The following is a 72,089-nucleotide window of genomic DNA, read 5'->3' as shown; positions in this document are numbered from 1 at the left end:
CAACAGTCTGCGAAGGGTCTTGCCGCTCAAGGTGATGGATGAGGTGATCGCAATTGGTGGCCGGTTGGGACAAAGATGGCTAGAAGAGCAAGAAAAAACCCCGACCTCTTGGGGAACAGAAGCGGCTGATTACTGGCAGAACAAAGTTCTTGAAGTTCCACACACTGTACATGGCTACAAAAGCCAACCCCTGTGGAGGAGGCGAGTATGCAACATCAGTATGCTCGCCTGGATGGTGTTTTGTAACACCCTGCCATTTGAGCAAAACAACCCCACCTACATGGCATACCCTCGAAGGATAGGTGTGGATTTTGATGCCACCCTCCACGGGCGGTACGACTTCCCTATTATTTATAACTCTAATGTAGTATCCTTCAAGCATGCCCTTCTCTTTAACTCCGAAAGCCTAGATGATTCTATGACACGCTTTCTTGTAGATTTCTCCTCATGCCCTGACCCCGCCTTTGTAACCACCTGTAATTACCTTAGGTTACTTAAGCTACTCCTTAAGCAGGACCCGACTCCACAAGAGTATGGCCTACCTCCCCTCTTCTTTGACCCTAACTCTATTGACAGCTGCACCATGGCTCGTCTTATGATGAGGGCTAGTCTCCTCCCCTCTTTTTGCCTAGCCCCCCTAGAAGATATGAATGACATCCAATTAACTAGGTGCAATCACCCTTTCCTCTCCACCACTTCTCTCCACGTCTGCATGAATCTGAAAGGATACATGCAAAGCTATCAATTTTTGAGCAAATCCATCTGACCCCCTTCCCCTCCTCATTCAGATGAAGAAAATTAGGCCTGGCTGTCATTCCACAACTGCAACCAAAAAAAAAAAGAAGGAAAGTCAAAGCAAAGAAAAGAATAACATGAAAGAAAAAGCACACAAGCACTCACTTGCAGAAGCACTTAAACACCACATAGAGCACTATCACTGCACCTAGGGGTTCTCAAGTTAGGCATGCCCGGTGGCTTCGGTCGACCGGCTCCGCTCCTAACCCCCTAGCCCTTTTTGCTTTCCCACTTCATGCTTAGGGCACATCAAGGACAGGACATACCTAGGGAGCTAACACTCGCCTATGGTTAGACCTGTCACCCTAAGCCACTTGCACCGCACGTCCCTTAACACAAATGGGGTCCTCAAGTATGGGACATCACCTAGGCTTGCTTGCGGTTAGACCCACCTCCCCATTCCACTAGCACAAGCACGCTGCACTAACACAGTAAGGTAGACACTCCCCTTAGGAAGAGCACCGCACCTTCTTCTTTCAAGCATCACACCAGCGGCAAACCACCAACTTTGGAGGCCCTCGTCAACCACTCGCTATCCATCTGGATTCGCCGACAAACATCAGCTTCCACACGCACCTGAATCTACATGTGGCCCTTCCCTTTACACCATCATTGCCCAAGTGCCTACTACCCTACAACAACACAGAAGTGCCATGGGACTGGCACCTGTCTCGGAGGGGGGTAATGTTAATCCCAAGTCAAGATGGCGGAAAATGGCAGAAAATGAAGGAAAAAGAGGAAAAAGCATGGAAAAAGAGCAAAGACACGCAGGCAACCTCTAAAAGCTAAGCCGAGACCAAAGGTGCAATTTTAAACGGCCACGTCGGCTAGGTCACATCGGCATCAAGGTAAGCTCACTACACTCATAGGATCGACAGTGCGTCGACTAGGTGAGAGATAGCCATTAGAGCTCGCTTGAAACGCTTAAAGCAATAAGCAGTCCGTGGGTCTTGGCGATTGAGCGTGAGCTCCCACTACAGTGAGGATTACATCAATGGGTTTCAAGAATGGATTGCCCTCTGTATCTATCAATAGAGTGCAAGACAGAGGGTGGGCTGAGTGTGACTAGAGTTTCTTCAATCAATTACCGAGAGGTGAGGATTGAGGGACATTACGACCTTTAGATTCAAGTACGTTCCCGTTTTCCTATGCACCCACGGGCTGGGTTTTTGCCATTAGCACAGGACACATCACTCTGCTCTATACACTGCACTGCAAGGCTCCCTGGCCTTTCTCCTTGCACCTATGCCAAATGGGTTGGATGCACTGATGCACCATGGCATACTCCCTCTACATCATTCCCTTGTCGATTCCTAAACCGGGTGTGAGCTATGGGTTTCATCTTGATTTCCTCGAGTGATATTAGTCATGGGGCGAGTGCCTGCTCTTTCATTCCATTTGAGTGATCGTGAGTTGAGTGCAATATCCCTCGCTATCAATGAATTTCCTGTGATTTCTTCAACCAGCTACCTCCCTGGGTGCTACCGCGTGATCCCTGCCACGAAGGACGAAGGACGTGTGCTGTGAAGATACCTTGTTACCTCCTGCAGCCGACGACACCTCCAGACGCAACCTCGATAGTCGACATTCCTCCTCGGTAATATGGGCCAAGTTTTTCTAACCATACACCTTCTGTTTCTCAGTACTGGTTATTTCTTAAGTGTGGGGACGCCGTGGTTGGTCTGATGTGAGGTATCAAGTCTGTGAAGTTTGGTTTAACCTTCCTGCTAAGGTCTTAAGTGTGGGGACGCGTCCCTGCGCGTTTATGTTGCATACCTCTATGCATATACCCTGTTTTGCTCATGCATCTATGCCATGATTTCATTTTACCCTGATGGGGTCCCTTTCCCACCCTTATGTTCTATTCCACCCTGTTCTAGGGGTTGTTCCTTAACCGTTTGCCCTTATTCTTGGTTTTGCGCTTCTTTCATACGAACGGATCTTACGTTCACCGAAAGCTCAATCTAACCTTGCAGCCCTGTTCATCCCTTCAAATTGCCTATTTTTACTTTTTACCAACCTATGTTTCGACAGACGGTTTTCAAGTTATGAATTTTTGAAGCAATTCTCGTAAAATTTGACAATTTTCCATGTGAACGTATCATTATTGCTTCGGAACCCTGATCTGATGTGTTCGACCTGTCCTACCCCTTCTCCCTGACATTTTTCCTTTTATGTCGCGTCATTTTGATGCACGGTACATTCGTTATTAATTTTTGTGGATTTTCAAATCTTTTTCGTGCCTATTTTTCACATTTTTCCATGTGAATCTGCCCTATTTTCACTGAAATTCTAGTTTGATTTGACAGCCGTGTCTTACTAGCCTTTCCTCCACTTTTTCCTTTTTCCTCTCCCCTCTTCTGACTGTCGGATTTTTAGTTATTAATTTTTTCGAGTGTTTTTTAATGCATTTTTCGTGTTTTTTCCATATGAACCCTTCCTAATTTTCCCCACAATGAGTTTTGATGTGTCAGTCCTGTGAATTCCTTTCTTTCGGACTTTTTTTTTACCGCCTGCTATTTCGACGCACGATTTTTCCCGTATTAATTTTTGAGTCCATTTTTGGGACCATTTTTGGGGTTTTTCCCATATGAACGCATCCTATCTCGATTGGAACTGTGTTTTCTCGTGATAGGGTTATCAGACACATTGTTCTGCACATTTTTTCTTATTTTCGTACTTCATTCCGATGCGCGAATTTTTCGATATTAATGCCCGTATATATTTTTGGGTTTATTTTTTGTGTTTTTCCCATGTGAACACCCTAATTTTGTCTTGAAACCGGTGTTGCATGTTTCCAACATTTTTCTCTCGTTTCCAGGCCCATTTTTTCTTTTTACAAATTTTTGTTTCAACACATGGTTTGGATTTTATTAATTTTTCTTCATTTTTTCTGTTAACCACGTTTTTTACCTCGCGCGTGAACGCACCTGTTTTTGATTTTACATGCCTCGGGACGCCCCGTGGCATCCGTGGCTCACGCATACCCGTCCCTGCCCATTTGACCCCGTCATTGCAAATTTTTTTACCCCTGCCCGCGCATGCGCACGGGCTGGGGATGTGTTCTTCTATTTTATTATTTCTTTTATTTTTACTTTTTTCATTATTTAAAACAAAAAAATACACACACAATTTTTAAAAAACAAAAAAAAAACTAAGAAAAAAGAAGAAGAATAAGAAACAAAAAGAAAGAAAAACAAAAGCGAAAAACAAAAAGGAAAAAACAAATAAAAAGAAGAAAAGAAATTGCATTTTTTAAAAATTTATTTTTTAAAGAAAAAAACAAAAAGAAATTCCTTACCTGTCCATTGCATGTCGTGCCTCTCCCTTCCTGCTCCTTCCTCCATAGCTACCAGCCCCCCCTCCTCTACCTCCCCCTTCCCCTTCTTTCATCCTCTCCCTCCTTCTCTTCTCTCGCCTTCTTCTCTCTCTCCTCTGCAACCTCCTGTTGGCCCGCCGCCCTGCTTCTTCTCCCTCGCCGAACGACCTCACCCCCTACAGCTGCAGTCCTCCCCACCCTTCAGTCTCATCCCCTTGCCTGCGCCTCCACCGCCCCTACCTACAGTTAGCCTGCCGAAGATCGCCCCCTGCCGCCTACAGTCAGCCGCCAGACACCTTGGACGCCACCACCGACTGCGCCCTCCTCAGCCCCACCATTGACTCCACCGCCTGTGCTCTCCTTGGCTGCCACCACCTCGGCCACCACCAATCTCCTTTTCCCTCCTCTTCCCCCTTTTCCTCCCCCCACCACCTCCACGTCTTCCTCCTCCTCCCCCTCCTCCTCTTCCCCCATTTTTTGGAATATTTTTCAGGTGGAAATTTAAACAAACAAAATTACAAAAAATTAAAAATTTGAAAATTCATTCAAACTTATATGAAAAATGGATAAAATTCATTTAAAATTCGTAAAAATCCAAAAAATAATTCAAAAAAAATCCAAAAAATTCCACCCATCCCCCCTACTCTTTTTCCACTACTTTCTCACTTCATAATATTTTCATACAAGGCACAAATATTCTTTGAAAAAAGAAACAAAAAAACCCTAATTTTAATAACATAAATTGTGGATATTTCCTACATGGCTGAAATTTTATTTTTTCCCTTCATCACATATTCATGTGCTATATATCTTGATTTCATCATTATTATTTTTTTTCAAAAAAAACCAAACAAAAAATAAAAACCAAAACAAAAATAAACAACAAATAATAACTATTTTTAAAAAAAAAAAAAACAGATACACCAAACCACACTATAAAACCAAAACAAACACACCTAAAATATAACACAAATAAAATACAAAATTAAAAAATTAAAAATACATTAAAAATCAACAAGCACACTAAGGTGTTTTCTTTTTTGTTTAGTCAGTGGTCTTTGATTTTGTTTGACTGGATTCATTGCTTTTGGGAAACTACTCCGTCTCCCTTCAGGCCATTTCATACACACCCCTACCAGGTATTTATTTTATGAGCTTTATTTATTTTTATTACCCCCTTGATCACAATTAATTGCTAAAATGAACTATTTATTCACCCACATTTTCCATGCGTATTCGTGCTAAACACACAATTTAATAATTTTAAAATCAACCAACCATTCACTTTACACGCGCTACATGCGCTTAAGAGGCGCCTTAATTGTTAATAAAAATGAACCAGCCGTCACGAAGAAGCACGCTCTGGCAAAAAAGTGCTCCACATCACTATTAATTTTTAATTAAGAAATTTGCATTTAGAGACCCAGTCTGGGAATCGTAGTCCAAGTTGCGATAAAGCACCGTTTCACCCTAATAATTTGTAATTAAATTTTTAAGAAGGAACCGCCGTTTTCTTATTAAGGTTTATAACCTAATAAAATGTCACCCATTGTTAATAATTTCTTAAAATGTATCCTTCATTAAACTAATTCCCCATCACTACACTTTTTTCCCTTTTAATAAACACGCTTCGTGGAATGGGCGCATAAAAGTCTTTTAGTTGCCATTGATGGTCAAGGTTATGGGCAAGTCCTGAGGTATATTTTTCTGGTAGTCTGATTTGTCTATGTGTTACGATTATGGGTACGGTGTGTAGTTCTTTCTTTCTTGCCTGATACGGGGATTTGGATGCATGTTTGTTGCATCGCATGAAGTTTTTGGTCACATATGTGTAGAGGTCATGCTGAATTTTTTCTAGGATGTGTATTGTCTGGGGTGGTAAATGGGTTAGTTATGTCTATGTTTATATGAGTGTCCTTCTTTTGGATTGATTCCTTTTTTATAGCCCTTTGGTTATTTTGCACGCATTCTTTGTGAGTGTCTGTGTTGTGGTGTGTGTGTTTTCCATCTAAATGGCGCCTCATGCTCCTCCCCCTATCCAGTATGTCCTCCTGGTCATCAGTAGGGATTATTCTTCCCTACTAGCTTTTGAGCCTATAGTGAATGCCGGCCTCGCGACTTTCGTGGCTGCTTCATTTCCCTTGATTCCAGAAGATCCATCCATGTGTGATGAGTTCCTTGCCTCATACAGCAAGAAGTCGGGACTGGTTCATGATACTTCCATGACATTAACACCCCGAGGTTTAGGGAAGGCTTTGTCTCTTCCTGACAAAGGAGAGGCCTTTGTTACATCTCGCCAACTATTCTCTAACGATGAGATTTTGAAGCTGTTACAGAAACAGACCAAGGAAATTCTGGATGTCAAGAAAGCGATCAACACTTCAGGAGTCTCTTTTTCCATGATCACTGATCCTGTGTGGAAGTTTGTCTGCCAGATTCTCCAAGATAGGTTTATGCCTGCCAAAACACCATCCCGTTACTTGTCCAAAGAGCTCTTTACAACTTCCAAGATGGTGTTAAAAGGAGTAGCTATTGATTGGAGCACTTACCTACTCACAAAGATGAATCAACATTTCGTCAAAGTAACCAGAGGCAATGTCACAAATGTTACCTATGGGTCCTACCTGTATGCTTTCTTGACATACTCAGGCCTAAAAAAGGGTGTGCCTCCTCCTCCTCCATCTGATCCAGTACCTCCCCCTCCACCTTCCGAAGAGTCAGAACCTATTGATATAGAAGATCTGGATTCTCCTCCTCCCCTGGTCATTTAGCGAAAACGCTTGAAGCGTGTAGCAGATAAGGCTCCTTCAGTTCTTCCTTCAGTTACAATTCCTGTTACATCTGGCAATGACCTCCTTGCTTATCTCACTTGTAACAACCTGTTCAGAACACATAGAGAGGGTTCCTTGGACATATCAGTCCCTTCACTGCACAGTTTAATGTCGGGAGATGCCATTCCATTCCTATGTAAAGACATCCAGAGTTCGATTGAACTTTCAGTGACAGCCTATGTTTAACAGTTGTATGGTTCCTTTTATGAAGAACTGATGCAGTCCAAAGACCAGTTGCATAAGGCAACATCAGAGTTAGCCTCTGCTAAAGACACACTGGCAGATCTGTTTAAGCATATGGAACAACAAACCCAAATGATTGAGACCCAAAGAGAAGAGATATCTTCTTTGAAGATTCAGTTAACGGAAGCTCAATCAGAGATCACTAAAATCTCAGAGGAGAAAGAGGGGATATCCAAAGAAGCGCACGAGTTTCAGACTCTTTTAGATGTAAAACTCTCAGCTTTACAGACTGCTCATGACACAGTGGAATCACAAGCTTCCCAAATCAAGCAGTTGCAAGACTAACTGGCACAGTCACGGTCTGTTCCTCCAAACCCTAATGTTCCACTGATCCCTTCTCTCTCAAAGTAGGACTTGGCAGTTCTCTAGAGACAGGCTACCTTGTGTCCTTTATTCCAAGATAAAGTGGAAAGATTACAATCCAAGATGGATCTACTATGGTCTACATTTGAGCATTTCCAAGAATATGTTCCTTCGGACCATTCTTTCTTTGTCCACTATCAATTGTAGAAGTTGGCCTTTTACATGAAGCTTTCAACGATGGATCTTTCTTTTCCAGAGGATGGTTGGAGTGGGGCTTGGTCTCCTGAGTTGCTAACCAAAGTGGTCCATATGGTGGTTGAAGATTCTATGACGACAGATACCATGTTGCTATCATATATATATCTACGGGGAGATCTATTGATTCTAGATGAAGTAGATATGGCCTGGTATGTGGGAGATGTGGTTTTACAAGCTGTTTTGTATGTCAACTATTTGGAGCTGCGAATAGATGACATGTTCCAGAGTTACTCTTCAAAAGTGGCTACTTGCCCTCATAATTCCTGGCACTCAATGATTGATTATGTGGTCCTAAATCAACGACATAACACAGCTTCTACCTATGTACAGAGCACTAACCAACTGAGGGTGGATCTCTTAGCTCACCTTTCCAAAAACCATCCATTTGATTCAACCTTTTTTTATGCCTATCAGAGAATATCTATTTTAGGTCCCTCTGTTCCTAGCCTACTGTACTACCAACAAATGGCTCACCTTTATGATACCTATCTTTCCCTTTATCAAACCAATTCAACAGCAATCTTACCCCTTCTTTTCCAACCTCAATCTTTTCCTCAAATTCCCATATTTACATATTGCTCTTTTATCGAAGATAGAGTATTTTCCCCTTCTCCGCCAGGCCCTTCTCCATCTATCCATGTACCTTCTACCTTTCCTATTTATCAATTAACACCTTTCCTAACTGATTCCCTAAAATTTTCAGCCACTCCTTCTTTAACTTATTCCTCCTTTTATGATTTTGCCTACCCATCTCTTCATCCACTTTTACTTATTCCACTTCCATCTACTGCCACTTCTATTTCTCAACCCCCTCAGTTGGTTAGTGAATATGAAGGGTTTGATCAGTAGATTCCAAGAAGAAGAGGATGGAGGTCGACTGATTCTCTTACAAGACCTCAGATAAACTGGCCAATAATTCCAGGAGATTGGACAACTGCCAGTCAAGCATACCAGAACTACCTTCATTTTGCTCACCAATATTCACAATCTCTAAATCCTTCTGTGAGATTGACAGCTCATTTTGCTTGGTATCTCGCATACATGCATAGGCATTTCCATAATGATCAAAAGGGCATTCCAAAACTTTGTATAAATGTCAATGTGAACATTGACTCCCACCAGTTGGATGTCCTATATTTTCATGCCCTATGTCTCCCTAGCAAATACCTTGTTTTGCTAAAAAGGATGTGCTGCTTGCAGTTTTTTCAAAATCCTCCAAAGACATTTGTAGATGAATCATTCTCCATGGATCGCTTTCGAAACCACCAAGCCTTCAAAAGGGATCATCTTCATTGATGCCTTCGCAATGTATCTTGGATGATTCTTAATGATATATATCTCTTTTTGAAGGTGTCATTCAGATGGTTGTGTTAGTGTTTGTGTGTGTGTTGTAATAATTATATGTGATGAGTTCGTGCTGATTGAGAATCATTTGTTCGAGAGCTCTTTTCAAAAATATTGATGGTGGATGGAAAGCCTATGGTGGAAAGCTGAAGAGAACCTCTTATATCCTTTACAAATTTGTTATGGCTTTTTAAATGATTAATCAGATGAGTTATTGAATAATGGAATTTTTCCTTTAGTAGTATTTTTCTCTCAGATACAGGTAATAAGTTGGGGTCGTGGTTTGGAGAGATTATTGGAGATCCTCCAGAAGAAAAAAATTGTGCTCTTTTAATGAACTTATATACTTCTTTTCCTTAGGTCGCGAGGACGCTTCCTTTCTAAGTGTGGGGATATGTTGAGAGTGGAAAAAGACTGAATTTTTGACTGATTTTTGTTGTTTTTGAGGTCTGAATGATTGATTTTTGATGGATTTAGAGTGATGTATAGTTGTTAATGGAAGTATTTGAGAATATTTTGGATGATATTGATTATGTTTTGGAAGTTCATGATGATTCTTAGTGGAGATATGAAGCTCTGTGATGTTCTGGTAGGTTCTATTGAGGTTCTGATTGGTTCTGTATACCTTCTATATAGCTTTTGTTTTGTTCTGATTATCTTCTGTATGAAGCATGGATTGATAATTGATGAAGATTGAGATCTTTTGAAAGCTTATTGAATAGTTTTTTATAGTTTGGAATGTTTTGAGTATGAGTTATGAGGTTCTGATGACCTTTTGTAACCCTCTGTAGACCTTCTGTAGAGCCTCTGTCTCTGTACTGTAGCTGTTCTGGTGCTGCACTGTAACTATTCTGTAGACCTTCTGTAAGGGTTCTGTAGAATGTATGTGTGACTTTAAGAAAGTTTTATAACCTTTGGAAAGGATGAATCTAAGTTCAAAAGAGCTAAAACAAGTGGAAGAAGCAGCTGCTGAAGACTGAAGAGAAAACTAAGTGACAGTGACAGTAGTGAGCTGTAAAAAGACACTGTAATGGCTCTGGTGACTCTTCATATCAGACATACCTCTTGGGAGGTGCATCCACGACCTAAAAAGGATTATTGATGGTTATTATGAGATTATTGTGGTGAGGAGATGATGTACTATTGATAGAGAGAGAGAGAGAGTCAGAGATAGTCAATTCTATCAAAACAGTGTAACTGTATATGAGAGATTAAGAGAGAAAACTATGAAGACATTGAAGATGAATAATATGTGATTGATTTTCATCCAAATATGATGTATTATTTTTTGTTCTTTATTATATTGATGGATTCTATGAAGATGTTGAAGATTATGGTTGATTCTATCAAATCCGTGGGAGATCTCTACTATGATGCTGCGTGAAAAATTGTTGTTTTCTTTGTTTTGATGATCAGAAGAATGAAATAAAAGCTTGTTGATGTTATAAGATAGATTTCCTTGCAAGAGAATTCCCTTTTCCTTGGTGTTCCTCTTGGGGCTCCATGTTTTGCATGCTTCTACCTTGGTTTCATGTTCATTTTCTGTCATGGGAGGGTTGCTGTCATGATAGTAACGAGATGATTTCTTCAATATATTTGCATTATATATTCCTCTCTCTCCTCATTGATATTTGCAAAAAATATGTTTAAAATGTTTGTTAATCAAGGAGTGGAATCAGATATATGCCTAAGTGGATATAATATGATATAAAAACTTACTTATTTGTTATTAAGTTGGAATATAAATGAGCATGGTAGTTCAATATCTTCATTCTATAATTCCATCCTCACTTGATGTAGCGTACATGATGATCTAACCTTTAGGATTGCAATAATGCCCTCATTGAACCAAACATCAAGATCCACTATAGGATCTTTGCTAACATTATCAAGATTTTGGTTTAAAGAAACGAGACTACCATCCACTATAATAAAAGCTAAGGATGAAATTTTGAGTAGCAACCATATATTTATCGGCTACAAAATCTTGATCTATCTTACATATAATTTTTCCTTCTGTTGATATGATCATGTGTTAGTCTATTCACTGAAAGCATGGCCTTTGATCTTCTTATCTCAGCATTAGAAAATAAATCAACAAATATATTAATAGGCATAAATAAAGTAACTTTGCTTAGCCTACTTGAGATATTAGGTTTTAATGCTCTATCTCAAAAAATATTTTACATCTATAGCCCTCACTAGTAGCTGGACTTGGCAAAGGCCACTCAAAGCTTGAAAAATCTGGCCAAAGGATGGGGCGATATTGATCCCCCCTCCATTGGTTGTGTTGCATGGGGACAATATAAGAATGGTCATAAAAGAATATTCCATTCTTTGCAAGCTATGTCTTCTTTCTACCTTTGTGCATTTCTTCTCCAATCGAACCATGCATAACATCAATAACATCAACAATAGACTCAACCATTTGCCATTCCTCAAGATTAGAGGGGTAGACATCTACAATATAAACAAATTTTATAATAGAAAACCTTAAACCAAGTTCAAGAAAAGAAAGACTTTAAGAATCAAATTTTGTCTTTTCCCACCATGTTCTGCCTGCTGCATGGTGATCCAACTACCTTTGCTAATGATAGTACGAATCCATCTTCCATCTATTTGGAATGAGTTAAACACTAATATGAATGTGATTTGGGAGCGTGGATGCCTTGTTGAAGATCAAAATTCTGTATCCATAGCACAGAGAGAGAGAGAGAGAGAGAGAGAGAGAGAGAGAGAGAGAGAGAGAGAGAGAGAGAGAGGACTAGACTACCACACAAAGGAGGGAAAAACATGAGAAGGATAAAAGAAAGGAGGGAAAAAAATAAGTGCCAAACTTTTTACTAATTTGAATTTACACTAAACTGATCATTATCATTAATCTAGACGTATCATTAAATAAAGGTGGCTGAGAAGACTATATATCATTAATGCAAAGAATATCATAATTACAAATATAAGAGGCTAAATAAATATTAATAATACAAATTCTAATATATATATATGTATGTATGTATGTATGTATGTATGTATGTATGTATGTATGTATGTATGTATGTATATGCGTGTGTGTGTGTGTGTGTGTGTGTGTATGTATAATTTTGCAAAATAAATTTTTACCTTTTTTAAAATAGAAAATCCGTCACGGAGGCTTTGCTCCTGTTGGTCTAGAGCACTCTATCTCTATCTCCTAATAGGCATTTTCGAGACCTCAAAACTCCCCTAATGTCTATGAGAAAAGAGAACCATCGTCATTGACCACTCTTTTTACTACACATAGTTAAAACTCAATTGGAATATCTCCTTGGTGAAAAGTTAGATGATATCCAATGCCTTAAAATTTGTCTTGATAGGAACGAGGCAAACTACCTTGGTCAACAAGTCCATAATGACTAGGATTGAGTTGTAGGCTTCTTGCGCCAATGGCAACTTGACTACAAGGTCCATACCAATGAATTTTCACTTCACCTGTTGGAGTTTATTTGGTATCCTTGTGTGCTCAACCTTGATTCTTATATGGGTTAGACCTTGCATAATATATCCAAGGGTGTCTTCGATCAATCCTTTCTAGTGATAAGTCTTCCTTAGTTAATTCAAGGACTTGAGATAATCTAGGTGTCTAGCTATTGGGCTATCATGAGCTTTGCATAGCAAATATTGTCTTCATATCTTGAGTGCAATAATAACTTTTAACAATATAAATCATGGGTATCATAATTTTTATCATAAGGTTAGAGCTTTCCTAAAGTGTAAGAAATTTACCTTATGTCTTGGATTAGGACTCCTCGAGGACTTGAATGCTTGCACCTATGTTTGCTTCAAAACCCTTAGTGAAATTTGGGAGCTTTAGTATTGGTAGACTCATGAAGCATTCTTTTGATCCATCAAAACTATTTAGTTGTTCTACAATCAAATGATTCAAGTTATCTTCTTTATAAGATCATTCAAGGGAGTAGCTATCAATGCATAATCCATGATGGAAATATGATATTAACCTAGTGAACTTGTCATTAACCTTGGCTTGATTAATTTTAAGCATAAAACGTGTGCTTGTGAAGAGTTTACAAAGCTATTACTAAAGTGACATATATGTTGTCTTGTTTCCATGGAATAAATTCAACTATAATCAATGAGGAAAAATATAAAATCACCCAAATGATGTCTAAAGACATCTGGCATAAGCTTCTTGAAGTTCGGGGAGCCTTTGCTAGTCTAAAATGCATTACGAAAAATATGCAATGGTTGTAACATTCATAAAAGGAATTTTTAAGATGTCTTCATCTTTGATTTCACTCTAGTAGGAAACTAACCTCATATCTGATTTGGTGAATATCATTGAGCTATTTATTCTTGACTACAATTTTCTTCAATCCTATATAATAATTATAGAATCAAAAAGATCCATCCTTCTTTTCTTAAAAAAGAATGGGGTACCCCATGATGTTGCTAGGTGAATGAATCCTTGCTCAAGTAGTTGAAGCATTTGCTCTTTGAGCTTGATTACTTCCTATATTAAATCTTATAAGGTCTCTTAGATATATGTTTGGCTCTTATGGTCAACTTGATCTTATGGTTGATTTGTTGGGTCAGTGGAATCTCTATTAGTTCCCTAAGAAATATATTTCCATACTCATTGAGTGAAGAAGCTTTTTCTCTTACCTTAGGTCTATCTACCTTATTCAATATCACCACACAAACTTGTGGTTCTTTCCTTGGTCCCTTATGAATGTGAATGGCTTGGCTAGTTGAATCATAGGTTTACTTGTTTTTCTTTGGCTCTATATTGAATCTCTCAAAATGTTCCTAAAGGTCACTATGCCCTTTTCATAGTGAATATCAACATCATTCATTGCAAACCAATCCATGCATAGAAGTTTGTAATGACAACACTTGAAGATCTAAAATAGTTGATTGGTTATTCTCCCATATTAAATTTCAATTTACCCACTTTTTTCTTTGAGGATATTCTTATGTTATTTCTTTTCCATTTCTATATCTATTGACATTTTCATTGTTGGCTTCAATTATCATTAAATTCTTCTTGCATAGTTAAGGAAAGTGAAGGAATGAGTGCTACCATATCAGATTTAGAGAGATTATGATTGAATGTCATATTATGAATGTGGATAACTAACAATGGATGATTTGGGCCCATGTTGTCAATTGTTGCACAATGAGTTGAGGCATGCTCTACTTCTCCTCTAAGGTTGGACCTATTCTTATTCTCTAATCACAACAAAGGCTTATTCTCTAGGTGCACAACTACTTCACATCCATTATTTCCATGACCATCATTCCCACATATGTTTTCTTCCACAACTATCTATATTAGATGAGTTTACTCTTCCTTGGGCACTTGGAGGAAGGTCTAAGTTGGTGGTCTTTCTTAATTGGGGCCATTCCACATTGAAGGGGCCCCAATTCACTACATAAAAAGCATTAATTGGACATTTGGGTTTCTCTAGGCTTACAATTTGAAGTAACTTAACCTCTTAATGGCTTGGGTTCAATGTCATAATAATTGACATGGGTCCTTTTTTGAGGTTAGCCACCTTTGTGAAGCATTTTTGGGTTCCTTACCCTTCTTTGATTATCCTTTTTCGTTCTTTAACTAGGGACTTGGTCCAAATAAGAGAATTCTCTAGTGACATTGACCTCATTGCCTCAAGGTGAGCGTCCAAAGAAGGCAAATCAAGCCTAGGAAAATTTGAGTGCATCCTGTTTTTTAAGTTTGATAAGGATGGTGAGGCATGAAAAAAATGATGGTGATATGTGTACACCTCCTATAAATAAGACAATGTACAATGGCATATTAGGCAACAATTGCAAGTTCACTTGCCAATGGTATCACCTCATGAATGAGTACATGTGAAATGAAATGACAACACAATCGTCTTCATTGATCTCATCATAAATGTTATAGAAGACACTACCTCAAACGGGTCTCTAAAAGTTGGCCTAGGCCAAGCAAGCACCTAATGAGCATGACATAAGAAAGATAAAAAGATAAAGTCACTCAGCAACATGGCTAGCACTACTTAGTTGATGGCAACCAACTCAAAGGACAATAAAATAGGAGCATAGGCTTGTAATCATGGACATGTTGGTAGCCTCTATGTTTGATCTGTTATAGATGTAGTCAAGAATTTGAAAAGGGATTGAGTAATGTGACTAGTGTTAATCCTTGGGTCTCTATTTATTTTCTTGGATATTGAAGCTTAATTGCATGAAAGTAGTGTTCCACAAACCAATAATATTTTATTGTATGGTTTGATAAGTAAATGGATGATAACAATGTGCTGATGATAGGTGTCATAATTGATGTTGTGGAAATACTTGAGCTATTGCTAAAATGATATCAATGACATTGATGAAGACACCATGCATTTGCATTTGAAGTGCATGGCCCAAAGTTGTGTAGCTCAACATGCTAGGATAGCTCATCAAAGGCGTGGCAATCGAGCATGTTGGGATTATGCAAGACAATAGTTTTTTATGAAATAGAGACTTCAAGGTAGTGTTTTGAGTAGAATTTTTAAAAGTAGAATATGAGTTAGCAAGTTACATTCAAGTATATGGTCATTAAGTTGACACCACAATGTGACATACAAAACATGAATTATGTGAGAGTGAAACCCATTGAGAAGAGGGTTTATGTGGTCCTACATCTCGTTGCAAGTTGTGGCTTGAACTTGGGACTTATAGATTTTGATTTGCATGAAATCTCAATACCATTTACATAGATGGACGTTTTAGGCTTTTGTGATGCATTGATAACATGTGGATTACACAAATTATATATAAAATGGCCAACTATGTGTCAAATGCAAACATTTGCAAGTCCATTCCTTAAGCATTCGACATATATTGTTCATGATTGGTGCAATAGATGAAAATTCTATACTGACTATTACCTCAAGACAAAATCATGGGGATTATTTCCATTCATTTATTGATTCTTCAAATCACAATGGTTACCAATTGTGTTCTTTAGGACATGACATTGGTTGGATAGATTTGATGCATTATTGAAATGTTTTTCAAAGTATTGATTTAGGGCAATTATGTGCAAATATTGCTTTAAATTAGCATTGTCTTCTTGGTGATTGTGTTTGTCCCACATGCTTTTGGATGCTACCTCCTTTCAAGGATAGCTAAGGATGAATTGTCTCCACAAAGTTATTGTTGGAATCGTGCATAGTCAAGCAATCATATGCTAGTCAAAAAGAGCCTTTAGAGTCCTTGCTGCTTGTTTTTGTATATTATTGAAGAGATGTGATATGCTCCAAATTTTTTTTCTAAAAGATGTTAATAGCATGCCTTTTTTGACATAATATGTGCATTGTGTATAAAGACCATTCTAATGATCACGGATACATGGAGCTCCAAAAGAACTAGAGAAAGAAAGTAATGCACCTCAATATGACACAAATCATTGAAACCATTTGAGGAATGGAATAGTAGAGGTTGCTACATTAATTATTGTAGATACTAGTCAAGTGATTCGATGAGTATACTCGATAAAGCCTAAGCTAGGATCCAACCAACTTAGTGGAGTAGCTCAAAGGGAGTACAATATTGCTCCAAGCATAGAGAGAGAGAGAGAGAGAGAGAGAGAGAGAGAGAGAGAGAGAGAGAGAGAGAGAGAGAGAGAGAGAGAGAGAGAGAGAGAGAGTGTGTGTGTGTGTGTGTGTGTGTGTGTGAATGAGAATTGTATTTCAAGATAATGGTTCACTAAAAGAGATTAAGATGAATATAGTGGCAACTAAAACTTTGTTAATTTTACATTGTAGGTGGAAAGGTTGAAAGAAACGTTTCCTTTTTCCACCTTCCTACAAAGAAATGGGTAGATCCATGCTTAAACAACATGATGAAGGGTTCAACTCCCCTATCCTTTATATTTATTATGCTAATTATTTATTTTTATTGTATTAATTTTGCTATGATAATGATCAATTGATAATTTCTATTTAGGGTATTAATTGACTAATATTAGTTTGATATATTACTTAGTTAATGTTAATTTATGTTAATTTTGTTAATTTTGGTGTATTAAGCATTCATTAATTACTATTGACTTAGTATGTTAATCGATAATTATAAGTATGGTGTATTACCAAATTCTAGTTCATTGTGGTTTGTTAGTTGTTACTTGATTAATATTAATTTGGTGAATTAATTTATGAATGTTGATTTAGTGTATTGATTGGGATGTGTACAATAGATACATGTTGGGCAATGCATGAACAACTAAAGATGGAAAGCGAATGGACAGTTGCTCTATAGAAAAAGTGTCCATCACCGAGTGTCTAAAAGGATGGTGGATGACAAGGACCAATATTCCTATGCCCACAAACAAGGTGCAATCTTGGTGGGTAGTGGTGATGTGTAACTAACCTTCAAAAAATGCAAGATGTGTAGCCATTGCTTTGGTTTGATGATGTAGGAGGAAGGACTTTTCTTTCAATAAAATAAGGCGAGATCTAGCAAATAGAATGGTAAGATTGGGGTTCTACACCCATGTTTATAACAACTTTTAGCTAGTAGCATTCAATAAGTAAAAAACCTTGATACATCTTGATGCATTCCTTCTAGTAGACCTCTTATCACATTGAAAATGATCCTATTGACATTTCTTAATCTAGCAAATTAAAGTATGTATATATAGAATAGTTTGCATGTGAATATATATATGCATATAGACTAGGTTGTAGGGCCATCTCACATTCTACACTAGGCAATAAGGGTGGATGGATGAAAGGAGTATTGCCAATCCTTCTTGACATAATGACCCACGGTCTTACCTTCGATTAGCAATATATGGTGATATTTGTAGCTGCTTGCACAAGTCAACAAGGTGGCATGATGCCTATAAATCCATGGGGGCACTACTTCCCCTTGTTGAGGTGTGGGGCAAAAAGAGAGAGAGAGAGAGAGAGAGAGAGAGAGAGAGAGAGAGAGAGAGAGAGAGAGAGAGAGAGAGCACCTTGGCCCATGCCAAGAGATGGGAAATCCTACTAAGCATAAGATACTGCTAGCGTAGACACCTCAATTGGCCCTATGCATGTTGTTAGGTGCATTCATCCCCACACCTTGCAAGTCACTAGTATGGGCCATTGAACTACAAGCATTGTATTGCTATCAGTATTATGAGTAGAAGTTCGTAGATACCACACCACTGCTAATTGAAACTGCAATCTACTATTATGTGGCCCAAATTATTATACTTGGAATACCAAAAGGCATTCGTAGCAATTTGTGGGTACTGTTTGAGGATTTCTTGCCCTTGTCCATCCTCTTTGAACCTTGATAGCTTCTTTCTATGATCCAAATTTGAATCGTCCTCATCATAATTACTATCAACCTTTGGGCCCATATCCAAATCTCAGTCATTACCCTCAGATTCTCATGATTTTTTAGGGAGTTTGGAAGATTTCTATGACTTCTTACTAGAAGCACCATCAAGGTATGTTTTGCTCTAAGTGCTACCCTAACAAAATGATTTAGATTATGACTAGCTAAATCTCTAGTAGCCAAAGTTGCCCATAAACTGTGAGACAAACGAGAACATAATAGAATGTGGCATTTTGCCAACAAGCTTATTATTGGCAATCCGATCAAACAAAATGTGAAATTGTGCCATATAGGTTTGAACATCTTGATCCCCTTGTTTTAAGCTCCATAATTGCTCCAGCTTTGAGGGTTGGTATGATCATGCTCAAACCAACTTAGAAAATCCTTCTTAACATCCATATAGGTGTTCCATCCTTATTCCTTTGCCAACCATGGAACAACATCCTTCCACGTGGTGATTTTGAACACAATGGCCCATTGGGTCTCATCCACCTAACCAAATAATTGAGCCCATAAGCCACTTCAAATGGTCAAATGTGAGCATCATGATCTTGCTCCATAATACCATAGAATTCAGGAAAGGGAACTTGTGGCCCTCGAAGGGAAAGGAAGAGGGGGTGTGCCATATGGTGGGATAGGCAAAAGCATTACTAAAACAAAGGATGAAAACAATTGCCCAAGAATAATTAATAGTGTAGAAGGGGTGATTGGTGGTTTTAGACTAACTCCGTGAGTGGGAGATTGTGAGTGTGATCAAAGAACTTGTGACTACCCAAAAGAGCCATTAGAATCTGGAGTGCAATCAACAATGCCAAGAGAAGCTATAGTTGTTACAAGCTCTAGTAATGCCAAATATTATCGCTTACACATGGGCTGTCAACCATAGATCGAAGTAAGTGGCACGTATGGCAGACCTTGAGGTCACATATGCATGCATACCCACAGTTGAGGGAAAGATCATCATGGTCGTTAAGTGTAATCCAATATAGATAGAACCAAAAGTCACTATATATTGACTACATCATACCTAAATAGAATGAAGAAGATCTAAACATAGCAAACAAATTATTACATCATAATTTAATGAACATAAAGAATTGGAATGCGAGAATGGAACAATGAACAACATTTCCATTACTATTTTTAGAACATTGCAAATCATGAATCAGGAATACATTAGATAGTACATTGCAAATCTACAAGGACATGACTACAAGACATGATAGTTCATTGCGACCATTTGTTTGGACCACTAGATCATCTAGCAACTAGCACCCAATACTTATTCCTTCTAATATAGAAGGCACAACACACATCTTTTAATAGGCCCCTATAATTAATACTTAATATGCTAGAACCACCCCAAAAGGAATCCACAAAGACCCTTTTATTCCAATTAATTAGGTTGCCTCACACTAGCATTCCATCATTGTTAGCTAATTACTCTTTCTATTTATATTTTGTATTGGAAAATCTCTACTTTAATACATTAGGATTGATAGAAAAGTCCTTCTCCACCTCCTCCCATGCATTGACTTGAAATCCTTCTCCACCTACTCCCATGAATTGTATGCCTAAAGGCAATTATTAGCATGACCTCTTAACGGTTAGCTTCAGAAAGAAATTATTAATGCCTTTTCTCCCTCCAACCTTTCAAAACCTCCCACCACTTAAATAACTCATCTCCAACATTCTTGCTCCCTTCCCACAAAACCCTTGTTTTCTACAACCTTCACTATGCCACCATGGCCAAACGTAGTGGTCTCCCTCCTCCTCCTCCCCCTTGCTCTCTCCCCATCTAGTGGTCATGAAAAACTTTTTTGATAATAGATACAAGGAACTTGAACTCAAACTTTTGGAGGGACTTGTAAAATAAATTACATGTTTTTGTCATGTTTATAGTTAAAAATTTTGCAAATTTTAGTGTTTTTTTATTGTATGGAACCTTCTATAGCACCTTCTATGTTAGGGATCCATTATATGGTGCATCAAATGAACTTGGCCTATAAAGTAATTGATGAGTTTGATAGTGTTGCAAAGGTAGAGCAATTGGTTAATACATTTATTAGTTTCTTTTATAGAAGTTTCAAATGATATTTGATGCTCGAAGAGATGGCAAAGGGTTTAACATAAGGTATAAAATTGTTGAAGAAGATGAGCATAAGGTGGATCAACTTGTACTTGCCAACTAATATATTATTGGATTAGTATCCATTTTTAGTAGGACTCATAAATAAACCTCAAAAGCCAAAGGATGCTGACAAGGCATTAAAGTTGTTAATATCTTTGATAGATTTGAAGACATTTCTTACATTATAAGGTATTTCAATACTCTTTGACTCAACATATTATATATACTATTTCTTTTCTAATCCACTATCTAATAGCTTATATCTTTTTTTTTCAAGAATTGTTTTTCTCCTTGCAAAGATCAATGTCCTTGTGAAGCTTGCTCAAAAGCAAAAAATGTCTATGGTTAAATATAGTAATATTTGAAAGATGATATGTTTATCATTAAATTCTTTTTATGAGATATGAATAGTCCTCTACATGGGGGAGGAATTCAAAAAATGGTATGAGATCTTGGACTTTGAATTAGGATATAATGAAATATTTTTAATAATAGAAAAAAAGATACAATATGCATTAATTTCATTCAAGTTGGTACATCTTTATGTTTCTAGCAAGTGAGTTAGAGAAAGAGTTATTAAAAAAAACAATAAAGGTGAGAACTTTCAATGATATGGTGAGGAGTGTTAAAACTACCTTGGCAAAAGTTGCAAAGTCTATGGCATGTGAAATAAGAAAATGGTTCTTAAGAGATGAAGCATTGTCAACAGTTTATCCACAATTTCGAAATCACCAATAAGACATGCATGTTGTTATAGTAGAGTTCAAGAAAAGAGTCCATGTCCTTAAAGATAACTTTGAAAATTTCATATGAGTACAAGAGTTCAAAAAATCCATCTAGATACTAGATGGGGATGTACTTTTAGAATTGTCGCAATGCTTTGGAGACACTATAAGGCACTAGTTCAATGAACTTAAAGAGCCTATAAAATTAAGTGTTGTTACTTAATTATGGAATAAGTTGAGAGCATAAGTCAAGTTCTCCAAGATTGTATGCTTGGATATTTTATCGAAAAAAGTTTGCCATTATTAGTTTAAAAACAATACATTTAAAGTTCTATTTATTTATGAGTCCCATATGAAGTATTCCCTAGACCGACTAGAAGATTTCCTCTATTTAGATAACAAATCACCTCACTTTCTAAAGTTTAAACTAGAAATTTTGCCACATATTCTATAAAGCAAAATTAGAGATAGGTTCTTAAAGTGAACCCTAATTTTAAGGTTTGATGATTTTCAATTGATATTGGAGCTACACCAACCCATCAAATCTCCACCTTAGATTGAATCTTATGCTCTAGTTCTTGTCCCCTACTATTTCTATACTCTAATACCTAATTAAGATGCAAATGTTGACTCTTTCCGTCTTTTGTTCTTTTTGAAGCTATGCTCCAATTTAAGTACAAACTTTAAAATACCATATTATTCTTGTGCAGTAAGCTTGTATATATGAACCATTGCAAACTCTCATGACTTGTGAGATCCACATAGATGTTAAATGTGTTATATTCAAAGTTAACATTTTAAAAAAATGTTTTAAGATGGGCATTGATACTTCGATATGAATATACTCTCCAAAAATATGTGGAATCATATGATTCATAGTAGACCTAACAATTGAAATTGCAAGGGATCAACCAAATGTGTTTATCTTATCATATTTAAGGTTTTTGAACCATAATCTAAAGAGAGCATAATAACCTTTATGGTTGATACCCATGATATCACAAGTATCTACTATTTTATTTGGTTTTACGCTACTTCTTAAGTCTTTTACCAACTCTTTAAGAGTTAGCCTCTCAAATATAGATTTTCAAGTGTTTGAAGCATCCTCAAAAGGTCTTTTTTATTCCTTGTTTCTTTTAAAAGCTTGATTATCTCCTCATTTTCTTGAAATTTCTTGCCTAATATTTTAGAGACATTTCTTTGCAAGATTATTCTCCTTTACCTTACTCATTCACATAAGTCAATTCTATTTTTTAATGGTATTTTCCTCTCTCTGAATACTATTGGAGTTCATTTAAGCGTATTAATTCTCTTGTAATGTTTAGTTAGGATTTCCTAAAATCTTGATCTTGTTCATCAACTTAGAAACAATTTTTGGTGCAATTATTAATACTTCTTCATTTCATACATTTGTGTCGCGTATGCATAAGATGCAAAATATAACCTCATATGATACCCAAACATTCCATCACAACCATCTCCAACTTATCTTACTAGGTCATGAACATTGAAAAAGAGAGGAGTTTTACCAATAGAATAGTCCTTTGGATATATATTTCCATCCACCCACAAATCTGATAGTAATCTTATACTTGCATGCACATGTGGTTGTGTTACTTGAATATGAATTGGTAAACATTTTAGTGGAATTAAATCAGCTAGGTGATAATGTCACATAGAAGGAAAAGAAGTATAGAAAAGAGAATGTATCTCATGAATGTGGCAAAATAAATGAATGTGAGTTTGGTGCAAAAATCCCAACAGTACAAAATTTCTAAAGTTTTAATAGAAAATGACCAAAAAGGCGATCTCCCAATATGAATTAAAGAATGTAGGCATTTAATGGCTCATCTCGTAAATGAACCAAATATTCTCTCATTTGTCACATTTGAATAACCAATTTTGGAGGGTTTATTCTTTTAAAAATCTATTAATTAGTAAGCATTTCATTTTCTACACTTGCATTCTTTGAATCATTTTTTACCCTAATGCAAATATCAAGCAATGAAAAAATAGCTAGATCAGATTTGATTTGGCATAATAATAATAGTTTGTATCCTTGGCATGGGATATCTTGTCATGTTGTATGTCAAAATAAATATTTTGTTTTCTTAGTAATGTCCAGAGTAGGAAGATGCAAATATCTAGTTAGTATTGCGTGTATATTGAGAAAAGAGTAATTAGAGATAAGACATTCTACAAAGACCAATTTATGGATAGCTAGTTCACCAATATGGACATCACCTTGCTTACAAGTGGAGTTCCATGATATGATGATGAAGCTAGAAAAAGAATTTAAACAATCTAACTTGGTTGTGGATAAAAAAGAACTTTGGTGAGCTTGGAAGACTTGTAGAGGGCACTACAAGACAATAAGATAGCTGGTGAAAAGAAGGACCCATGAACCATTGAGGGTAGCCTCAAGCAAAAGTATTCCAACAATGGAACTAGACAAGTGAGTGGAAAGTGTCAAGGAGTGAGAGATCTATGGTGAATAGCCTATTGGGAGAAAAAGGGAAAGAGATAAGAAATTACAGGAAAGACTAGAGAGAAAAAGGCCCTAGTTGAGGGTGCAAAAAAGGAAAGACTAGAGATAGCTTGTAGAGGAGGGTAGCGAGTCACAAAATGATAGAGCTTGAGACAACTTGTAGAGGAGGTTAGTGAATCACAAAATGATAGGGCACAAAAGGCACTTACTGAAGGAGACACCAATCAACTAGTTTAGAGGAGAGCCACAGGGGGACATCAAGCAATAGTACAACCAATCGACTCACTAAGAAGGATGCCATTAAGCTTCTAATCATTTTAGATGTTGAGTCAGATAGTGCCTAAGGTCTATGGCCTATTGTACAAAACGAAGAAGATCCTAGGATCATAATAAATGTTATGTATTCCAAGGCTATCTAGGATCGTAATAAATGTTATGTATTCCAAGGTTATCTAGCCACTTCACGGTGAGTTGGGTAGTGCCCAAGAGATGAACCTTGCCACAAACACTAAGGAAGTCTACATTATTGATGGTTAGGTAAAAATTTGCTAGAAAAAAGATGTACAAAGTGAGATGTGTAGTGCCTAAGGGATGGATCCTCAAGGTAGCCACCATTTTGAACATTCCTACATTTATACATGCCCCTATAAACAAATTTCCTAAAAATGTCATTTTTATTGAATGGTTTATGTATTTAATGTTGCTTGGTATTCAATGGTTAGTGTTTGAACTTTGAAGTGATTGTTGATGACAAAGCTACATAAGAGCTTATCATTGTTGTTGTTTCTACACTTTGACTAGTGTTTTTCTTGTTAGATAAGCATTACTAGTCATTAATGTTGGGTTGGAGGTTGTAGAAGATGAAACAGTCATTGCTCAGGGATACATGATGGTCTAAGATTCTCCACATCTTTTGTTCGTACAATGGAAAGGGTAGTTCACACTAACATCATTACATGAGCATATTTCAAATTAATTGCTAGGTCACAATCAAGCAAGACATCTCTTATTGAATGTCATCCAAAGAATGAAGTAGAGAGGCTTATTTAAGTTTCAAGATTGCCTCTCCTTATTTATAAAACAACAAAGCTTGGATTTACAAGAAATGCCTAAATAAAATGGTTAGTTGCACCAAATGCACACACTAATCCATAGCATAAATCAAAGGTTGGGTATTAAAGAAACCTTTTTAATGCTATATTAAATATAAAAGGCCAACATAAGATGACCACACACACACACACAACGTTTAACTACATGAGATAGGTAAGCATTAAGCTTAGAGTACATACAATAATCACACAACCATGCAAGCAAATGCAATTAGTTGGTGTCATGCATGTAAGTGCACAACAACCTTGTGAGGTCCAAAGCACCCATAATTGGACCAATAACACTCAATAATGCACACACCAAGGTTACCTCAACAAAATTGGATTAATAAAATCCAATTAACAAGATTAAATAGTCGTAGAATATATGAAGCACCCAAAAAAAAAATCCTCAAGCAATGTACAATTGTGAAAACTTAAGCTATGAGTAAAAAGTAAATTAAAGGCTTGCTATAGATAGCCCTTCAACCACAGTCTTAAAAGGCATGGAAGACCATTAGGATCACATAAGGAATGGAAAAGGAGAGGGAGAGAGAGAGAGAGAGGGGGGAGGACAAATCAATAGCATCCCATCATAACATTCTTCACAAATGCTTTGAGAAATTGAGAGGGCATGGGATACCACTAAAACCCTTTTAAGTATCAACAAAAGTTAGGTCTAAAGGGTTAGAAACTTATGCCAAAAATTCGAAAGAGACAATTAGAGCTTGTTCTTATGCATGTAATGCAAAACAATGGCAACAAAGTGATTACCAGTTTTACCAATATTGTAGATGTGTTAAATGTAGTGTTCCAATTGCTTTAAATAATGATGCCAGGAGGCATATTCCACGGTGGATTCCGTGAGGTTTTACGGTGGATTCCGTAAACTTAGATGACCGGGGCTCATACGCAAAGAGGATTCTTTGTGCGAGAAGTTGATGGGGACGCCTGTCCTTTTCGGGCGTTTCATTAATTTAGTGTGTACATGGGTGATTCCATAGCGGGTGATTCCGCAAAATGCATATTAAATTAATAAACGTTTATGAGTTTAGAGTGCGCACTCGTAATAAATTAAGGTTAGGATTTATTTCTAACCAGTTGATTTATTTATGTAGCTGAAGACTGCTAGGTATTCACTTTTGTCGGTTTAATTGTGTTATTTTACTAACGATTGTGAATGCTTCAGTTGATGTGTAGAGATAGCAGCAGTGGCGGAGGAAAGCATTGGAGTCTAGCGGGTTTTCGACTCTTGGACTAGATTTTGATAGGCGCCACGCCTATATTTTGTTATGTCTATTGAGATATCGATTATTTATTATTATTTTGTATGCGCTTATGCGCCTGGATATGTTATTTCTATTTGGACATTGAGATTGGGCGTGCCAGACACTATGGGCACCGTCCATTAGCTTTATTTTACTATTTTTGTAGAAAGCAAACTCAAAAGCTAAAAGCTTGTCATATTTTTGTAATTGGGCTATTATTGAGCATGAAGATTGGAAATATACATAAAATACATGCTTTGTGAAGCGCTCACACAAGGCATGGGGGAGATTGAACCCAATTTGTCTCTTGCCTCATGTCGTGCTTGCTTTTACATGGGTTTTTGTGCTAAAAAGTAGAGTACTTTGTTCTTGGGGACCTTCCGGGATTCACCACGTGAGCTATCTGCGACCGATCTGCGCACCAAATAATCCACCATCATCCCATACCTAAGAGGGACCATGAATATGTGGCAACATCAAAGGAACCACCACCCATCATAAATGCGGGCCCCCAAGATATCCACCATGATTATTTACACAACAATTTGAAAGCTATAGTAAGTCCATCTTTAACACGGGTAGGTTATCATTCAAGTATGAAATAATAAGTCCCCCAATGCTTGGCCTTTTCAAAAACTATTGTTTGCAAACCTCTATAACAATAGTTGCAATTGCAAGTAGGCATTGTGTGCATAATTGTTAGAGTAGAGAATAGGTCCAACATGGGAAAGAACGATGTTCAAGAAGTGGGTCAATTACTAGTTATATGGCTACAACTTTAATGCATTTAAAGGGGATATTATCTTTTTTGTCCTATTTTCTATGTAAGTCCCTTTTTCTCATAAGTTTGAATACCAAGTGCACTAGATGGGCATGTAATTGTCATGTTAAGTGAGTAGAATTAAGATATGAAATGCCCACTATTCTTAACGTACAAAGAATTGGCATGTTTGAATACTAAGTGCACTAGGTGGGCATGTAATTGTCATCTTAAGTGAGTAGAATTGGCATATGAAATATGAAATGCACAGTATTCTTAAAGTAGAAATGATTTATTCTTAAAGTAGAAAGAATCATCAGAAAAGTCAAATTGTAGTGGGACATTGGGATACATGGTGACAATAATGGGTCAACTTGTCCAAATAAAATTATAAGGTTGGGCATGTTGATTAAGAGGAGGTCATCATAGAATCTAAAGGTAAGTGAAAAATGTTTAGAAATGTCAAATTACTTTGCTAACACAAATCTTTTTGCAAAAAATCAAATTTGAAAAAGAAGAAGAGATATAGGTTGCACGATAATGAAGAATAGCTAAAACCCATTGGAATACCCCTACACTACCTTTTTCAAAATCCAAGAAGTGTGATGTAGGTATTTTCTATAATCTAGGAATAGAGTTGGGAGAACTCCATCGACATATATGAACATTGGTCTTTATTTAACATGCATTCCACAAAATGCCATTGTATTGTTATTGCGAATATATGTATTATGCCTACATTTTTTTAACAGTACTAGGTTCCATGTCTAAGGTGCATTTTCTGAGTATACATGCCATGCATGAGCAACTAGGCAATCACATGCCATGATCCCCTATGTCCAAAAACATAGGATATTATGTTCATGATATTATGAACATTTGTAGTTGAAATAGATTACCCTTTCATATTTTCCAACTATTTGTAATATCTCCGCACAATAAAAGTTAGTTGGTTAGTTTAAAAGTTAGTTAGTCAATTAATAAGTTAGTAAGATTACTAACTAAAGACTAACTAAGGTAAAAACTAACTAACATTAATTATTATTTAATTTAAAATATTTATTTAGAAAAATCAAGAGTCGTAAATTTGATATTTTTCTCAAATTGGCAAGGACCGTAGCCACCCTTCACGTAAATTACAACGTGAACGAAACTTATAAGTTATATTAATCAATAGGATAATGTGTATAGTTTGGATGGTCCAAAAATATTAGAATTTGGGCAAAACTAGTATATTTTAGATATTATCCTAAAAAAAGATATGGAGATTTTTAGAACTGGATTTCATTTAAAAGAAAAGACAAGTGATATTTTAGTTAGTTTGGAGATTTTATAAAAAGAAAAAAAAAGAGAGGATTTGCGAAATCGCGCGCGCCGCGATCACAGTACACAGGCAGTGGACAGCACTTTGAACACAGAAAAGAAGGAGTGAACTAAGAGCTTTCTAATCAAGTGTCTTGGAGTTTTACCCCCCTTTCGGAGCCAATGGAACCATCAAATTTATGATCTGAGCATCAGATCACTGATCTTTCCAAGATCCCCCTCCACAAAGAACTCCACTTCTCAACCACAAGCCCTCTTCTCTAATTCACTATAAATATGAGGCATGGGAGAGGCATAAAAAGGCATAAGGAGACCTCGAGAGGTTGCGAGAGAGAGGTAGAGAGAAGGATACCCCTCCAAGAGATTGTGAGTGAGAGCTTGAGAGAGAGAGAGAGAGAAGAGTCACCCCGAGAGGCTACAAGGAAGAGAATTAGCTCAATTCCCTCTATCTCGATCCTCGACTTAACCATCTTCTCTTATGCTCTCCCATATTGAATCTATTCTACCTTCTTAATCTCTTGAGTCTACTTGTGGATGATGGCCTCCAAGCAAAGAATGTCGCGTGCGGATGATAATCCTGCAACCAGTAACAAGGCTTCGAGCAAAGGCATCACCGTCAATCCAACTGCGGTTCCGGTCGTAAGTAATGTATTTTCAAATTGATAGATACTTGCTTTGATTCTCGTATGAGATACGTTAGGCCCCATACTACGATGCACGAGAATAGGTCATGGAAAATGATAAATTTCATCTCACCTACTCGGAAGATGGAGTTTGCGAAGTGCATATATCAAGGGAAGATAATTGCACCTAGTTACATATGACTTATTTGCTAGTAGAGCAATTACAAGGAAGAATTAGTCAAGCGTTATGAATGGCATAGTCGTAAAAAAGAACGACATTAAAAGATTGGGCATACAAGTGCTAGATTAAAGTATAGTCAAGGGTTATAAATAGAATAATTACTAAAAGAATATGACATTGAGAATCATGAATAGAAAGTACTAGTTTAAAGTTAGATACTTCAAAAGTACTTAGCCTAAGAGCCCGAATATTAAGAAAAACTAGATTCTAGCTCAATGCATGGCCTATTGGAGTCTAATTACTTGAGATCATCTTGCACTTATCTTATTAAGTATTCACACGTTATGCCTATAACATGTTTGATATATGAGGATAATTTTCTAATTGCCTCATGACTTAACTAAGAGCTAGTACAAGAAATTGATCATAAGGGTTAAAACTAGGATGTCTTGAGATCCGTTGAATAATGATGACTTTTGCCAATCCAAATCCAGGGTTGGGTTACAAATCAAGGTAAGTGACCTATAGAACTTACATCATGAATAGTGTTTGAACCCTTAACCTATGCCCTAGCCGAAGGAAGGAAGTGTTAAGAACATTTTTGCATAGTATTGCTCTTAGATCCCAAGGGGGAGAGCAAATATGCAATGGAAAATATTATATCATCTACTCTTGCATTGTTTTGGAAAGAATGCAATTGGTTTTGTTGATTGATCGAGCAACATCCTAAAATGCTTTTATATTCAACTGGTTGTTAGTTGTTGTTTGGATGATTATTCCAAGTGCTTGTGATTTATGGTAAATGCATGGCAAGGGTCTGTGATGACAAGTTGCCATGGGAATAAATGAATGTTTTCTTGGAAAATGATATTAGGCAGAATGCCTTGTTTGTGCTTGATTCTTAAAGGATTTAATTAAGGAATGATATATTATACGGGTGGATCACCTCCATGGTCGCACCGCGTATTAACCCGAGAGGGCATTGCTCGATTCATGGGCCGAAGGTCGAGTGGTGAAAAGGCCAACCACGTGAATGATGTTTCTCTCCTAGACAGCTTGCGGGTCAGTTGGAGCTCTGGATACCCCTTGCTAGGTCTAGAATGGAGTTGAAGACCTCCGTGGCCCCCAACATTTGGGCATGTTGGGAGATCCTATTCTAGATAAAGGATTGAGTTTGTGGTGCCATGTGAATTGGACCAGTTACTTCTGCAGGGCAGAAGGGATACTTCTATTGGACAGAAGCGATACATAATTTCTCCTGTATGGGCGGGAGACAAAGATTAACTTGAAGATAAGTTAAGGAACTTGTTTGATCTTGTTTGTCAATAGATTGCTTACTCTGTTTTCGTGTCTGTGCTATAAGTTATGCGAACGAATCCTGTTCCCTAAAAGGCTTAATTAATGAAGCTGGTTTTAAGTGTCACACATAAATGTGGTAGGACCTAATTAGAAAACTAAAGCTATTAAGGGAAGTGGGTGGGCGAAACCCCTGACGGGTCTGTCCTACGGCAGGGTGGTCCCAGAGAACTGGGAGGCTTCTCGTAAGTTTATAACGTCATTTGACTTTTAGGTATTGTTAGGTTAGAACCCGATTCATGTCATTTTAGGGGACCGGAATGGGAATATGCCCTATGGGCAGAGAGGTTGAGCAGCGCATCCCTCTCGTTTTCCATTCTCTTTGAACCAAGTGCGGCATGGGTCTACTTCGGATTGGGTATCTCTACGTAAAGTAGGATGTCCAAAACCCGACGCTAGAATGCTAACAGGAGACCTTGACAACTAGGAACACGAATTTCAGGTCGATCCTAGTGGGTTCGGTCGTGAACGTTCCGTTGTGAGGTGGATTCGAGAAACCCTAGGCGACAAAACTCGAAACATTCCTTGGGAGTGCCGGGTAGCGACGCTTAGATTTGTTTCTCGATAGACTGCTAAAAGAGTGCCTGGAAAGCCGATGGGCGGGCAACTCACACTATTGCACATGCACTTGACATGTATTGTATGCTAAACACTTTAAATACACTATTGTGCATCTACATGACATACATGAAGATATGGTATGCCCATACACCTCCACATGCTAATACATAGACATGGCATGGTTTATGCAAGGATATTTCAACATATTATTGCTACTTTGAGTGCCTAATTCCTCACTCTAGCCCTACATAGCCACGCTTTGTAATTACCCATGTACCTTTTGTAGCAACCTATGAATATAACACTTAGTTATAACTGATGACCCTTATATAAAGGATGGTCCACTCATCTATCTCTTCCTCCCCAACCTATTTATATACCCTTGATGTCTTCCAAATATCAGAGCTTCTATGCTTTTACTTGTTTTGTTGATAGCTTCCACCAAGGACACTACTCTTAATCTACAATAGCAAACCTCCAACAATATACTTGACATGGACTCCACAAAGGTGATCGTGTATATGGGCGAAAAGGGATGGCAACCAATAGTTAACTTTGACACTTGTGATGCAAGTTTGTTTATAGTCCTTACTAATACATGGCCATGTTTGGATTGTGTGTACCAATTTGCTTCACTACCCCTATCCTGACGTGCTTTCTTGGAATCTTAGTCTTTGTATATTGCTCAATATTTCTAATTCAAAATTCTTTGCAAACTCTTGTGCACTCTCTTTCCTTTCGATGTTCATATTTCGAGTCATTAAAATATTGTTGGCAAGGTATATGATAATATGATGAAATAATGTCAAGTATGTTAATCGAATGTATGAAACCTCACTGTACATTTTGCTATTGATTCAATAAATGTCTCTTGGTAACACACACATACACACGCAGAGAGAGAGAGAGAGAGAGAGAGAGAGAGAGAATCACATTCTCACATACACACACACACATGTATGTATATATGTATGTATGTATGGTATATGTTTGAAAAAAGTTGCCAAGTTCAGGAAAGATTTCATGGCTCAAAATGACATTTGAGAACCTCTCTTTAATGATATAATAAAGAAAATGATGTCACCCTTTGGCCAACTCTCCTCTATTTTCAATGCCTATGTGATGTAATCATGACTCATGCATCTCTCACATGAGAATGGTCAAAAAGTTGGACATTTATTGAGGTGCCATTCATGTGCGAAGAGCCTGTAGAGACAAGCTCTTGTTTTGAGTTTTTAAAGATGTTCGATCAATTATGATAAGATTAATAAGAGTGTCTTCAGGTCGACTTAAGTTCTAATTGTACAAACTTTCTTTAAGTTTTTTAAGGAAGAAATAAAATCCAAGTACGTGTATTAGTAGACGTCTGCTTTTGTAGGGTCTGGAGAATGATCCGCTGCTTTTGGAATCTAACTCCCAGTTTCTGCGCACGTGTCTTATTGTGGGGTTGGCTGTGGCTGTCTGTGTGTGCAGCAATCCTGCATGCGCGCTGACCAGGCACAGACTTCGATCCAGCGTGCTGCTTCGCTGCTTTGCCGCTTTGCTGCAGTGCCCTCAGTCTCTTGCTCCGGTATGGTTTCTCTCCCTTTTGGAAGCTCCTGATTATCTCAAGGTTGCGTAGACAAGGGAACCGTAGACAAGGCCAGATAATCAATGCAATCTGCTACAGAGGTAGGTGATTCTTTGAGGCGTAGTTATGGGAAACGGGCAAACAGAAAGAGAAGAATGAACGACAAAATTTTGCATTTTCAGGGAGTTTTCAGTAACTACAGGGATGACAAAGGCACGAACAGAATCGGGAACAGAAACGGAAATGGAAACATTCAAACCGCAAAATAGTTGAGTTTCAGGACATTTCCAGTAATTATGCTTTGAGCGCATGTTTACCAAACAAGAGACTCCCAAGTGACTACTTACAGGAAGAGGTGCGTTTTGGGGCACGGATCTGGTCTGTCCTGGGAGCTGATTTGAGACTGGAAGTGGTAGAAAAGGAACGGTTATGGGCTGATCCTGGCATATAGGGTTGAGTAAAAGGACGTTGAAGTCAGATGGGATGTTCGAACATCGACATTAGTGGGCTGTAGGCAAATGCATTAGAATGCTTTAGAGCACATGGCCCAAGGATAGCATGGCATGGCTTAAGTTGTCAGAGAGTATGTCTGCGTGGGGAAAAAAACTTGCTTACTCAAAAGCCTCTTACACCAGAGAAGCAGAAACAGTTGAGTGTGTTTAAGTTTCATTTGGCAAGCAGGAGTTGTGATGCATGTGAGTTTAAGTTTCATTTGGCAAGCACTTCCTATATATGAACCACTACCCTCTAAGGTCAGAGAGGACAAGACAAATAGGGGTATTCTCGAGGCTTTACACATCCTCAACATGTATGCGGAAGTTTTGAAGCGAGTCTGAACGAAAAGGAGCCTGATTTTTTAGAGCTTGCAGATGCTCAAGGAGTGTGTATTGTGAAGTTCTTTAATTGTTCCATCCTGTTCATTTATTTCAATTCTATGATTCCCACTTTTCTTGGGTCTGTTTGCATAGTTTATTGCAAGCAGAAATTGGTCCGTCATGCACCTATTTAACCAAAGGCCAAAATCAGGCAAAGAGTTGAAGTGTTTTTTGGGGTTCTTCGTAGCAAGCAGGGGTGTATTGGATTTGTTGCTTAAGCTGTTTCATCCAGCCTCTCATGGACAAAAGTGTGCGCCAGAATAAAAAAGTACTAGTGTGCATCTGTGTATCTATTTGCCAAAAGGCTATCTCTAGCACTAAAGCCAAAGTGTTAGATGTTGATGCACATTTTCTTTATGACTATGCAAGGTTGATTTGCCATTTAGTTCTGTTTGTCTGTAACATTATATGCTTGGAAAATCATATGGCTAAAGTGGCTCAAATGCATACAAAACTCTTGACACAAATGGTCAGATTTTGATTAACACGGGAAGTAAAAACATAGCAATAATAATGTCATTGATACGTTCTTGCAGAAGTGGAATGTTTCATTGTGTAAAGGGAATTGATGCTACGTCTATTACTTGGAAGAAAGGCTTAGCTTCAACCCAGTCATTAGAATAGAGTAAGACATGACTTAACCATTGCCTCGCCCTTGTTGCTAGTCTTAAGTGCTGCCATTGCCACCCCTGTTCGCAGCCACTCTCCCTCCCACTGCCCACTGTGGCAGCATGCTGCCTGCCATGCCCCCTCCTCTGCTGTCCCAAGCTGCATATCCCCTCCTCGGCCCTCTTCTCAGTTGTATTTCTTGACACTCTCTTTCTTTGCAGCAAGTTTCTTCAGGTAATCAAACACACACCCCAGGTTTGGGATATGGACTAAAGCACAGGCAATGGAAACCTTTGGTCCAACATATTGGTCTATCTATTGTCTTGTCTCTGATTCTCTTAGAAAGGCCAACTCTGATTGGTACAGTCAAGGGGACATAGTTAAGGGAAATGGGGAAACGGAAACTGCAATTTTCGAGGAGGGGGAAACGGAAATGCCACATCATCAGGAGTGCACAGAGAGAGAGAGAGAGAGAGAGAGAGAGAGAGAGAGAGAGAGAGGTTAGAGCCTAGGTGTTTAGAAGTTACAATATAGATTACAAGTTTCATACTCAAAATCAAAGCTTTCTAATTTCCAAGTTTTGAAAGAGTTCTACAGAAGGCATAAGCTAAAAGGAGCTTCCTGATGCGTACAAGGATATATTGAAACATAATTCATATGCTAATTGCAAAGAAGAAACAATTCTAAATAAGTGCATAATGCAAAAAGAAAATTATTGATAACTAATTATCATCTCATAGTTCTCTTCCTCTCCGTTTCCCTCTTCCTCATCCATTTCACAATCTTTAGTTGCTGTAGGTAGATCCTCTTCATCCTCCTCCTCCTCATCACGAGCATCTTGCACAAACCCAAAATCGTGCTCACTTTTACGAAAGCTTATATACACGTCTCGAGAATACTCTGACTTCATTTTTGTCAACAAACATAAGCGATTCCTTTTCTTTGTGTGGATGTGACTAAAGGTGCTCCAAAGCCTCTCTAGTGTTGATGATGAGCAAACTTGGCTAAGAATCTTGATAGCCAAGTTTTGAAGCTTAGGTGAGTCTGCTCCATAGTCTTCCCACCAAGTCATAGCAGCACCATGGAATTTGCCAAATAAATACAAAATTGAGAAAAGAATCCCTTATTGATTCAAATTATAATACTAAAGAATGGCCGCATAAAGATTTTAAAAATGTAGGTGAGATTACCTATCACATTGAGCATCAGGCCACCCAAAAACTCCCTCCTGATTATGAAAGTTTACAAGTTGATCTTTCACTAATCTACGTTCCTCTGGAGTAGGAATCAACTTCTGAAGAGTTGAATTCCAACCTTACACCACCTCTGCATCTGCTTGAAGAACTTTTTCCCTTGTGTTGGAACTCAGGATCCAATGCATAAGCTGCACAATGTAATGGAGAGTACTATTGATTCCACCTACTTACTGCAAGCTCTTCAATCTCTTGCAATCTAGCATTATCTGTCTCAATGGATTGGATGTTTTCTATCATATGATCCATTGCCTCATAAATCTTCCCAAGATAGGAAACATCACTATCCACATGACACAACGATTTCACAATGGGCAAGCATAGAAGAAGTAAACGTTTCACCTCTGGCCAATAATCCTCTTGGATGATGGTGGTATATAGCACAATGGTGCCATAGCTGTGTGAGAAGTAGGCCAACCCTCCCATTTTGGACTAGCCACCATTTGCTTCAATGCCAGTTGCATGTTGCACAAATGGCAAATCATTAAAAAGCTACATGCAAATCTGGTCTTTGCATACAACATCTCTTTTTTTTGCAAACTTCTTGTATAATGCCAATGAGAAATGGTGACGAGTGATGAATGTCATTATTTCCTTACCTATAGTGATAATGGTTTTTACCTATGGCAAAGCACCAATGTCCTTTAACAAATTGTTGAGACAATGTGCCATGTATGGACTCCATGTGATAGGAGGATACTTGCTCTTCAATAAGCCACCTGCTACTCTATTGGTGGCCTCTCCATTTGATACAAATTGAACAACATTTTGTGGTCCCACATATTCCACAGCCTCACTCAGCTCGCATAAGACATGAGCTGTCTTCTGTCGTGGACACACTCTATGGACTTAATGTAAAGTGCTTGGCCATGACAAGCTCCAAGCACTCCCTCCAAAGAATGACTGCACACATTTGTCCATCCATCACCTAGCAATGATATGCTCCACCTTTGCTTTATTGGTTGTATGGCCTCTTTAATTCTCAAGGGCTCATCCTCAAGAAGCTTTTCCCGCAGGCCATCATATGCGGGTGGTGTAGGTGGGCCCAAATTGAGCAATCTCTCTCACCATCTCCTTAAAGAACGGAGATGGCACAACATTAAAAGGAATCCCACAAGAATAAAAAAGATGGGCTACTGCTGCATCCACTTGGGCCTTGCGTTGGGGATGCCAAGAAGTAAACAAAGTATTTTGTTTACCTCGAGAGGCTGGTTGAGAAGATGTTGCAGTTCCATGTATATTAAAAGCACCTCCACTAGAGAAAGAAGATTGGCTTCCTCCGTCTCCATGTGCATGAGGTTCAGAGGTTGCGTTGGTGGGTTGCCTTGATGTTGGAATAGCAAAGGGATTGCTAGGAGTCCTCGATTCTTGAAACATTCTGTGCTCTTTGTCCATTTAGAACCGCTCCTGCATAGGGATATTGGCGCAAGCCTTAATCCCAGTTCCACTGAGACCAAGTAGATGGGCACCCTTTCTACTCATCCACCTTTTTCAATGCCATTGTAATGGGACATCCACCATCTAGCACCACCTTTCTTATTATTGTATTTGCATAAGATCTTCACTTGATCCCACCAATATTTGGCTTGGGTTCTCTCCTTCTTCGTGCTAGTTTCATTGAGAAAGGCTTCAGCAGCTTCAGGATTCATATTTTGAGAGGAAGAGAAAGCTTTGGGCTGAGAGAGGGAGAGAGAGGTGGATGCTTAGCTTGATGGTTGATTTGGATATTCTAGCCTTGGGTGGCATGGTGCAAAGCTGAAGTGCATATTTATAATGTTTCTAGACCTAGTTGTTACCCCTTACTCCATTATTTTTAAAACTTTATGACAGATTTGATTATTGACTGTGGTATAATAATTACTTTATTTCTATGATTAAAATATGTTAGAAAGAGAAAGAGAGGTCTGCAGATGGACTTGGAGATAGAGAGAGAGAGAGAGAGAGAGAGAGAGAGAGAGAGAGAGAGAGTTGCTCTCTACGGAGGACTTCCGTCCTTGGCATATGGCAATTTCCTCCGCATCCTTGCCATGAAATTGTAACTTGTAGTACTTAGCACCTCTTCACATGATGGCTTGGATTGTCGTCATGTATCTTGTAATCAAGTAATCTTGTATTTTTTTCGTAATTAATACAATTACCTTTTACGGAAAAAAAAAAAAAAGAGAGAGAGTTGCTAGTGGTAGTTCTAGGTCTGTTTTAAGTTCCTAGCTCATAATTGAAGTTAGGCAGTCCTAGGTCTGTTTTCACTGTTCAGCTCATAACTGGAGCTTGTTGGGAAGCAGATTGTCAGTCTGTGGTGTGGTAGAGAGAGAGAGAGAGAGAGAGAGAGAGAGAGAGAGATGCTAATAAGAGAACTTTGTTGGCACGTGGAGTCTAGACTGCTGTATAGAGGTGAGACAGAGAGCTATTGATGCAGTTTTGGCTGAGTGACAGATTGTTTCTTTAAAATTTAGAGAGAGAGAGAGAGAGAGAGAGAGAGAGAGAGAGAGAGAGAGAGAGAGAGAGAGAGAGAGGATCTGGATTCTGTTACGAAGCCTAGGCCCTGGACTTTGGAGCATCACGACTATCACGATTGATTCGTGAAAGAAATGAATTGATCTCGATATCTTTGAATACATTTGGAGCTGGGTCGTGCCACGCAGCCCCTTTAAAATGAAACTTAAAAACGTGGACTATTAAATGTTTAAACTTTATTATTAATAATGTTCAAGATTAAAAACGAAACATTAAAACGTTTACTATAAAAAAACGTTTGGACAACATGACTACAACAAAATGTAGTTAAAAACGAAACATTAAAACATTTATTATTGAAACATTTGGACGTCATGATTAAAATAAAACATAGAGACTAAGCGAGACATTTAGATGAAACATTCAAAACAAGACATAAATAACTGTGATTATGGTATTTCTAAAAGCAAGCCAATTAACCAAAAACCTTTCACTTGTGTGGGGAAATGCGGCAGTCTGTTCCTAAGGCGAAACGCCATGTGGCAGCTATTTTCCAAAAGGGGAAATGTATTGGCTGGGGAAACACGTTTCAGGCCCGGCTCTCTCTGTCTCGGCATTTCAACTTCTCCCAAGGGGCGTTTCGGGGTGTTTCCCACTTCTATGGAAGGGGGGAGGAGACTTAAAAACAACAGTTTTTCACAAAATTGTGGGACACTCCCCTCTCACACTCAGCTTTATAATTGGCTTCATGGCCATGCTGATGGAGAGTGAAAATTTTTATGATCAGGCTCATCGCCGTTTTGTTAGAAATATGTATGCAACTCTATAAAGTCCTTTTGGGATTCCTTTGGTGAGGTGCTCAAGCAAGTCTTCTCAACTTTTGCTATATCAGAGTCATGTACCACAAATAGCCTATATAAGGTGCCAAGAAACCCTATTTGGCATCTCAAACACGTGATGCTTATATGCTAGAGTTCACATAGAGAACACATAGTACAAACAACATGCATCTATCAAATGAAATTGGAAATGAAGAATGGAACGAGACTCGTTGAACAAACAAGGTATATGGAGGTATGTGATACAAGGGATGCTCAAGGAGCGAAAGGCTTTCCAACAGCCATTGTCTCTCCAGGGAATGGGCTGAGGGATGTGGAAGGAGTATGCCGTAGTCTAATAGATCGCAAGCGCAGCGAACCAAACTTGATGCCGAATGGAGAAGTAGATGGTTTTAAAGCAGCATGTTAATAAGGAGCAGCTGAATGCAGCAGTTCCAGAGGCTGTAGATGTCACTGAGACTGAGGAAGAGCACTGGAGATTGAAAACATAGCAGCTCTTTGATGGATTGAGGATGCTGAGTCCAGAATGCAGCTCTGGATGACGATGAACTGGTGGCATGGTAGTAGGAAGCTGCAAAATGCAGCTGTCTGGTGAATCTCAGGCAGTTGGGAGGAAAAACGTGAAGGCTAACAGAAAACGCAGTTGATGGGGTGATGTCCAGCAGCAAGGCAGCATGGATGTGCTGTATAGCAGCACCAGCAATAGTCTCTTTCTCCAGTGCATGAGGGTGATGATGTTGGGGGACTGGTAGGAATGGTGGGCTGATGGCAGATGCAACTGATGTTGATGATGGTAAGGGCAAGGGCAATTGAACCTAGTGATGAAAGTGATGATCATGGAGATAATGCAGGATGAAAGAGTGGCCTGCCCATAATCTCCTTTTATAGGACTTAAGCCAAATTTCCTTCCAAAATCCTCGAGTTTTGTGTTTTTAATAAATTTGAATTTCAGTTTGGGGCTGTTGAGACTTAAGAACAGAAGAAATTAGCAATTAATTGTGAGATTAGCTGGCTAAAGATCATATATAGCTTAACACCCTCTTAGGGCCCAAGTTGAAACCCAAGGGAATGAGGAGGTTCTTGCCTAACCCAAAATGTCCCACCCCTTCTAAGAGACCAAGGCATTGCACAAAGGGTGCCATGAAAGACTGCCAAGGGTGTTGGTGACGAAGGAATGATGGAGTATAGCAGGGTAGAAAGTGGCCAGCTTGAGATCTGGGGCGAGCAACGTGCCCACAAATCTTTGCTAGGTGAGGTCAAAGGAAAGTCATGCTACATTATACAAAGGTTTTCACTTGACCGCTGACCAAGTGGGTTTTCATACTTTGAAGTGCCCAAATTAGACAATGCTAATGCAAAGGAGATTGCAATGTGGGTGGAAACAACTTAGGATCCGCTCAAGTGGTGCTCTGCACAATGAGATGCAAAGTATGTTACATGCTGAAGATTGCTCATGTAGTAGGTGCCACTTGACAGTGTCTCTCAAGGAGAAATTGTTCACTTGCCCAAGCACCCTAGTACAAAGATGACGAAATCATGCAATGCAAAGGGTAACATACAACAGGGGAAAAAAGCCGATGTCGAAGACAAAGTGCTGAAGCCTGTAGAATACCAAGAAGGGTAGGAATCCCCTCTCAACGTGGATATAAATGCCGAAGAAGGAAGAGGAGCTTGATGTTGGTCTTTGGATGGTGCTGAGAACCATAAGGAATGAAAGAAGAGGAAGTGGATGAAGCATCCCGCTAGAAGAGCAAGGTAGAAGTCACCGCCATGATAGCATCGAGAGAGATGCTGCACGATCTGCCTCGAGAGGGGAAACCGCCATGCTGGAAGAAGTGCAAGCACTCCTCGAATGATGAAACCATGAAAGGAACGGTGTGTTGAGCTAAAATATGCATTACTTGCTGATTAGCCTCTTAAACAGTCCCAAAACACACTAAAAATGCTCTTTTAGAGTAAAACCCTAAAACGGGGAGCGGTTTGAGAGAGTTCAGTGGAAACCCTAAAACGGAGAGCGGTTCAAGAAAGTTTAGTGGAAATCCTAATTTTTGGGGCGCCCTTCCACATCTATAAATTGACAGGCTGCCCCCATTCAGCCATCATCCTTGTTTGCAGGTTACACCGGCCCACACACCCTCTGCTGCTGTTGGTGCTAGTTTCCAGCCTGCAGCCCGCCTCCATCTGCTGTCCAGCCATCATTGATTGCAGCCACATCATCTTCAGCCTGTCCATTGCTGTAGGCGACAGCTCTCAGCTGCTGGCGACTGCTCCAAACTGTCCCAGACTGCTGTCCCTCATCTCCAGGATCAGCCAGCCTGCGTTTTCACCATTGCAGGCCCTGACACTCTTAGACACTGTTTCAGCCTGTTGTTTACAGCAGATTGTGCACAATTTCCAGCCCTTGATCGGTGGTACACTGCTGTGTTTACTAGTTTCCAGTCTCCAGACTGCTGCGTTTTGGTGACCGGCCTGCTGCCATTCACTATTCAGCACTCCTACACTCTGACTGGTGGTCATAGACTTGGGATCTGTCCTTGGTGGATGTCACACTCCGACATTGCTCTGCCCTTGAGCACACTGTATACTCTTACATTCATTTACAGCATTCATTCACTTCAGAGTTGTGTTCTCTCTCTTCCTTCTTCTGTTTGTGTTTGAGTTTTTGTGTTTGAGTTTTGAGTTTTGCGTTTAGGGTTTGAGTTTTGCCCTCTGTGTCTGTGTCTGTGTCTTTGTGTTTCTGTCATGGTCGTACACTCTGTGTCCTCAGTGCAAACCCTAGCAGTCTTCTTAACATGGTGCGCATCCCCATGTCTCTAGCCCAGGTAGGACCAAAGCAATCTGCAAGTTAGCCCTATACCGAAATAAAAAAACCCTGCAAAAGAGATGAGAATTTGCAAACACAGAGGTTAGTGGTGAGATGCTCCAAAGCAAAACATAATAGAAAGAAAATCTAACTCAAATAAATGCAATGAATGTGGATGTGTGAGTAAATGCAACGGAAGACAAAGGAATGGAAAAGCTAAGGACGATGAATTCTATGGGCCTGACTCTAAGAGTGCGAAAAATGAATGCTAGACTGACCTAGGGTATCCGAAAGGACCTAGAGACATACTAGTCTAAGAAGGTGGCTACCATCGCATACATCCAGTGGCAGGGCGCTGCCAAAGGAACGCCTGACGAGATGGAGAGGAAGGTGAGATAGATGCATGAAGTGCAATGGGATCAGAACTTGCAGACCAATCAGCTAGTTCCTTAGGGGTAGTGAAAGAGACGGGCTGCTGAGGTTGTACTCCAGCCACATGTCCAACAGTAACAACGGGTGCTGTAGGAGTAGATGAAGTAGGAGCGGAAGGCGTAGCTCCATTGGACTGTGCAATTGCTGAGGCTTTTTAGGTGGAAGTTCTTGGGCCTTAGAGCGACAGTTCTCGTCCACATGGCTTGCTCTCTGGCAATGTGTGCAAAACCGGTTTTTCTTAGGGAGTTGCTGCCAAATAGGTCTAGATTCTTTGGTTCCATCTGAGGAAGAGGAGTCACCCTTTGATTGGCTTGTCTTCGTATCTTTCGAGTTCTTGCCACTGGTAGTTTTTCCTCCCAAAGAAGAGGCAACCAACCCCCTTTGCTTTGAGTAAGGCTGTGATGAGGATTTTTTGTGGGCTTGATCATGCAGCCTTGCGTAATGCAAGAACTGACACTCAAACTCGTAGAAGGTTGGCAATCAAGGTTAGGAGATGATGTGTTGAATGAAATTGAAGTACTTTTCGAGCAACTTATTCAATAAGAATGTAACTTGATTGTCATCTGACTTTAGAGAGCCAATATTTGCGAACTCGGCAAGTAACCGCCTATATTCAGCCAGCTTGACTTTTAGATCATCCCCTTCCTTAATAGAGAACTCTTGAAGCTCAAAGTCGAGATTGATGCGCCGAGTACGATCACGAGCCGCATAGTGGTCGAGAAGGTGACTCCAACGCTTTGACGCGAGCGGAAAGTGTTGCAACTGAGAGTGAAACTCAGGAAGCAATCCCCGCATCAGTTCAACATTGGCTGTGGCATTGCGGGCTCTCCATTGATGGATGTAATCAGGGTGAGCTAGTCGAGGGTCCGACATAGGCTCTAGACCAATGACAAGATTCCAATGACCCTGAGACTCAAGTACTTGTTGCATGAAATTAGACCAAGTGGTGAAATTTGATCCGGTAAAACGTGTCTTATCCGTGAAAGCATTCTTGGCCGTTGCAACAGGAGTGGAAGTGCTCGGAGATGGATAATGTGAAAAAGTGTAGTGGGGGTAGGATGTGGGAGTGGAATACACTTGGGAATGGGCCCCAGAGTGCCCACCAGGCATGCGGGTAGTGTGCAAGGTGGATCCATAGGTAGGGATGGGTTGACTAGCATGGGCATGGTAGCCACATAAGGAACCCAAGGAGGTGGGATGGGGACATAGGAAGCAGAAGAGGGGAATCCCTGCGTAGGTGTAACCCAAGGAGAGTGTGAAGACGCACCATAAGCTGAGGATGGAAACCCCTGCGTATGAGTGGTCATGGGAGATGTGAAGCTAGGGATAGTGAGGGGGATGCCCATCACAGTCGACCCAGGAGTTATGGGTGTGCTCATTTGCTGAAAGGTGAGAGGCACTGTGTTAAAAGGTGGCATTCCTCTTAACGAAGTACCATGGTGCAAAGAGATAGAGAATGGGGTGGAGAAGGAAAATGTGCTAGGAGCGGAGATGGAAGATCCAACCCCTAGGGCGTGTGATGCAGATGTGGAGTGTAATGTAAGGTTTTGGAAAGATGATGAGAGGTGATCAAGGTGTGATATTGAAGAGAGTGGAATGGGAGGGAAGTGAGAAGTGTGTGTGACATGCTCAAATGAAACAAAAGCTGTAGATGTACCTGAATTTCATCTGCTTCGTGAGCCCCCTCTATTGAAGTTCACATGCACAAAGCCATCTGGATCCTGTACCTCAAAAGAAGAAACAAGCGAGGGTTTTGATTCATGCAACACAAAAGAATTGTACAAACTTGACATTAGACCTGGCTAAGATGATGAAGATGGATCGCCAGACTTCCGAATGCCGTGTGTCCTCCATGATCGGAGAGGTGACAAGCCTCACCAACCGGTCCGAATGTGGTAGCAGAACTGGTAGGAGGGGTGTAAACATCACCGTACTTGTTGCAATAGTACTCCTCAAAGTCCTCTGTCATGTTAGTGAAATCTGGTGAAGGTGGAGTGTCGTCCTCCTCACCGAGTCCATAATGCCGTCTCAGGGCCTCCAATGATGGAGAAGCCTGATAAGACATTATAGGAACTGGAGAAGGTGTTTGGGACATTGTGATTCAGTTACGAGTCGTATTGTGTGGCTCGCACAAAGGCTAGCTCTCCACAATATCCGCAAGATACTCTTTCAAGAGCCTCGGTTTTGATACCATGTGAAAAGAACTGCTAGGGTTTGCATTGAGGACACACAGAGTGTACAACTGCGATAGAAACACAAAGAGACAGACACAGACACAGAGGGCAAAACTCAAATCCTAAATGCGAAACTCAAAACTCAAACCCTAAACGCAAAACTCAAACATAGAAACTCAAATACAAACAGAAGAAGGGGGAGAGAGAACACAACTCTGAAGTGAATGAATGCTGTAAATGAATGTAAGAGTGTACAATGTGCTCAAGGGCAAAGCAATGTCGGAGTGTGACATCCATCGGAGACGGATCCCAAGTCTGTGACTACCAGTCGGAGTGTAGGAGTGTTGAATAGTGAATGGCAGCAGGCTGGCCACCAAAACACAGCAATCTGGAGGCTGGAAACTAGTAAATGCAGCAGTGTACCACCGATCGGAGGCTGGAAACTGTGCACAGTGTGCTGTAAGCAGCAGCATGAAACAGTGTCTGATGTGGCTGGCGATGACTGGATGATCAGATCGTAGCAGATGATGATGTCGCCAGCAGTTGACGTTAGCATGGATGAAGGCGTCAGCAGTAGGAGCAAAGACAGATGGAGTGGCAGCAATCTCGAGGGCTGGACAGCCACATGGGAGGAGGCTGATGGCTGAAATCTGCACGTGGAGTGAGAAACCTACACAGATGGAATTAGCTGAATGGGGGCAGCCTGTCTATTTATAGATGTGGAAGAGCGCCCCAAAAATTAGGGTTTCTACTAAACTCTCTCAAACCGCTCCCCGTTTTAGGGTCTCCATTGAACCCTCTCAAACCGCTCCCCGTTTTAGGGTTTCCACTAAACTCTCTCGAATCGCTCCCTTTCTGGGGTTTTTACTCTATAAGAGCATTTTTAGTGTGTTTTGGGGCTGTTTAAGAGGCTAATCAGCAAGTAACACATGTTTTAGCTCAACAACTAGGGGATTCTTTAAATATAGCCACATTCTTTAGAACCTCCACCTTCCATCTCGAGTGGTACTCATGTACCTTTGGGAGAGGTTGAGCCTCAATTCTACGCACCTTTGGGTTACATCCAACATGGGGTCTCTACCTCTATTTACCTGAGTGTTGATCAGTTGATATTACAATTTGCCTCCATGGCAATTTCTAGTAGGCCTTTTGGTTATGCTATTGTGTTTGAGCCAACAATTCTCTGGGTCTTCTCAGACTTTTTCTACCTACCCACCCTATCCTTCTCCTTATCCTTACTATCCCCCTTACAATTTGACATCTTACAATTCTTCATCCTCGTTCGCCAAGCATGCTTTTACTAATAAGACTCGTTTTAATGGGCCCAACTATACAACTTGGTCGAATCTAATGAGGCATATTCTTGACTCACAGAACTGGTGGGGTCTTGTCTAGGGGCTAAAATCCTAACTTGACCCACAACTTGTTTCGCTAGAGGTTGTTTGCTCATGGAAGTCCAGAAATACCTCTGTCATGATCGAGCCGATGCAAGGTCTTTTATGTGAATTCTACTCATAGTTATGACACGTTAACCTAGTATTAGAGCGGTGAAAGCACTTGATTGGCTGTAATTTAGCTTGGGATGGGACCCATTGTATAAATCCCGACCATGAACTTCAAAATTTCAAAATCATTGATTGGGACTCTTAAGATCAACTTGGTTGAGTATTGGTGATGTCTCACCGAATTCTCCACTATAGGGGCTCCTAAGTCCCTTGACAATCAGGCCACATTGTTTTTGAACAAGTTGCCTAGAAAATACTTCCATTTTGTGTAGTAGGTGATCTCACAACCCACCATGTGTATGTTTTATGAAATTGAATGCCAGTTACTGCACAACGCTTGGTTGTTTGATCGATTTCATAGTGCTTTATCCACAGAGGGGGCTCTTGTTTCTTTTAGAGGGGACAATAAGGATAAGGCAAGGAAATTCCAAATCGAAATCAGAGACAGAATCAAAGTGAAAACTTACTAAGACCAAGCTAGTGAGACCCAAGGAAATTCCCAATCATCCTTGAAACTTGGATAGCAAAATATACCAAAGAAAAACTTGTATTGTCAACATTGTCACAAAGTATGCCATTTTGATGACGAGTGTTGATCAAAGGCTAGATACATGCAATCCAAAAAGACTCAGATCCTCGCTTTCCAGCCGGGTAACTGCTAGTAGGGGAGGTAGCCAACATTGTCACAAAGTATGCCAATTTGATGATGAGTGTCGATCAAAGGCCAGATACACGCAATTCAAAAAGACTCAGATCCTTGCTTCCCAGTCGGGTAACAACCAGTAGGGGAGGTAGGTTGGTGGCAACCAAAATTAGGGATAGTGGCGAGGCTAGACCCACGCTGAAATTGGTCAGCCACAGTCAGTATCATTCTCAACTCCAGAGGGTATGCTTGATTTGTTTGTAGGACATGAGGCCCACCTCATCTCATGGAGACATGAGAGGTTTTGGGCTTGGTCCACATTCGCGAGTTACCTCTCGACAAGACGATGTGATCTCTCACTATGATGATATTGTGGAAGCTTCATGTAAAGATTCTTTTTGACTACGATGTTTTCTTAGAAACCATTTATTTATTTATTTATTTTGTTACGGAGCTGTAACCATTACTTAAACTTTGGCTCCGGTAGGACTTGTGGCAAAAATGGAGTTCTTAGAGCCATGCCACATGCACATAAAATTCACTTGCATAAGTTGTGGTAGTGAATAGAGACAACGATCGCTACACACATAAATTCACTTGCATGAGTCATGGCACTGAACAAAGGCAATGTGTCGCCACGTCCTATTGTCTTAATTGGGCTTTTCATTTTGTTACCATGCCCATGCCGAGTTAGTCCATGGCTACATTAAGATCCACTATGCACACTTTCCCTACTACTTCGGAATAATAGGGAGAGGGTGATTCTCTCTGGCTTTTCCTTCGACATTGAGATGGGGCAACCTTCATCTCTTGAGGGTGGCAGGATTTTGGTTCAATTATTGCTTCATGGACATTTATTATTTTGTACATTGTATCATTATCTGTATCCTTTGGATGACCATCATTGTAAAAGGGCGTTAGGGCAAGTGAACAATTTTCCTTTGAGGGCAGTGTCTAGGTGGTACCATTGCATAGCATTTTGCATGAGCATGATCACTTGCATTATCTCTTGCATAACTCCAGTGCATTAGCATTATGTTCTTCTAAACATGCATCTGTGCACATTTATTCCTTTTCAGACTTTTGGAGTGGTTGACTCTGGATCCACCATATCTGTGGCAACTCACATGGCAATCTCCAAGGGCAATCTCTCTTGCTTGTTTCGCTTGCTTAGCTTGCCTAAATTGCTTCCACCTCTCCTTTTTTGCTTCCATTGCATAACCTCCATAGATTTCTTTGTCATTGACACTCCATGGTGGTTGGGACAACTTGCTTGTTTTGTGAAGGTCTTGGGTTTGATTATTCCTTTATTTCTCCTCGAAAGGGCACATATTACTCAATAGGATGAAAGCTGATTGAAAACACTCACTTAATGATAAATCTATCAAAACAATCAAAAGCCCTAAAAAAAAAAGGAAGCAAAGTCCACTGTACTTCCATCCACCTTCGTAGGTCCTAGTAGGCGACTAGGTAGCAGATGAGCACCCTTTGTCTAATGCCTTGTCCTCTCTAGAGTTATCACTTGGGCTCCCTTGGTAAGATAACTATTGCCTCTAGTCTTGGTAGGTCATTGGACATTTAACGTGCACCCTTTGCTTGATTCCTTGGCTACTTTGGGGTGGGATGCCTTGGAAAAAAGAAAAGAAAATTTAGGCTTGGGCTAGTTTAGTCACTTTCTAGTCCCAGTTTTTGGGCTTGAAAGGGGACGTTGAGCTAAAAATTGCATTAGCTTTATTAAAACAGCCTCAAAACTCACTTAATTAATGAATTAAATATTTTATAAAAAAGAAATGCGTTTCTAGAGAGTGACTGTGTCTCATTAGCACAAACCCTAATTGGGAGGACCCAAACTTTCTGTAAATAGACATGTTGCCCTGCACTCAATAATAATCTTGTTTTTGGAGCTTTCAAGTGCTAAAAGCTTTACTGTCCATACCCCGTATGTGGAGGATATCTAAGCTGAAGCTGTCCACCATTGTCCTCTACCATTGGGTGCTTGCTCCTGAGCCATCCTTCACAGATTTGCTGGTCAACCCAGCAGTTGCTGTCTACATCAGATCTTTGTGTTTGCAGTTGTTCGTCACCAGAAAACTTGTGTTTAGCCTGATCAGCTGTTGCCTACAACTAGTGACCTCCCAGATTGCAGCGTTTTTATCTTCCTGCTGCTGTCCATGCTGGTTACATCACAGTTGCCACATCATCATCTCTCTGCTAGGTTTTCTGTTTTCAGTTAGTCTTTTGCCTGCTTGACACTGATCCGTTGACACTGATCTAGCACATCACGGTTAGTTGCTGCTAGACACACTTAGAGGCTGCCTTGCTGCATTTCAAGATCCATTAGAGTATGATACACTTTCCAACTCATACTCATTGCCTTGGTTCTCGAGACATGGAAATTTGGGGATCAATATGTTTCACTGCATAGTATGTTTGCTGCATTGAGCATTGTATTCTATTTAGTGTTCATTCATTATTATTCAATGTGTTCATTGTCTCTGTGTTACCTTAACCCTAAATGTGTTGTTTATCAGCAATTATTTTTGTTTTCCGTGATAGAGCATTTCTTTACAGAGTCCTGGGTGGACTGCCCTTGGCCTTTGAGTGACACTTGTTGGCAAAGTGGTCTTGAAGGTTGAAGGAGATCAACCCAAATCTCAGTGTACTTCATCTTTGAGTGATACAAGTTAAAGAAATACCGCAAGGGGTCCCACTTCTTGGATCCAATTCGAAATTGGTTGTCCAAGATTGATTGGTATAGTTTAAATTTCAGGTTTTGCAAATTTAATTGCTTGTGGTAATTTGTGTAAAATCATGTTATCTACCATGCTATCTAAGAAGGAAGGCTAGTTTCAGTTAGAGTAGTGTATACCTCGATTGGTTTCAATTAGGCTGGTTTGTTGTAGCAGGTTGGGCTCTCTAGGTTAGGCTTAACAATGGATTTTCTCACATTTGGGATTCGTAGCCTTGATTGAAGTTAGAGCCAAAATGACTATTTGGGTTGATGTGGTTAGAAGTCTACCAAATGTTGATTTTGAGGTGACTTCAACAATCTAGAGACCTTGGGGATCGATAGGGCAGGAGTGCACAATTTTAGGATGTGGCTAACTATATTACTTACAATAAAGCATAAGAATACATGAGATCAACAGCAAAGTTGGAGTAGAAAGTGAGAGACCTCGCGTCATAGCTAGACCTTTGTCAAACATATACAAAGTCCGTGTTGTTGTTTGCTTCCCCCCTTTCACATCTATTGTTGTCCACAACCCTAAAACCCTACATCCCTCATCCTTCAATTGCCCAATCCTTTGCCATTCTTGTCCATACTATTTGTAGCTCTTTTACCTCAGATTTGCAGCTGTTTTTTAGTGTTTCCAGTGAGCAATCTCTCTCCTCTCTTCATCCTTCACTGTCTGCACTAGTTTGAGTTGGTTTTTTCCACTTTTATTGTTGGTTTCCTCTATTTCCAGCAAGGTACACCATACAACAATGGTGAAGGATACATTTTGGAGCTACACATGTATAATTAGTAGCAACAGAGCTAGTGGTGACTCGAAGCGGTGGGAATGCAACTACTTCCATGTCATATGCTACTATGCATGGGGTGTTACATGGAGAAGATGATGACGGCAATGATACCTCCTCTTCCTCTAGCAGTAGCCCTGAGGAGGACAAGACCGAGGACATGCGTTTGGATGATGTCGAGTGACTCTCATTAGATGATAGATCATGATTCATAGACTTGTACTCTGTAGACGTGTTGTTAATTGATCATTTTCATGGTTCATTAGCATTTGGATGAGATATTGTGATCACTTGAGTCTTGGCACTGATACATGATACATCATAGTTGTAATTATTTTCAGGCACTGTTTATTGAGTACTATCTTTTGAGTCTATATGACATAATATGAGTCCATGATTGTTTATTGTTGAGTCTTCAATCTTGACATCTATCATCATCATTCATGGGTCATGGAATATTGCAGTCTTTTATATTGAGTTCTAAATCTTAATCTTGAAAGTTTTTGAAACTCATGGATAATAATTTTATAGTCTTATTGTCTTAAATCTTTGGTAGAATCTTGTATACTTGTCAAATCTTTTCTAAAGTTACATGTATACTCTATATTGTTGAGGAATTTAAGTGATTTGGTGTAGAGGTTCAACATATAAATGGTATTACCCCTTTATAAATGTCTAATATTAAAATATTCCTAGAAATAGATGTGAAGTCCATTTCCCCATTTTGTTGTTTCAACCTTGGGCCAAAACTCCGTTTTGCGACTCAGAAACATACTTTTGTTTTGCCGTTTCCAAAACTCCAAGCAACTACGGTGGTAAATATGGAAGAGTGCTTTTCATTGAGGCGAGCTGGCAGCACAGCTTTCAAGTGTGCTACCCTGTGAGGCTTGTAGATTTCCAATCATGACATTCAGGGCTCTAGAACCTGCCAGCTGGCTGAAGCCTCTAGTCCGCCCGGCCTCAATGATCCTATCATGTTGATGACACACTTAGTTGGTGGTTAGACTTAAGCTACTGTTTCATGAAGGGTAGGTGGTTTTTTGGTGACCTTGATGTTATTGGATGCACACTGGCAGGTAAGAAAGGGTGGGTAAAGTGTGATGGATCTACTCCTTTTGATGTTAACATTTGGCCCTTGTTTAAGTGTGCCGATGATTTTGTTGTGCTTTCTCAAAATAAAGCTTTGTTGAAAGGTTGAGTCACATACCATTTTGGTATTCTCTTGTTTCTTTTGGTGATTATATACAGGGGAGAAGAGCAAAAAAATTAGATTTTTTGTGGCAGGAGGACGTTGAATCATGCTGCAGCATATCAGATGGAAGTATCTCAAGAAGGAATACCTTCTGTGGTGGACATTGCTGGGGGTTGCTGTGGGGATTGCTCTTGGTGGTGGTCTTTATTCGCTCAATTGTTCTGCTTTGACTATAGAGCTCATAGGTGGTTGTTCGAAAGCACTTAAATTCTGTAAACTTATCTGAAATGTTTAGGGATAAGACTACACCAGTGTTTTGAAGTAAGACATGTAAATTTTTTATCTGCTTTTTGTAGGATATCCTGGAGAGCTTATGATTCGTGCATTGCAAGAACTTGTGTTGCCATTGATTGTTCTTGCTTTGATGAGTGGCGTCTTTAGTTTGAGAAGCACAGCTGATGGGTGGGACAACTCATCTGTGACCTTGCGAGTCTAAAATGATCAGAGCCCACTGAAAATTCTAATTTCAAATCCATTTTGCAATGCAGAACTACCAGAATAACCAAGTGGTCTCTGCTGTACTATGTAGCCTCAATGCTAATGGCTGTTGGCCTGGGTATTGGCTTGGTTTATTCTATCAAACCTGGCAGTGGGAGCCCACTCAGCCAAAGTGGAATATCAAGCTGTTCCACTGCAAACTCAACGTATAGTTCAAAATTTTTACTCCATTTGAAGATCTTGTAATTAGAGTCTGCTGCCTAAGACTTCTTCGTGTATTAATTGACTGCAACAAGCTTGAGGGTTCTCTGTGTGTGTGTGTGTGAAAATTAGTGGTTTGTTTCCAGTGACAATGCACAGAACTAGGTGTGCAGAAATTCTACTCAAATGTCCATGTTTACTGCTGGGAGAGACTTGCCATGAACAAATACTCGTTAGGTATTGTTCTCATCATTTAAGCAGGCTTACATTTGTAAACATGTAAATGTGCTTAGGTTGCTTTTTATTGGATGAAACTCTTCAAGTCTAGCCATATACTGGTGATTGCTGGAGCTCATCTGTTGCCCAAAACTCAGACAAAATTTTGGCCTTGGCTGATACACACAAACTGATTTATTTCTTAGGAAAGAGCTCACAAGGAGACTGTAGGCATCATCCATATGAGCACATACATTGAGAGTATATTTTTAGTGGTTAGATGCTTGCATGTAGCTGAAAATATTTGTAGAAGGAACAGCTTAAGACAGAAGGATAGATGGAATTTCACTTCCATATTAGCCAACTGTGCAGTGTTACCTACAGTGCTCGGCAGATTATGTGACTTTTTGTTGGAGCAGATTCACCTGGATGGGAATTCCATATCAAGAGTGTAAATTCTTACCTGCTTTAGAGCTGAAGGTTCAGTTTGGTAGGGATCACCCAAACTTCTTTGCTGCTTGAATGACTTATTTTTCTAATCTTGCTACTATTAATTTACCTGTGGGCGCTATTGAGAATCACAGATTTGAAGTCTCTAATCATCTGGTACTTTGACACTCCTAGAGCTTAGAGTGTGACCAAATATTGCAATTAGTCTTGGCAAACATATTTAGTTAAGTTGAGGGTTTTTAATTAAGACTGTCTTCTGTTTGTTATAGACTAACTGCTGGTTAAAAGCTAAAAGTGGTTTGCCTGTCATAAAGTCTCGCAGTTTGAAGACCTCTATTTGAACGAGCTGCTTCCTCTAATGCTTTTTAAACACAATGGGAACAGAGACGATCTACAGTGGCCCAAGATTCAATTATGCCCTTTGTATAGCTTTCCCTTATTGTATCAAATGCATGACAAAGTTCATGGACCAAACAGCTTTTAGACCGAGATTCTTCTGGAGCTTCTGTTTTTGTTTTTCGGAAATAGATGATAAAGTTTATAGATTATTCTGAAGGTGATAGCTTAGCTCTGGAGTATGCTTTGCAAGTACAGATGAAACTAAAGGGTGTGTAACTCATTCAACAGATCTACGTCTGCAGCTGATGATTCAACTGTTGAGTCACTTCTGAACATAGGAAGAAATGCTATTCCCACCAACATTGTTTTGGCAGCATCTCAATCTAACTTTCTTGGAGTCATAACCTTCTCAATTGTGATTGCTTTCACATTCAATACACTGGGTAAGAGTCTGGTCCATTGTTTGGATCTGTTACTTAAAATGTTTTTAAATCTTACAAATTTCATACATGAAAGAAAGTTACCAGTGAATATTGAACTGTTATGGTATGGTTTTGTCAGCTTTCCAGTTCATTGACACATTCCATTTGGACTTCTAATTAGCTAGCTTGTAATAGAATCAGGATAAGCTGTAGGATCTGTAATGACCAAACAGGAAGATACCCTAGTCCAGGGTTTGCACTTTGCGGCATGTAACAGATGGTAAATGGTGTTTCTGCACTAGTGATTCATGATGACAGACCATTGCAGAGGTACCATATGGATTGGATTGCTCACCGCCACAACCTGCACCAGGTGTCCCATACCACTAAGTCTGTGTCATGTGAGGTCACTTTATGGCCCGAGATTGCACATTATGTTGGTACTTTCTAACTATGAGGACTGTCCTAAATGCAGCTAAGCTCATGTGATTTACCTTCGTTTGCCTCCAGAGTTGGACCTCCTCCAACGGCGGTTCAAGGCACGAAGTTACGTCTCTTGTTGGCTGTTCTTGCTCAAGGCGTACAATTATATTATGTGATTTCTTGAGGAAAATTTGTCGGGAAAATTTGTCTATTGATAGTAACTTGTTTGTCTTTGTTCCCTTGTTTGAGGGAGATCTAAAGAAATGCTAGGGTACACAAAAAGAAACAGAAAATGTACGACAATTGTGAAACACAATCTATAGAATGCTCATATGAAGAGTGGATGAATATGATACAACAGGGGCCTCGAACCTTGGTGACTTGAGGACCGGGGATGAGGTGAGTTGAGAATAGACTTGGAGAAGGTGGGAATGGCTTTGAGAGTGTGTCATACTTGATCCCGAAATAATGCAGCAACAGCATTCCATAGGGATTGATGATGGCATGGGTGGTAGCGGAGGAAGTGAAATACAGTCCTCTTGATCAGCAGGATTATGTGAATGACTCTGGGCAGCAAAATGCAGTGTGCAGGCTGGAAATGGTAGCTCCACAGGCAGCAGATGATGGCAATGTGATGTCAGCGATTGATGATGGCATGGGTGGTAGCGGAGGAATCGAAATACAGTCCTCTTGATCAGCCAGATTATGTGAATGACTTTGGGCAGCAAAATGCAGTGTGCAGGCTGGAAATGGTAGCTCCACAGGCAGCAGATGATGGCAATGTGATGTCAGCTGGTTGTCCTTCAGATGCAGAAAAACACAGGCTGGTTTGATAAAAATGCAGCTGGAGCAGGTCATGATGATGATGGACAGTAGGCAATAATGCACCATTATTTTTAATCAGTGCATGCCTTAAGTTTAGTGGCTCAACACTTCCTCTTAGGCCCAAACAGGTCCCAAGACAAAGAATATCAGTTCTTCCTCTCTTTTGTATTGAAAAGGTCCCACCTTGAAGAAACCAAGGCAATTGACCAAGGATGCCTCAGTGGGATGCCTGTGTAAGCACCCCAAACAATGTAGTGTGCTCAATTATAATATTTCATTTGTTTTTGAGACTTAATATTTCAAAAAATGGTGAAAACAGATACTTAAATCTAAATATGCTATTTTAAAGAAAATATAGCCATGAAAAGATAAAAGTAATAGGGACAAGATTGAGGGTTGAAGATGGGTAATTTTTCTCCCCTTTGGAAAGAATGTATTGTTGTTGAACCCAAGTCCTTTAGAAAAGAGCTTCGTTACAATTAACGAGAGACTAAGGAGCAGTGGTTCTCACTCTCAGAAGATCATACATCACTTATAATGCAATAAAAGCAATTGATTTCTTTACAAGATGAGAACAGAAAGAGAGAAAATCAGCCTTTTTTTTGTGATGAATATCAATACATCGATATGGCTTTCTTTTTGTTCTTGAAATGGAAGAAGAGGTCAAGAATGAAGGGTTATAATGAATAGCAATACATCGGTATGGCTCCCTTCTTATTCTTTGAAATGGAAGAAGAGGTTAAGAATGAAGGGTTATAATGAATTTACAAGTTTGCCATTTACAACATTGTAATGAAAAATGAGGGAATATGGAGATATTTAATGATTGGAGAAGTGGAGGATGATGACTATTGTACAAGAGTTTAGAAAAAAAAAAACCGATCTAGAATGATGAAAAAATATTTTCTCTTTATAGGAGAAAGGAAATAGCTAGTGTAAAAAAAGAAAATAGAGTAGCACAAGACAAATATCCAACCACATGTCATGAGGTGCGAGGAGTAGAATGACACTTAAAAGCTTGTGTAATAAGTGTCTTGATACTTGTTTCTTCTCTATGATATATCATTTTGGGTTAAGTATTGTCAAGATAGAAACAAGTAAATTCAGTAAGTGCTATCAATATACAAAACTTACTATTTTTGAAATGTTATCTTTATTTTTTAGGACTAGCATTTTTAGACCATGCCAAGACTCATTAAATTTAGGGGTCTTTTAAAATTTAGAGATTTTCTAAAATTTAGGGATTTGCTAGTATGGGTGTCATATGATAGTTCTTTACGAGTACATTACAAAAATAGTGTTGAAATCTTCATACGAGTTTTTTGTGAAAATTACGTGTATTTTAATACAAAATTTACTATTTTTAAAATATCATATTTATTTTTTAGAACTAGTATTTTTAGACCATGCTAAGACTCTTGAAATTTAGAGACTTTCTAAAATTTAGAGATTTCCTAAAATTTAGGGATTCGGGAGTATAGATATCGTGTGAAACAAAATTTATTTCGATTTCGAGAGTTGTTTTATTTCTTTGACTTTTAGAGATTGTTATTAATGGGCTTTTTAAGATTTCAAGAGTTGTTCTGTTTCTTTGACTTTTGGAATCGTTAGTAATGGGTTTTTTTAGTTTTTATTTGATGTAAGACTTTAGCATATATTTATATGAAAAGTATTGTATATTTTTCAATGAGTAAAAACTCAAGTCGATAAATTTTTTAATTTATTTTATCAATTACTTTGAATTGTCCAAAATATTTACTAGAGAGCTTGGAAAAAGATAATTTTGGTCAGAGTCTTGTTTTAGTATGCTTTTATCGAATTTCAGTAAGACATATTGCTTAATTTCAAAAGCCAAATGTATTCTTTGTTTATTTGCTTTTTTTTTGTGTTGCTCTTGGGCAACTTTGATAGTAGCTCGAACTTGATTGATTGTTGTTTTCAAATCTAAAGTGAACTTAGTAGTAAAAATCTTATTTTTAGTCCAAATGATTGGAGAAGGATTCACTTTATCATGTATTATTTTATTTGAAGCTTTCCCTATAGATGAGTGTACTATATAGTTTTAAGTAAGCTCTAGCAATGGAAGTTACTTCTTTCATTGTAACTTATGTTGACTAACATAAGCTTTCAACATATCTAAAATAGTGAGATTTATTATCTCTATTTGGTCGTCAATTTGAGGATACTTGTGACGAAAGCTCAATGTATTTTTGGGATACTTGAGATGAAATCCACTGTGATAGATTTCAATGGAGCGTTAGACCTTGGAAGAGATTATAGCAATTTTGGAGTTTTATTCTTGTCATGCTTGGACTTTTGACACGCTAAATAAGTCTTGATGAAATTATGTATATCTCTTCATAATATTGGCGGATAAAAAAACCGCTCAATTGTACTTGAAGTAGCCGTCTTTCTCTATGTCCTATATGAGAAGGTTTATGTTTTCTTTGAACTCTTTTTATCAAATAGAAAGAGTATAGTACTATATTAGGAGGAGAATTGTGTGGAATAATATCAATATGGTGGTCTTTAGGCCTTTCTGGGGAAAGTTGATAAGAAAGATCTTTTGAAAAGTAATATTTATACTTTTTCAAGAGTTTAAGTTGTTGGTTTTCATCATTCATGTTATCTTTCAATAGGTTGCTCTAGAGATTTGTATGTGGCTTACTATACATATGGTGTCTCCAAATACTTTAGCTTGGATCTCATATTTCTTGCCTTTGTTGGTAAGTTTTATATATTTTTTTGAGAGAAGATGATTGACTCTACCGTATGATTCTATGGTATATCTATACCCAAGAATCACATCATAACCATCAAGATTTGCAATACAGAAGGTATCTTCATTGATGTAGCCTTGGATTTGAATTTCGAGCTTGCCAATGTAGAGTATTACAGTCTTCATTGTGTTATCTTCATTGGCATTTAAAGCCTAGCGGACTTTAGTTGGAATCTCTATCTCTTCATCTTTACTCCAAGCTCTTTAGCCAACTCTAAGTAAATGAAACTTTCATTTGTTCCAAAGTCTATTAGGAATAGTACTTGCTTATCTTGTAATTGTACCCAAGCTTTTAATAGTTTATGCATCTTTGGAGTGTGATTTGTATTTGGAATTGCATCACTAATAGCATTCATTGTTACTAGTGACTTGAAATTGTGGTTGGAAACTTTGCTTTGTTCTATGCTTGGACATTGCTTTGCTATGTGGCTTGTTTGTCTACTAGCGATAGGTTGAGGATTGAGCCAAAGCCTTGATATCACAACAAATGCTTCAAATACTATAGTATGCCCAACAATTATAATGTTTATTTGTCTTTGAGATTTTATATTTCAAGAAATGGAGAAAATAAATACTTAAAGCTGAATATGACAATTATTTAGGAAATTACAGTCATAGAAACGTAAATGAACGGAGACAAGATTGATGGTTGAAGATGGGCAAAAGCCTCCTCCCTTTGAGCAAAAGGAATGTATTTCTGCTCAATCCAAGAGCTTCGTTGTAATCAACTAGAGAGTGAGGACAAATAGTTTTAACTCTCGCAAGATTATGTAAAGATGTACATGCATCACTTAGTCAATAATAAAAGCAATTGATTTTTCACAAGACGAGAATAGAAAGAGTGAAAATTAGTCTTTCTTCATTGATGAATATCAATCTATCGATATGGCTTATTTCTTGTTCTTGAATTGGAAGAAGAGCTCGAGAAGAAATGGTTGTTATGAATTTATAGGTGTGCTGTCTTATAAAATAATAATGAAAGAATAGGAAATATAGAGGTATTCGATGATGGAGGAGTGGAGGATGATGATGATGTAGATGGATGAGGCTAACTTTAGGCCAACTTTAGTTGTTGTACAAGAGTTTACAGCCAAGAAAATTGATGTAGAATGAGAAGAAAATGAGCTCTCTTTATAGGAAAAAGAGGAGAGCTAGTACAAAAAGGAAAGTGTAGTACAAGATAAGCATCTCTTCTCTATGGCCTTGCTTTTTGGGTTGAGCGTTGTCAAGAATAGAAATAGCTTGTAAGCACTAAGAGAAAAAGCCATTCCTCTCACTATCGGACGGTGGAAGGAAATCCCATTATGTTGATGCCAAATAGGAGGGTGAACTGATGCCAATTTGTTGACGAAAATAATCAAGGATTCAGCTTACTCAAAGTGTGGACATGGTCGTCTGAATATGGCACAAACTCAAGAAGGATGGTGCCTTGCTCCACTTGCTCTCTAGTAAAATAATAGTGATTTCAACATGCTTCATTTGACAGAGTTGCTAGCAAGTGCTATGGCACTCTAGCTATCACAATAGGTAACTATTGGATCCTTACATGGAATTGAAGCTTTGCCATCAAACTCCTCAAATCGTTTGATAGGGTTGCTAGCAAGTGTTATGGCGCTTTAGCTATCACAATATATAACTATTGGATCCTTATATAGAAATTGGAGCTTCACCATCAAACTCCTCAAGTAGATGGCCTCAGTGATATCATCGCACAAGGCTTGGTATTCAGCCTCGGATGAAGATGTAGCTACAATCTCTTGTTTTCAGCTTGACCACGCAATCTGAGGTGAGCCCAAGGAGAAGATTCAATCACCATGGGAGTACCAGATATCCTAGTCTTCGACCTAGTCGAAATCTACATATCCTTGCAAGGTTAGTCCTTAGTTAGCTTTATTATAGGACCAAGTGGGGGGATTGTGTACCATACTCTTGGTGATCTTGAAAGAATTGATTGACTAATTGTAGGGTGTCTTTTTGGTTGTCTTAAAGTGAAGCTTAATTGTGCCTTAAGATTTGGAATGGTAGATGAATTTAAGTCCATGATCAGTAGATCATCGATATACAACAGCAGGTAGTTGGCCCCTTTGGAGTAGATCAGATATAAAGATTTGGATCATAAGGGAAAGAATGGAAGCCTTGAGATTTGGCAAAATCACCCATTCTATGGGACCAAGACGAAGGTGCTTGAATCAATCTACAAAGAGCTTTCGGTAAATGGGGTATCTTTTCTTCGTAGCTTGGAATTGAAAACTCTAATGGCTAGGCCACATGGATTTCCTCATCCAAAAAACCATTTGGAATGGCACTCTTGACATTTGTGATGTCTAACTCTTTCCCAAGGCTATAAACCTTAGCCTTTAGTAAAAATCTTTAACATTGTTTTGAATCAATTTGATTAGCATCCATTGTGTCATTACCATTCTCTCTCAAAGCATGGTGGAAAGGGAGATGAATATATGGATCAGAGAGATGAGGATGGGAGGGTGGCAACCAAAAATGGTTTCCTCCACAAGAATATCCCGGAGATATGATTGAGATGCAGCCTAGACTAGTAACAGGAGGTTTAGATTATCTCCTCATTATTGTGACGATTCTAAAGGAATGGAGTCTAATTTAATGGTAGAGAAAGATACATTTTCGAAAAATGTGGTGGTGTGGAGTATACAACCTCATAAGCCTTTAATCATCATGATCAAAATAAGAAGCCTTAGTACTCATGACATTTTATGGATAACTCTATGCTTTCTATACTTGTCATTTTTGGATTGAGAGATTTGTGGTATCTTGTGAGTTTGGAAGTTGTAGAAGACTTGTGTATTGAGTTGTTGCTTTGAGAGAGAGAGAGAGAGAGAGAGAGAGAGAGAGAGAGAGAGAGAGAGAGCACGACTTGGATTACTTTCTATTGCTGATGCAATGTTGTCGGCACGGCATATATTCATAGTTGTCAGGTATGAAAGGTACGATACGGTATGGTACGATAAAATATGGTACTAAATGGTACCTTATGATTTTATAAGGTACGGTACAATATTAATACGATAAAAATTAAGATGATTAAAGAAAAAAACAAAAACCATAAATCATTAAATGAAATAGCCATTTCATTACAGAATAAGATGAATACATGAGAGTGACCATCGCGGTCACATGGGCTGCACAAAACATATGATACAACTACAGTCCAGTATATCTGATACAAAAAAGAGAGAGACCTATGAATCTATGATGAGGCATCACTATCATCATCATCATCATCATCATCAATATCAAAACCATCTGAGTGCTCATCAAGAGAGTTTGAAGGTGACTCCTCAGCATCGGGATGATGAGACACACTTATACTCATCCTCATTGATGAGGTTACCATCATCATCAAATGATGGCTCCCTAGGTGGCGGCTGTGTAGGCAAGGGGGGGATGTTATCATGAGGCACAGGATGTGAGCTACTAGAGCCCCGCCTTACATATATCTGCAAGCCACTTGAAACACCCCTCCTCGATGATGGAGGGTGTTGAATGACCATCCCCTTGCTACCACCTACTCGAACTCCTTGCCTATGAGCACGTTGACTGTGAGTGTCACTAATATTTGCTGCTATAAGCTCTCTATAGAGCTCTGTAAAAATCATCTCCTTCTCTTCGTTCACCTCTTGATGTATACTCGAAAGAGTGTCGCCCGTCAACTTCAATATATCAATATTCACCTACACAATGCAGTGATGTACGTAAGATTGTAAATGCTGAAGTCTAAATTGTAAAGTATAAATATAAACTTCAAAGTTCAAAGTTTAAAACAATAAATTTTAAATGTTATGGTTAAGTGTTTAAACTTTACTTGCTTCGGACTACCTATGCTTATCATAGCCCTCATCATACGTAAGTTAGTGTGGCAATAGACTAGCCGCTCTAACTGTCGTGTGCTAAGCCGTTTGCGAATCTTTGTGTGAATGAGAGAATAGGCACTCTAGTTTCTCTCACATGCACCCGAAGAGCAATCTTGGGCAAGGACCCTCATAGCTAAGGGTTGAAGGGCCTTCAATGTGTATCCAAAGTTTTGCCACAAAAAAAAAGGCTTCACAAGTGACTCTCTCCTCCAACAAGTGGGAGAAGCAAAAGCCGCATCCCCTCGCTGATCTACATAGTATCCTAGATTCTCTAGCATTGCATTGTGGTCATCCACAGGGACCACACGAGTCAAATAAGCAAGCTGGTCGGAATGGAACTCTCTATTATCCATGATTGTCGGCAACTTGTAGGTTGGATGTACCGATGTGGCAAAACTATGGATGGGCTTATGCATCCATGTCCATCTCCTCTTTGCTATCTCTGAAACATGTGCATGTTGTGTCTTTGTGATCACTGTATAAGTACGTGCCTCCACCATTGCCGCTCTAAAGAAGTGAACAAGAAGGCCCATGGTGGACCCCTCGCAATTACTCATACGTAACACCCTATAAAAGGGAGTCGCGACAATGATAATAGCACGGACTTTTTGCCAAAATTGCTCATTAAGGCACAAGCGTTGCATGGCTTTGGCCTCCTCTGTCTTATGCTCATCCCACTCATTCCATAAAGTGGATACCACTGTTTGATGCAAGGAGGACTGCATCTCATAAAGGCGCTTCAACAATAACATCATGTAAGAAAAGCGAGTTGAAGAAGACTTCTTCAACTCCCGTATGCTATGCTCACGATACATTGCAAGCACCTTTATCTTTACCGTGAAGAATGTGACAATTGATGTAGCTTTGTGGACCACCCTCTTCACCCACTTGAGCTTTCCAATGTCCTGAATTACAACCACACTTTACAAATTATAAGTATACTAACAATACTTGGAGGTTAGAGAGAGAAAGAGAGTTGAGCCTTTCAAGTTTCAAGTTTCAACTTTCAAGATTCAAGAATGAAGAGAGATGGGGGTTGGGGGCCTTGGGGCCCGTGGGAAAAAAGAGAATCAATACAGATATTAGAGAGATATTAGAATAGGGAGATAGATAGTTATGTATAAATCAATTATCATAATGAAAGAAAGTGACACAAATTTAAAAGACAATGTATACCTCAATGATAGCTTGTCAAATGTGGCGGTAGATGAATGCGCCCGTCGTTTTTTTCCCCCTCTTGCCGGTATCTATAGCTCGCAAAAAGTAAGTGCCGAGTGGATATGAGACGAGTATGTTGATGATGCCCCGTTTCTTACGATCACTCCATTCTTCGATGAGAATGAAGCAACCATATTTCATCCATGCAGCATGAATATGATTAAGGACTCTATCAATTCTCTCCTTCTCTTCATAAATCTTTTTCATCCTCATGTCGTTGTATGTAACACCGGTCCATCTTTCACGTGGACCCACATTGGTAATGGCTTTTACTATCTTCTTCCATTGCTCTTGCTTTAGGACATTGAATGCAAGATTACACTCAATCACTGTGCGTGCAATTTCAATGTCTAGAAGTCGTTGTGTTTCTCTAGGAAAGGCAACCGATCCACGCACATGAGCAAGAGCTTGAGAGAGAGAGGATTGTCTCTTTGGTACCGCATGAGCCTCCACTATTTGTCTTTTACTGGAGCCGGATGCGGATGTGGAGTCCCCACCACTAATGGTAGAGGTCTCTCTCACATCGGTTGAAGATACGCCCACATTTGATGCTTCCTCGTTAGTAGGCATAGGAGTTGGTGCCGATAAGCCACTTCCTCCTCTTGTGGATCCCCCTCTCATCTTGGTGAGAATCTCCTCCATGATGTTTTGAGGGATCTCCTTGCATGGAGCAACTTGCCCCCTTGTCTTGGAAAGATGTTGGAGAAGCTGAGTTCCACCACTTGTATAGGGCTTTCCGTAATACTTGCATGTCCAATGGTGGGAGTTGGACTTTGAGTGTCCCTCTACACATTGATCGCCTTCAAATTGAAGGCCTCGTGCTTCTTACAAGTCATGGTGCCGATGACGGATAAAGAGGCCCGAGAGAGAGAGAGAGAGAGAGAGAGAGAGAGAGAGAGAGAGAGAGATGCTTGAGTCTCGACTCTTGAAAGTCTTGAAAGTTGAAAGGGAGGGAGACTCGAGAGGCCCGAGGGTTGGGGCGAAGTTGAAAGAGCAAAAGTGAAAGAGAGGGGATGGGAGATGATATTTGAGAATGGCAAATGCTTTGATAGGGTGCGGGAAAGAGGGGATGGGAGATGAGATTCGAGAATGACAAATCACAAGTCCATTCAAGATCCAAGAGAGGAAGATGAGAATGGTAAGTGCTTGCTGAATTGGTGTGGAAGCATGGAGGAGAGGAGCACCGTTTGTAGATGAGAGAAGCGTCAAAGTTCAAACAGTCAAAGAGAGGGTTGCTAGCTAGAAGGAATCCAAAGAGGCCTGGGGGGGGGGGTTGCATGGCTAGAAAAAGGGGTGGGATGAGGTATCCAAGGCTTCCCACCCCCCCCCAAAAAGTGCCATGCAGGCAGGTGGAACGCGAAGGAGTAAAGGCAGGGCCGCAAGATGTGCAGGCAAGGTGGCCCAAAAGGGCCCAAAATAACGTACAAAAATGTATGGATACATACCATACAGATCGTACGGTACGAACAGTACCGTACGTCGTATGGAGGCAACTATGTACGTATTCTGATCGATTTAACGGTCTTTTTTTTTGTTCCTCAAGGATATCATGACTTAGGAGATACGCTCTCCTCATTGTTGCGTAGTTGACAGCCCTTTCTTGGACTCTCTCTGGATAATCCTTGGCAGGATTGGAGTTATGTTCTATGTTCAGACTATACCTCAGCTAATTAGATTTATCATTTACTTATCAAGGATCATCATTGGTTGGTAGCTAAGGGCTATTCCATTTGGGGCCTTCATAAAAAACAAGATATTGTGGAAATTGACCATAGTGGAGGGATGGATCAATAAAACTCCATTAAATGCAAAATTTTTCTTTGGTGAATGTGGATGGGGGGACTTGCCCTTTGCTTTTAGCCCTCTCTTGACAAAATACGTCTAATGGCTCTTGCTTCTTCTACACTAAAGGTGTGGAGACTTCTTGCCACAAGTTTGTCTCTTGTCTAGTTTGATCAAAAGAACAGGTTATTACAGCATAACAGTCTGAGATCCTCTCTTTCTCCTTTGAGATAGTGGTAATAGGAGTGTGATTGTGAGAAACAAGAATCCCCACTTGAAAGGCACTGAATACATGGTTTTGGGTCATTGATTGTTGAAAATGCTTCAGGGTAACAAGCAATGAATGTGATTGGTGAGCATGTAGCTCAATCACATGCAACTCTCCACAAGTAAAAAATGTTTGGCTGCTGAATTTTTGCAGTCTATTCCCAATGTTAAAGGGGAAGAACTTGCTTCAAATTTTAGGCAGCCTAGTGAGGCTCATGGGCAAGTTTTTTGATTACAAGTATTGATACATTGGTACTTGTCATGCCAAATGTATAAGGAACTCTAGTTCAGCAGCATGCTCATCCATTAGGGATAATGTGCACAATGTTCCTTATGGACAGCTAACAATTCCTCAACTAACTAAGCATCGAATATATTTTTTTTGGGGGGGGTTAGTGTTTGCTATGGATGCCACCATGTTGCCAATGGTTGCAAACTCTCCTACAGTAGTTGCTTGATCTTATCTCCAAGGGTTGCAAAATGCAAACACCAGCTAAGAAAAGCAGAGGTTGACCCTTGAACAGTAGTTGCTAGCTGCAAATACTCTTTTTCAGCAGCCTACAATTGAAAATCAGCTTCTCTCTCTCTCTCTCTCTCTCCAGCCCAAATAGCCTTTCCACTTTTTGCATTGGAAATTTTGCCAAGTGACAGCCTTCCTTATCTATATTCCAGCAATTTTCAGCCCTATTAATTAATTTTCAGAATATTAATTCTGAAAAATACGTGATCTAAAAAATTCATGCCTAGAAAAACAATGGTGCCAGCCAAAAATTAAATTGGCTAGGCCAATTTGTCACCCAAGTTGTCTCGAGCTTTTATTAGCCCTAGAGCTAGCATTAATCAATCAATTAATGTCTACTTCCTATGACATTAATGGCTAATAAATTGTCCTAGGCCAACAATTGTCACTAGGTACCATTGAGTACCTGACCAATACAACTTATTACAACTTTTGACTTTGACACCCATTGATTTTTTGGGGTCCTCGGCCCGACATTGTGAATTAATTAACTTGCATATCACATTTGCACATTTGATTGATAGCTTAATCAAATGCTAGGCAAAGCATCAAAATTTCATGTCCTTGTGACAACTTCAAGTTGAGACTAAAGAAACAAAAGAAAAGGATTTACTCTCCCCCAAATCTTAGCAAAGTTTGGTGTGAAATGAAGCTTATCGGGAAGTCCGATGCATTGCCTCTCTTTGTTTCTTTGCAAGTTTTTTTTTTCAATCTTTAGAATGCTCAAATGCAAAAGATTGTTTACAACAATTAGCTGAAATGACTTCGGGAATACTCACCGTCACTGTTGCCTACACAAATAAAAGGTATGAGAGTTTCCAGAAAAAAATTATCATTATTGAAATGTATGGTTAAAGTAAACACTATTGTTTTAGGAAAAAGGCAGTTCTTCTTGCTATTTGGATACCTTATTTGAAACAGAATATTCAAGGTAATTAGAACCTAGAATTATTTGCTGAGATAATCATGGAGGGCATTCTTGAATAACTTATTCAAGTTGGAGATGTTCCTTTGTTGCAAACAGTTTTAATCACTTCACAAACTTTATGATAGATGCACTGAAATGTAAGCATTTGATCCATATGGATCTTCTTTATATTGAAACTGTCAAATGTCTAAAGTACTCCAAATTGCACCTGCAAAGAAAACAGAACGGCAATTTTATGGCCTTTTTCATATTCCAAAGAGTGGCATAGTCATTAATCTTGAATTTACATATCCTCATAGATTTTGTGAAAATAAAGTTAAAAGTATTTAGTGTATCCATCCTAATGCTGTTTTAGCAAGTTATATGAGCAATAAGATGTGAGCGCTGCAACAAATAGTAGTTTCTGTTTTTACTTGTTTCAATAGGTGAACGAGCTGATCTTGTGATTCAATTTGTAGAGGTGTGCAATGATGCCATCATGAAAGTAGTAAGTGTTTATTGTCTCAGCAGTCTTTATGGTCACACAAGATTTACATTTTTTTAAAACAGCTGAGCTTCATTGTATGAGATGAAAATTGCTTTGCCTCACCATGTATCATTTTTGAGCTTTTGTTTTCTGTTGTCAGGTGTTTGCTGTTATTATGCTCACCCCTGTGGGAGTTGCATCACTGATTGCAAGTACAATCTTAAAGGCATGCAGCATTGGCATTCTGGTCAAGTCTTTAGGCTTGTATATTGCCACAGTTTTGGGTGGTTTTTTGATCCATTCTATAGTTGTCCTTCCTTTTACCGTATTTGCTCTTTCACGACAAAATCCCCTCAAAGTCTTCAGGTGTTGTTTACTTTTTAACCTCTGTTTGTATACAGCATTTCAACTGCATGAATCATGCCAATTTTGATATTTTGTGCAGTGGTAGTTGCAGCTGTAGTTGTCTTGTTGAAATCCACTTATCCACTTTGATGTAGTTAATGGAACAAATAAATCATGCCAGCATGAATTGAATCTGGTCCAAAGTGAGAAGGCCTTGTGGAAACTAGATATAGTGGTAGTTGCCCACCGAAGAATGAACACACCAACTTTGCTATTCTGCTTCGTATGTGACATGCCACTTTGTCATATTGGACAAGCTTTAGTTTGTGTGAAGATTTCATCTACTTATATGCAGGTCCTTTTTTCCAGCCATTCTGATGGGATTCAGCACTTCTTCAAGTGCTGCCACTATGCCTGTGACAATGGAGTGTGGGGAGGCATACGGATGTGAAAGGAGTATTGTCCGGTTTGTTGTGCCTCTCGGAACAAACATAAACCGTGATGGGGCAGCTTTGTATGAGGCTGTAGCTGTAATTTTTATTTGCCAGGTAATACCCGCTCTCTTTCAGTCATTGACTTTTGAGTTTCTTGAGAATATGTTGCTATTATCAAATCATGCATCTCACCCATTTTAGCAAGAGCACTTAAAACTGTGGTTTCAACTTACCTAGGCTCATGGATTGAACCTGTCGATCGGAAATATAATTGTTGTAGCAATAAGTGCAACGCTGGCAGCAATAGGGTCTGCTTCTATTCCTAATGCCGCTTTAGTCTCTTTGGTGACTGTACTCCAGGTGATATGATTTTGAATGCATTGTTATCTTGATCCAGAAGAGACTTATCATTTTGTATGAATTTGGGTATTTGTTTGAAGTAAAATAGTTTCACATGCATTTACAGGCAGTATCCTTGTCTCAATACATCAGCAGTGTATCTATATTGTATGCTGTTGATTGGCTCCTTGGGATGTTTCGCACCTCTGTGAATATCTGGGGTGATGCTTGTGCATGTGTTATAGTGGACACTTGGGAAAAGCAACATACAAAGAAGCTCCACCTCGTAAGTATGTCAGCTCGAGGTCTCTTACCTTATGAATCCTACAGGGCTGGTTTATTTCTTTGACTCAAACAGTGCCGCAACACTATGTGAATGCAGCTTGAAGTGCCAGGTACACATTCTAATTTGCAAGGTCTTGACATGTCATAAGGGAAAGAAGGGGACCTGCTTACAAAGTGATGAGCCAGACTATGGGGAGCTCCAAAGTACTCCACGATGATGATATGTTGTGCAGTGTGTCTGTAAGTGAGCCTCAACAACACCAGCTGCAAATTCAGAAGCTCGGAAACACTAACTCCAAGGAGACAGAGTCAACAGGTTCCCTTTGTACATAGTTACATTGTGCAATTTGTTACTTACATCATGCCAAAAGTCTGCAGAACGGAGAAGACAAGACAGCTTTATGGGTGTTAGTCTCAAACAGAAGCATTATTTTTTAACAGTTCAATTCTATCAATTCTTTACACATCTATACATATGCAAATTTATATAACAGGTGTGGTGTGCAGAGTTTATGAATCAAGTGGAAAGTGAGGGTGATTATGGTACACACATCCACCTGAAACCAAGGATTAACGTACAAGGATGATTATTCTCAAATAAGAAAAGCCAGAAGGAATGTCAAAAACAGTGACAAAACATATCCAGTTGCAGTCGATCAATTTCCTCTGAATGAAAGTAGTCATAGAAAGACAAGACGTGAGCGTGGAAGGACAACGCATGTATGCATCCAAGTAGCCAACATGTCTGGGAACATTGCAGTACATGCCTGCACATAATGTAAAACTATAATGTGATCTTTCACCATCTTGCCTGTGGGTTCAACCAAAGTGGAAGCATGTTCATCCAATATAACTTAGACTTAAGGCGGTGTCCATGGAAAAACCATGAAAAAGGGGTCGTTTTTCTTGAGTCCTTGAAAATCATAATGACTGGTTAAGAATGGAAATTGTTACAAATATGTGGATATGGATCGCCTAAGATTATTCAATGCGGATTTGAATCCCTTTAGATTATTCTATTTATAAAGTTTGGCTCGGTGCCTATAAAGGGCCATGAGAAACATGTGAAAAGTACCTACCAAGCCAAATACCTCTCAAGTTTAGAACTTTGTGCCTAGATATGCGATCAATCTTGTGAAGGGGATGTTAAAATAGAAAGCATTGCTTGTGAGTCGAGCACTCCCAAAGTCTACTGAATCATATTAAAAGATGGAAGACACGCTATGTGAGGTAGAATGACATTTTCAAGGTGCACAATTTCAGAGTGTGACGTTCTATTCAGTGTTTAGGAGGAATATTTTTGAGAAACATATACAATTCCTATTGGCTCTTCTTAATTTGAGAGATCAACAATTTTAGACATATATCTTTAGACCTGTTGGACTCTTCTTAATTCGACAAATCAACAAATTTGGACATATATTTTCAGACCCATTGGACTCTTCTTAACTTGACAAATCAACAAATTTGGATGTGTTTCTAGAAATTTGGACTCTTCTTAACTTGACAAATCAACAAATTTGGACATGGTTTTGAGAAACTTACGGGCATGTTCTCTGTGTGCCACCTTTTTAGTATTCAAAGAATGGGAATTGGGAGATTCCCAAACTCACTAAAATTGTGTTTACTTCAATTTCTCATTTCAAGCTCGTTATGTTGAAATGTGTCGGGGGAGACAAGTGGGGATTTAGAAGATCAAGTCTAGCTAGACCAAGTTGTCAAGGCATGTGATAATGCTTTGATTAGTTACAAGGGATAATAGGAAAATATATGCAATATAATACAATTTGGGAATGTTGGAAATAATTGCTTGATCGTACTAAAATAAATGTGGCTAACGATTTGATAATAATGAATGAATTTATGAAAGTTTAGATCCAATCTAATAACTTAATTTGTCTCATAAGATAAAACAAGAGTCCTACAAGTTATTGTTTAGGTTTTGCTTAACACAATCCTGAAATGCCTTTGCAAAAAAGTTTTTACATTCTATTTTGTAAGTGCTTTATTGTTTAGTTTGTGCTCTTTTATCAATTTGTCATTTTCATGCTTATTCTTGTTCTTATAAAGCACACCATACTCAAGCCATTAGGAGAATTCGAAACTTATTTTGGGGCCCTACAAGGATATCTCCTCTATTTATTACATTACCAAAATGTAAAAGATAGAAACAAAATTCTATTATATGCACTAACTGTGAGAGGAGAGTAATGGAATCTTAGTGTCACAAACAAAGGGGCTAGCCACCTTTTCATGGAAAATCCCACTTTAAACGAGATTTAAGGCACTAGCCCAAAACTATTTTAGCATATGATGTTAAGTTTTATAACTTTGATTTTTAACAAGTCCATGCTATTCTATTTATCTTGAGAATAAGCTTAAAGTAAAGAGTGAAAATGAGGATGGAAAACATTCTCATGGCAACCTACAATCTCAGAGGAATAATATGCTCTTATTTAAAAATGAAGGAAGGGTAAAATAAATATCACCACTTTGAAGGAGAACTTGAGGGCAAAGCCCTTCCAATGCATTGGTATATGGTGTACAAGTATCTTTATCAATTTGAGGCACAAGAGAAAGTAGAGAAGATTGATGAGATCACAAAATTCAAAGAAAAACTTTTCACAAAGATTGAAGAACACAACAAGGCACAATAATAATTGAAGAAAGCAAGGAGTAAAATTACCCCTTGGATAATGGATGATTCAAAGCTTACCTGCATGGAAACCTAGTAGGTAGAGAGTGTACAAATGTAGAGTCCAATAAACAAGGTAAGATGATTTATTAATTCATAGATGAATCAAAGTATAGATAAGGTAAGATGATCTATGGATTCATATAGGAATTGAATCATAACTCAATTGAAAAGATTATTATTGTTTTAGAGAATTCTATAGCCTTACCAAGGAGAATATCTTGATTTATAGCTTTCCAATTAAACATATGAAAGGTTTAGTTTCATATACTATTGACGAGAATAAGCTGAAGGAAAGAAACTATGCTAAGTTCCAACACAAATTGAACCAAGAATTTGTATACTCAAAAAAAGTTATAAAAAAAAAAAAACGAAAGGCATTGGATGAGAGTGGTCACCATCTAAGCAGAATAAGTTATATCATTGTATTAGCTATGTCATCAAAATTGAAGAATAAAATAATGAAACATGTGGTCACAAATAATTTTAGAAGTGTGAAAGATGAGAGTCCTAATCAATTAGCGGAGAACTACTTTTAATATTCAAGGGTACTACCAAGAAAACAAGGGAAACATTGCAAACAATCCTTGAAATAAATTTATGTTGATTTGAAACAATTATAAAAGAAGAATAGTTGAGTTTTAGAACATAACTTTTAAGGAGTGCTAAGGATGTCTTAAACTTGTTATTAAATTAGAAAATGTGAAATGGTAAAAGAACTAAATATTGAACATGTAAAAATCGTGCTAATATATAGTGCATTGGACCCATTTGTCATTAAGTCCAGCACGCAAAGTGTTTTGATGTACAATAAAAAAGCATATTTGGTGGTTGTCTACATTTGAGGTTAGAGAATATATATAAATGAGTTAGCCCTACTCAATGTGACCTTTCTCTTATGGGATGTGAAGTTTTCCAATGAATTGAACTTATTGTTTGTAGAGAAAAATAGAAGACCATGAGACATAAATTAATTTTTTCAAAAATTAGGTATATCGACTATAATTAGAGATAAAATTCAAGGAGCATACCTTCAAGTGAAAGGAAGAGGTTATTTTCAAGGAAACTAGCATATGGCAAGCAACTTGAGAACTCTCAAGTTGCAAATGCAACGTAAGCAAAGGTAAAATTTAAAGTTCCCATGCTTGTATTGCAAGGAGGAAGCACATGTCTTTGACCCCGAGTGATGGAAGAGTAAACCTAATAGAGTCGCAATGGATAGAGTTCAAGGCCATATTTGATATAACTTTATGTAATATCCATATATGCACATTGTGTACATTATATAGGATATTTAGAAGTTGGCATTTTTTATACATGATATATAATTGGAAACTTGGATAATGAGGCATGCTATATGCAATTAGAGAAATATCTTTCTGACATGGAGAGTATGTGCACATAACTAAGAATATTAAGAAATCAACAAATGAGAAGGAGATTCTTTTCAAGTCATCAATTGCTGGGTGAAAGACAAAAAGTTATTGTCAAGGCCATAGAGAAGACAAACAATAGGCACGTGCTCAAGGTGCATTTCTAGAGTGAAAATGGGTTATGAAGGCTAGTTCACAATGTAAAAAAAGAACATAAATTATAAAGTCTTACAAGAGTTATGTTAAGGAACATGTATGGGAGTCTTTGGATAAGCTATTTATATATTTTTTGTGATGAGCACACTTGGGTGAATGATGACTGTTGGGCATCCCATGAAGATCCAAAGAATTTGGATGCTTTAAAAAACAAACATGGAAAAATTGTGACATCAAACATACATGGTGATACCTTCTCTCCACATGACTAATATATTAATTAAATTAATTTATAATCGATGAATTATTATGCCATATTTTAAGTATATTCTCTACACCCACCTACATTATTTTGTCAAAATGCATGGATGCCTACGATTTGGCCTACAAAAGGCATCAAAAAGCCCCATTACATAGTA

General features: G+C 38.9%; 1 protein-coding gene across 12 annotated transcripts; it reads left to right on the top strand.

Moving 5' to 3' along the window:
• The first annotated feature begins 32,326 nt into the window (after positions 1-32,326).
• Positions 32,327-68,403, top strand: LOC148015813 (uncharacterized). 12 transcript variants are annotated; one of them, XR_015688053.1, is made up of 13 exons: positions 32,327-32,524; positions 50,882-51,070; positions 51,182-51,287; positions 51,374-51,529; positions 51,657-51,761; positions 52,818-52,972; positions 66,003-66,064; positions 66,204-66,409; positions 66,744-66,936; positions 67,060-67,182; positions 67,289-67,447; positions 67,596-67,762; positions 67,954-68,403. XR_015688053.1 is itself a non-coding variant. In XM_087663963.1 (13 exons), exons 3-13 carry the CDS (start codon positions 50,932-50,934, stop codon positions 67,662-67,664), a joined length of 1,473 nt encoding a protein of 490 aa, XP_087520089.1. In that variant the 5' UTR covers positions 32,327-32,524; positions 50,438-50,709; positions 50,918-50,931; the 3' UTR covers positions 67,665-68,403. The 12 variants fall into 12 exon arrangements, 9 of the variants coding, with proteins under 9 accessions (XP_087520089.1, XP_087520086.1, XP_087520085.1 ...); XR_015688052.1 differs by having other exon boundaries at positions 67,941-68,403; XR_015688051.1 differs by having other exon boundaries at positions 67,596-67,853.
• The last annotated feature ends 3,686 nt before the right edge of the window (positions 68,404-72,089 follow it).

Source organism: Lygodium microphyllum, chromosome 23, assembly GCF_053477565.2.
Source record: "Lygodium microphyllum isolate KBCC chromosome 23, Lygodium_microphyllum_v1.1.10, whole genome shotgun sequence".
Taxonomy (NCBI): domain Eukaryota; kingdom Viridiplantae; phylum Streptophyta; class Polypodiopsida; order Schizaeales; family Lygodiaceae; genus Lygodium; species Lygodium microphyllum.
This window is presented reverse-complemented; position numbering and strand designations above follow the sequence as displayed.

What these genes read in the sequence shown, in the direction of transcription:
- LOC148015813 (XM_087663960.1), top strand. Translation starts at nt 50,932, where the DNA reads ATGCTGCAGCATATCAGATGGAAGTATCTCAAGAAGGAATACCTTCTG. An exon ending in TGTTCCACTGCAAACTCAAC is followed by an intron (nt 51,530 to 51,656) that starts GTATAGTTCAAA and finishes TGTGAAAATTAG; the next exon opens with TGGTTTGTTTCCAGTGACAA. An exon ending in ATGATGCCATCATGAAAGTA is followed by an intron (nt 66,065 to 66,203) that starts GTAAGTGTTTAT and finishes TTCTGTTGTCAG; the next exon opens with GTGTTTGCTGTTATTATGCT.